We start from the raw sequence: 72089 nt of genomic DNA, 5'->3' as shown, positions 1-72089 counted from the left end.
AGGATGTACTGTATAGGCTGCACTGTGATCCAGGCTGTATTGCACAGGCTGGTCTGTGATCCAGGGTGTACTGTACAGCTGTTCAGTGATCCAGGATATACTGTACAGCTGTTCAGTGATCCAGGATGTACTGTACTGCTGTTCAGTGATCCAGGATGTACTGCACAGCTGTTCTGTGATCCAGGATGTACTGAACAGTCTTCTCTGTGATCCAGGATGTAATGTACAGCTGTACAGTGATGCAGGATGAACTGTACAGCAGTTCAGTGATCCAGGATATTCTGTACAGCTGTTCAGCAATCCAGGATTTACTGTACAGGCTTTTCAGTGATCCAGGATGAACTGTACAGGCTGTTCTGTGATCCAGTATGCAACGTCCAGGCTGCTTAGTGATCCATGGTGTAGTGTACAGGCTGCTCTATGATCCAGGATGTACTGTACAGGCTGCTCAGTGATCCAGGATATCCTGTACAGGCTGCTCTGTGATCCCGGATGAACTGTACTGCTGTTCTGTGATCCAGGATGAAATGTACAGGCTGTTCTGTGATCCAGGATGTACTGTACAGGCTGCTCAGTGATTAAGGATGTACTGTACCAGCTGCTCTGTGATCCAGGATGTACTGTACAGGCTGTTCTGTAGTCGAGGATGTACTGTACAGGCTGCTCAGTGATCCAGGATGCACTGTACAGGCTGTTCAGTGATCCAGGATGTACTGTACAGCTGCTGAGTGATCCAGGATGCACTGTACAGGCTATTTACTGATCCAGGATGTACTGTACAGCTGTTCAGTGATCCAGGATGTACTGTACAGCTGTTCAGTGATACAGGATGTACTGTACAGGCTGCTCTGTGATCCAGGATGTACTCTGCAGGCTGCTCAGTGATCCAGGATGTACTGTACAGTCTGCTCTGGGATCCAGGATATACTATACAGGCTGCTCAGTGATCCAGGATGTCCTGTACAGACGGCTCTGGGATCCAGGATGTACTGTACAGGCTGCTCTGTGATCCAAGATGTACTGTACAGGCTGCTCTTTGATCCAGGATATACTGTACAGGCTGCTCAGTGATACAGCAAATACTGTACAGGCTGCTCTGTGATCCAGGATGTACTGTACAGCTGTTCAGTGATCCAGGATGTACTGTACAGACTGTTCTGTGATCCAGGATGTACTGTACAGGCTGCTCAGTGATCCAGGATGTACTGTACAGACTGTTCTGTGATCCAGGATGTACTGTACATGCTGCTCTGTGATCCAGGATGTACTGTACAGGCTGTTCAGTGATTCAGGATGCACTGTACACGCTTTTCAATGATCCAGGATGTAGTGTACAGCTGCTGAGTGATGTAGAATGCACTGTACAGGCTGTTCAGTGATCCAGGATGTACTGTACAGCTGTTGAGTAATCCAGAATGTACTGTACAGCTGTTCAGTGATCCAGGATGTACTGTACAGCTGCTCAGTGATCAAGGATGTACTGTGCAGGCTGCTCAGTGATCCAGCATGTACTGTACAGTTGTTCCGTGATCCAGGATGTACTGTACATGCCACTGAGTGATCCAGGATGTCCTGTGCAGGCTGCTCTGTGATCCAGGATGTACTGTACAGGCAGCTCTGTGATCCAGGATGTACTGTACAGCTGTTCAGTGATCCAGGATGTACTGTACAGGCTGGTCTCTGATCCAGGATGCACTGAACAGCTTTTCAATGATCCAGTATGTACTGTACAGGCTGCTCTGTGATCCAGGATGTACAGTACAGGCTGCTCATTCATCCAGGATGTACTCTACAGGCTGCTCAGTGATCCAAAATGTACTGTACAGTTGCTCAGTGATCCAGGATGTGCTGTACAGCTGTTCAGTGATACATAATGTACAGCGCAGACTGCTCTGTGGTCCAGGATGTACTGTACAGGCTGGTCAAATATCCAGGATGTACTCTACAGGCTGCTCAGTGATCCAGAATGTACTGTACAGCTGCTCAGTGATTCAGGATGTACTTTACAGGCTGCTCTGTGATCCAGGATGTACTGTACAGCTGTTGAATGAACCAAGATGTACTGTACAGGATGCTCTGTGATCCAAAATGTACTGTACAGGCTGCTCAGTGATCCTAGATGTACTGTACAGGCTGCTCTGTGATGCAGGATGTACTGTACAGGCTGGTCATTCATCCAGGATGTACTCTACAGGCTGCTCTGTGATCCAGGATGTACTGTACAGCTGTTGAATGAACCAAGATGTACTGTACAGGATGCTCTGTGATCCAAGATGTACTGTACAGCTGCTCAGTGATACAGGATGTACTGTACAGGCTGTCAACTGATCCAGGACGTACTGTACAGCTGCTCAGTGATCCAGGATGTACTGTACAGGCTGCTCAGTGATCCAGCATGTACTGTACAGCTGTACAGTGATCCAGGATATACAGCACTGCTGTTCTGTGATCCAGGATGTGCTGTACAGCTGTTCAGTGATCCAGGATGTACTGTACAGCTGTTCAGTGATCCAGGGTGTACTGTGCAGTCTTCTGTGATCCAGGATGTACTGTACAGCTGTTCAGTGATCCAGGATGTTCAGTACAGCTGATCAGTGATCCAGGATGTGCATTACAGCTGTTCAGTGATCCAGGTTGTACTGTACAGAGGTCCTGTGATCCATGATATACTGTACAGCTGTTCTGTCATCCAGGATGTACTGTACAGCTGTTCTGTGATCCAGGATGTACTGTATAGGCTGCACTGTGATCCAGGCTGTATTGCACAGGCTGGTCTGTGATCCAGGGTGTACTGTACAGCTGTTCAGTGATCCAGGATATACTGTACAGCTGTTCAGTGATCCAGGATGTACTGTACTGCTGTTCAGTGATCCAGGATGTACTGCACAGCTGTTCTGTGATCCAGGATGTACTGAACAGTCTTCTCTGTGATCCAGGATGTAATGTACAGCTGTACAGTGATGCAGGATGAACTGTACAGCAGTTCAGTGATCCAGGATATTCTGTACAGCTGTTCAGCAATCCAGGATTTACTGTACAGGCTTTTCAGTGATCCAGGATGAACTGTACAGGCTGTTCTGTGATCCAGTATGCAACGTCCAGGCTGCTTAGTGATCCAGGGTGTAGTGTACAGGCTGCTCTATGATCCAGGATGTACTGTACAGGCTGCTCAGTGATCCAGGATATCCTGTACAGGCTGCTCTGTGATCCAGGATGAACTGTACTGCTGTTCTGTGATCCAGGATGAAATGTACAGGCTGTTCTGTGATCCAGGATGTACTGTACAGCTGTTCAGTGATCCAGGATGTAGTGTACTGCTGCTGAGTGATGTAGGATGTCCTGTACAGGCTGTTCAGTGATCCAGGATGTACTGTACAGCTGTTGAGTAATCCAGAATGTACTGTACAGGCTGCTCTGTGATCAAGGATGCACTGAACAGGCTGTTCAGTGATCCAGGATGTAATGTACCGGCAGCTCTGTGATCTAGGATGTACTGTACAGGCTGCTCTGTGATCCAGGATGTACTGTACAGGCTGTTCAGTGATCCAGGATATATTGTACAGGGTGATCTTTGATCCAGGATGTCCTGTGCAGGCTGCTCTGTGATCCAGGATGTACTGTACAGGCAGCTCTGTGATCCAGGATGTACTGTACAGCTGTTCAGTGATCCAGGATGTACTGTACAGGCTGGTCTCTGATCCAGGATGCACTGAACAGCTTTTCAATGATCCAGTATGTACTGTACAGGCTGCTCTGTGATCCAGGATGTACTGTACAGGCTGCTCATTCATCCAGGATGTACTCTACAGGCTGCTCAGTGATCCAAAATGTACTGTACAGTTGCTCAGTGATCCAGGATGTGCTGTACAGCTGTTCAGTGATACATAATGTACAGCGCAGACTGCTCTGTGGTCCAGGATGTACTGTACAGGCTGGTCAAATATCCAGGATGTACTCTACAGGCTGCTCAGTGATCCAGAATGTACTGTACAGCTGCTCAGTGATTCAGGATGTACTTTACAGGCTGCTCTGTGATCCAGGATGTACTGTACAGCTGTTGAATGAACCAAGATGTACTGTACAGGATGCTCTGTGATCCAAAATGTACTGTACAGGCTGCTCAGTGATCCTAGATGTACTGTACAGGCTGCTCTGTGATGCAGGATGTACTGTACAGGCTGGCCATTCATCCAGGATGTACTCTACAGGCTGCTCTGTGATCCAGGATGTACTGTACAGCTGTTGAATGAACCAAGATGTACTGTACAGGATGCTCTGTGATCCAAGATGTACTGTACAGCTGCTCAGTGATACAGGATGTACTGTACAGGCTGTCAACTGATCCAGGACGTACTGTACAGCTGCTCAGTGATCCAGGATGTACTGTACAGGCTGCTCAGTGATCCAGCATGTACTGTACAGCTGTACAGTGATCCAGGATATACAGCACTGCTGTTCTGTGATCCAGGATGTGCTGTACAGCTGTTCAGTGATCCAGGATGTACTGTACAGCTGTTCAGTGATCCAGGGTGTACTGTGCAGTCTTCTGTGATCCAGGATGTACTGTACAGCTGTTCAGTGATCCAGGATGTTCAGTACAGCTGTTCAGTGATCCAGGATGTGCATTACAGCTGTTCAGTGATCCAGGTTGTACTGTACAGAGGTCCTGTGATCCATGATATACTGTACAGCTGTTCTGTCATCCAGGATGTACAGTACAGCTGTTCTGTGATCCAGGATGTACTGTATAGGCTGCACTGTGATCCAGGCTGTATTGCACAGGCTGGTCTGTGATCCAGGGTGTACTGTACAGCTGTTCAGTGATCCAGGATATACTGTACAGCTGTTCAGTGATCCAGGATGTACTGTACTGCTGTTCAGTGATCCAGGATGTACTGCACAGCTGTTCTGTGATCCAGGGTGTACTGAACAGTCTTCTCTGTGATCCAGGATGTAATGTACAGCTGTACAGTGATGCAGGATGAACTGTACAGCAGTTCAGTGATCCAGGATATTCTGTACAGCTGTTCAGCAATCCAGGATTTACTGTACAGGCTTTTCAGTGATCCAGGATGAACTGTACAGGCTGTTCTGTGATCCAGTATGCAACGTCCAGGCTGCTTAGTGATCCATGGTGTAGTGTACAGGCTGCTCTATGATCCAGGATGTACTGTACAGGCTGCTCAGTGATCCAGGATATCCTGTACAGGCTGCTCTGTGATCCAGGATGAACTGTACTGCTGTTCTGTGATCCAGGATGAAATGTACAGGCTGTTCTGTGATCCAGGATGTACTGTACAGCTGTTCAGTGATCCAGGATGTAGTGTACTGCTGCTGAGTGATGTAGGATGTCCTGTACAGGCTGTTCAGTGATCCAGGATGTACTGTACAGCTGTTGAGTAATCCAGAATGTACTGTACAGGCTGCTCAGTGATCAAGGATGTACTGTGCAGGCTGCTCAGTGATCCAGGATGTACTGTACAGGCAGCTCTGTGAACCAGGATGTACTGTACAGCTGTTCAGTGATCCAGGATGTACTGTACAGGCTGGTCTCTGATCCAGGATGCACTGAACAGGCTGTTCAGTGATCCAGGATGTAATGTACCGGCAGCTCTGTGATCTAGGATGTACTGTACAGGCTGCTCTGTGATCCAGGATGTACTGTACAGGCTGTTCAGTGATCCAGGATATATTGTACAGGGTGATCTTTGATCCAGGATTTACTGTCCCGCTGTTCTTTGATCCAGGATGTACTGTGCAGATGTTTTGTGATCTAGGTTGTACTGTACATCTGTTCAGTGATCCAGGATGTAATGTATTGGCAGCTCTGTGATCCAGGATGCACTGTACAGGCTGCTCTGTGATCCAGGCTGTACTGCACAGGCTGCTCTGTGATCCAGGATGTACTGTACAGCTGTTCAGTGATCCAGGATATACTGTACAGCTGTTCAGTGATCCAGGATGCACTGTACTGCTGTTCAGTGATCCAGGATGTACTGCACAGCTGTTCTGTGATCCAGGATGTACTGTACAGTCTTCTCTGTGATCCAGGATGTAATGTACAGCTGTACAGTGATGCAGGATGAACTGTACAGCAGTTCAGTGATCCAGGATATTCTGTACAGCTGTTCAGCGATCCAGGATTTACTGTACAGGCTTTTCAGTGATCCAGGATGAACTGTACAGGCTGTTCTGTGATCCAGTATGCAACGTCCAGGCTGCTTAGTGATCCAGGGTGTAGTGTACAGGCTGCTCTGTGATCCAGGATGTACTGTACAGGCTGCTCAGTGATCCAGGATATCCTGTACAGGCTGCTCTGTGATCCCGGATGAACTGTACTGCTGTTCTGTGATCCAGGATGAAATGTACAGGCTGTTCTGTGATCCAGGATGTACTGTACAGGCTGCTCAGTGATTAAGGATGTACTGTACCGGCTGCTCTGTGATCCAGGATGTACTGTACAGGCTGTTCTGTAGTCGAGGATGTACTGTACATGCTGTTCAGTGATCCAGGATGTACTGTACAGGCTGCTCAGTGATCCAGGATGCACTGTACAGGCTATTTACTGATCCAGGATGTACTGTACAGCTGTTCAGTGATCCAGGATGTACTGTACAGCTGTTCAGTGATACAGGATGTACTGTACAGGCTGCTCTGTGATCCAGGATGTACTCTGCAGGCTGCTCAGTGATCCAGGATGTACTGTACAGTCTGCTCTGGGATCCAGGATATACTATACAGGCTGCTCAGTGATCCAGGATGTCCTGTACAGACGGCTCTGGGATCCAGGATGTACTGTACAGGCTGCTCTGTGATCCAAGATGTACTGTACAGGCTGCTCTTTGATCCAGGATATACTGTACAGGCTGCTCAGTGATACAGCAAATACTGTACAGGCTGCTCTGTGATCCAGGATGTACTGTACAGCTGTTCAGTGATCCAGGATGTACTGTACAGACTGTTCTGTGATCCAGGATGTACTGTACAGGCTGCTCAGTGATCCAGGATGTACTGTACAGACTGTTCTGTGATCCAGGATGTACTGTACATGCTGCTCTGTGATCCAGGATGTACTGTACAGGCTGTTCAGTGATTCAGGATGCACTGTACACGCTTTTCAATGATCCAGGATGTAGTGTACAGCTGCTGAGTGATGTAGGATGCACTGTACAGGCTGTTCAGTGATCCAGGATGTACTGTACAGCTGTTGAGTAATCCAGAATGTACTGTACAGCTGTTCAGTGATCCAGGATGTACTGTACAGCTGCTCAGTGATCAAGGATGTACTGTGCAGGCTGTTCAGTGATCCAGTATGTACTGTACAGTTGTTCCGTGATCCAGAATGTACTGTACATGCCGCTCAGTGATCCAGGATGTCCTGTGCAGGCTGCTCTGTGATCCAGGATGTACTGTACAGGCAGCTCTGTGATCCAGGATGTACTGTACAGCTGTTCAGTGATCCAGGATGTACTGTACAGGCTGGTCTCTGATCCAGGATGCACTGAACAGCTTTTCAATGATCCAGTATGTACTGTACAGGCTGCTCTGTGATCCAGGATGTACTGTACAGGCTGCTCATTCATCCAGGATGTACTCTACAGGCTGCTCAGTGATCCAAAATGTACTGTACAGTTGCTCAGTGATCCAGGATGTGCTGTACAGCTGTTCAGTGATACATAATGTACAGCGCAGACTGCTCTGTGGTCCAGGATGTACTGTACAGGCTGGTCAAATATCCAGGATGTACTCTACAGGCTGCTCAGTGATCCAGAATGTACTGTACAGCTGCTCAGTGATTCAGGATGTACTTTACAGGCTGCTCTGTGATCCAGGATGTACTGTACAGCTGTTGAATGAACCAAGATGTACTGTACAGGATGCTCTGTGATCCAAAATATACTGTACAGGCTGCTCAGTGATCCTAGATGTACTGTACAGGCTGCTCTGTGATGCAGGATGTACTGTACAGGCTGGTCATTCATCCAGGATGTACTCTACAGGCTGCTCTGTGATCCAGGATGTACTGTACAGCTGTTGAATGAACCAAGATGTACTGTACAGGATGCTCTGTGATCCAAGATGTACTGTACAGCTGCTCAGTGATACAGGATGTACTGTACAGGCTGTCAACTGATCCAGGACGTACTGTACAGCTGCTCAGTGATCCAGGATGTACTGTACAGGCTGCTCAGTGATCCAGCATGTACTGTACAGCTGTACAGTGATCCAGGATATACAGCACTGCTGTTCTGTGATCCAGGATGTGCTGTACAGCTGTTCAGTGATCCAGGATGTACTGTACAGCTGTTCAGTGATCCAGGGTGTACTGTGCAGTCTTCTGTGATCCAGGATGTACTGTACAGCTGTTCAGTGATCCAGGATGTTCAGTACAGCTGATCAGTGATCCAGGATGTGCATTACAGCTGTTCAGTGATCCAGGTTGTACTGTACAGAGGTCCTGTGATCCATGATATACTGTACAGCTGTTCCGTCATCCAGGATGTACTGTACAGCTGTTCTGTGATCCAGGATGTACTGTATAGGCTGCACTGTGATCCAGGCTGTATTGCACAGGCTGGTCTGTGATCCAGGGTGTACTGTACAGCTGTTCAGTGATCCAGGATATACTGTACAGCTGTTCAGTGATCCAGGATGTACTGTACTGCTGTTCAGTGATCCAGGATGTACTGCACAGCTGTTCTGTGATCCAGGATGTACTGAACAGTCTTCTCTGTGATCCAGGATGTAATGTACAGCTGTACAGTGATGCAGGATGAACTGTACAGCAGTTCAGTGATCCAGGATATTCTGTACAGCTGTTCAGCAATCCAGGATTTACTGTACAGGCTTTTCAGTGATCCAGGATGAACTGTACAGGCTGTTCTGTGATCCAGTATGCAACGTCCAGGCTGCTTAGTGATCCATGGTGTAGTGTACAGGCTGCTCTATGATCCAGGATGTACTGTACAGGCTGCTCAGTGATCCAGGATATCCTGTACAGGCTGCTCTGTGATCCAGGATGAACTGTACTGCTGTTCTGTGATCCAGGATGAAATGTACAGGCTGTTCTGTGATCCAGGATGTACTGTACAGCTGTTCAGTGATCCAGGATGTAGTGTACTGCTGCTGAGTGATGTAGGATGTCCTGTACAGGCTGTTCAGTGATCCAGGATGTACTGTACAGCTGTTGAGTAATCCAGAATGTACTGTACAGGCTGCTCTGTGATCAAGGATGTACTGTGCAGGCTGCTCAGTGATCCAGGATGTACTGTACAGGCAGCTCTGTGAACCAGGATGTACTGTACAGCTGTTCAGTGATCCAGGATGTACTGTACAGGCTGGTCTCTGATCCAGGATGCACTGAACAGGCTGTTCAGTGATCCAGGATGTAATGTACCGGCAGCTCTGTGATCTAGGATGTACTGTACAGGCTGCTCTGTGATCCAGGATGTACTGTACAGGCTGTTCAGTGATCCAGGATATATTGTACAGGGTGATCTTTGATCCAGGATTTACTGTCCCGCTGTTCTTTGATCCAGGATGTACTGTGCAGATGTTTTGTGATCTAGGTTGTACTGTACATCTGTTCAGTGATCCAGGATGTAATGTATTGGCAGCTCTGTGATCCAGGATGCACTGTACAGGCTGCTCTGTGATCCAGGCTGTACTGCACAGGCTGCTCTGTGATCCAGGATGTACTGTACAGCTGTTCAGTGATCCAGGATATACTGTACAGCTGTTCAGTGATCCAGGATGCACTGTACTGCTGTTCAGTGATCCAGGATGTACTGCACAGCTGTTCTGTGATCCAGGATGTACTGTACAGTCTTCTCTGTGATCCAGGATGTAATGTACAGCTGTACAGTGATGCAGGATGAACTGTACAGCAGTTCAGTGATCCAGGATATTCTGTACAGCTGTTCAGCGATCCAGGATTTACTGTACAGGCTTTTCAGTGATCCAGGATGAACTGTACAGGCTGTTCTGTGATCCAGTATGCAACGTCCAGGCTGCTTAGTGATCCATGGTGTAGTGTACAGGCTGCTCTATGATCCAGGATGTACTGTACAGGCTGCTCAGTGATCCAGGATATCCTGTACAGGCTGCTCTGTGATCCAGGATGAACTGTACTGCTGTTCTGTGATCCAGGATGAAATGTACAGGCTGTTCTGTGATCCAGGATGTACTGTACAGCTGTTCAGTGATCCAGGATGTAGTGTACTGCTGCTGAGTGATGTAGGATGTCCTGTACAGGCTGTTCAGTGATCCAGGATGTACTGTACAGCTGTTGAGTAATCCAGAATGTACTGTACAGGCTGCTCTGTGATCAAGGATGTACTGTGCAGGCTGCTCAGTGATCCAGGATGTACTGTACAGGCAGCTCTGTGAACCAGGATGTACTGTACAGCTGTTCAGTGATCCAGGATGTACTGTACAGGCTGGTCTCTGATCCAGGATGCACTGAACAGGCTGTTCAGTGATCCAGGATGTAATGTACCGGCAGCTCTGTGATCTAGGATGTACTGTACAGGCTGCTCTGTGATCCAGGATGTACTGTACAGGCTGTTCAGTGATCCAGGATATATTGTACAGGGTGATCTTTGATCCAGGATTTACTGTCCCGCTGTTCTTTGATCCAGGATGTACTGTGCAGATGTTTTGTGATCTAGGTTGTACTGTACATCTGTTCAGTGATCCAGGATGTAATGTATTGGCAGCTCTGTGATCCAGGATGCACTGTACAGGCTGCTCTGTGATCCAGGCTGTACTGCACAGGCTGCTCTGTGATCCAGGATGTACTGTACAGCTGTTCAGTGATCCAGGATATACTGTACAGCTGTTCAGTGATCCAGGATGCACTGTACTGCTGTTCAGTGATCCAGGATGTACTGCACAGCTGTTCTGTGATCCAGGATGTACTGTACAGTCTTCTCTGTGATCCAGGATGTAATGTACAGCTGTACAGTGATGCAGGATGAACTGTACAGCAGTTCAGTGATCCAGGATATTCTGTACAGCTGTTCAGCGATCCAGGATTTACTGTACAGGCTTTTCAGTGATCCAGGATGAACTGTACAGGCTGTTCTGTGATCCAGTATGCAACGTCCAGGCTGCTTAGTGATCCAGGGTGTAGTGTACAGGCTGCTCTGTGATCCAGGATGTACTGTACAGGCTGCTCAGTGATCCAGGATATCCTGTACAGGCTGCTCTGTGATCCCGGATGAACTGTACTGCTGTTCTGTGATCCAGGATGAAATGTACAGGCTGTTCTGTGATCCAGGATGTACTGTACAGGCTGCTCAGTGATTAAGGATGTACTGTACCGGCTGCTCTGTGATCCAGGATGTACTGTACAGGCTGTTCTGTAGTCGAGGATGTACTGTACATGCTGTTCAGTGATCCAGGATGTACTGTACAGGCTGCTCAGTGATCCAGGATGCACTGTACAGGCTGTTCAGTGATCCAGGATGTACTGTACAGCTGCTGAGTGATCCAGGATGCACTGTACAGGCTATTTACTGATCCAGGATGTACTGTACAGCTGTTCAGTGATCCAGGATGTACTGTACAGCTGTTCAGTGATACAGGATGTACTGTACAGGCTGCTCTGTGATCCAGGATGTACTCTGCAGGCTGCTCAGTGATCCAGGATGTACTGTACAGTCTGCTCTGGGATCCAGGATATACTATACAGGCTGCTCAGTGATCCAGGATGTCCTGTACAGACGGCTCTGGGATCCAGGATGTACTGTACAGGCTGCTCTGTGATCCAAGATGTACTGTACAGGCTGCTCTTTGATCCAGGATATACTGTACAGGCTGCTCAGTGATACAGCAAATACTGTACAGGCTGCTCTGTGATCCAGGATGTACTGTACAGCTGTTCAGTGATCCAGGATGTACTGTACAGACTGTTCTGTGATCCAGGATGTACTGTACAGGCTGCTCAGTGATCCAGGATGTACTGTACAGACTGTTCTGTGATCCAGGATGTACTGTACATGCTGCTCTGTGATCCAGGATGTACTGTACAGGCTGTTCAGTGATTCAGGATGCACTGTACACGCTTTTCAATGATCCAGGATGTAGTGTACAGCTGCTGAGTGATGTAGGATGCACTGTACAGGCTGTTCAGTGATCCAGGATGTACTGTACAGCTGTTGAGTAATCCAGAATGTACTGTACAGCTGTTCAGTGATCCAGGATGTACTGTACAGCTGCTCAGTGATCAAGGATGTACTGTGCAGGCTGCTCAGTGATCCAGCATGTACTGTACAGTTGTTCCGTGATCCAGGATGTACTGTACATGCCGCTCAGTGATCCAGGATGTCCTGTGCAGGCTGCTCTGTGATCCAGGATGTACTGTACAGGCAGCTCTGTGATCCAGGATGTACTGTACAGCTGTTCAGTGATCCAGGATGTACTGTACAGGCTGGTCTCTGATCCAGGATGCACTGAACAGCTTTTCAATGATCCAGTATGTACTGTACAGGCTGCTCTGTGATCCAGGATGTACTGTACAGGCTGCTCATTCATCCAGGATGTACTCTACAGGCTGCTCAGTGATCCAAAATGTACTGTACAGTTGCTCAGTGATCCAGGATGTGCTGTACAGCTGTTCAGTGATACATAATGTACAGCGCAGACTGCTCTGTGGTCCAGGATGTACTGTACAGGCTGGTCAAATATCCAGGATGTACTCTACAGGCTGCTCAGTGATCCAGAATGTACTGTACAGCTGCTCAGTGATTCAGGATGTACTTTACAGGCTGCTCTGTGATCCAGGATGTACTGTACAGCTGTTGAATGAACCAAGATGTACTGTACAGGATGCTCTGTGATCCAAAATGTACTGTACAGGCTGCTCAGTGATCCTAGATGTACTGTACAGGCTGCTCTGTGATGCAGGATGTACTGTACAGGCTGGTCATTCATCCAGGATGTACTCTACAGGCTGCTCTGTGATCCAGGATGTACTGTACAGCTGTTGAATGAACCAAGATGTACTGTACAGGATGCTCTGTGATCCAAGATGTACTGTACAGCTGCTCAGTGATACAGGATGTACTGTACAGGCTGTCAACTGATCCAGGACGTACTGTACAGCTGCTCAGTGATCCAGGATGTACTGTACAGGCTGCTCAGTGATCCAGCATGTACTGTACAGCTGTACAGTGATCCAGGATATACAGCACTGCTGTTCTGTGATCCAGGATGTGCTGTACAGCTGTTCAGTGATCCAGGATGTACTGTACAGCTGTTCAGTGATCCAGGGTGTACTGTGCAGTCTTCTGTGATCCAGGATGTACTGTACAGCTGTTCAGTGATCCAGGATATACTGTACAGCTGTTCAGTGATCCAGGATGTACTGTACTGCTGTTCAGTGATCCAGGATGTACTGCACAGCTGTTCTGTGATCCAGGGTGTACTGAACAGTCTTCTCTGTGATCCAGGATGTAATGTACAGCTGTACAGTGATGCAGGATGAACTGTACAGCAGTTCAGTGATCCAGGATATTCTGTACAGCTGTTCAGCAATCCAGGATTTACTGTACAGGCTTTTCAGTGATCCAGGATGAACTGTACAGGCTGTTCTGTGATCCAGTATGCAACGTCCAGGCTGCTTAGTGATCCAGGGTGTAGTGTACAGGCTGCTCTATGATCCAGGATGTACTGTACAGGCTGCTCAGTGATCCAGGATATCCTGTACAGGCTGCTCTGTGATCCAGGATGAACTGTACTGCTGTTCTGTGATCCAGGATGAAATGTACAGGCTGTTCTGTGATCCAGGATGTACTGTACAGCTGTTCAGTGATCCAGGATGTAGTGTACTGCTGCTGAGTGATGTAGGATGTCCTGTACAGGCTGTTCAGTGATCCAGGATGTACTGTACAGCTGTTGAGTAATCCAGAATGTACTGTACAGGCTGCTCTGTGATCAAGGATGTACTGTGCAGGCTGCTCAGTGATCCAGGATGTACTGTACAGGCAGCTCTGTGAACCAGGATGTACTGTACAGCTGTTCAGTGATCCAGGATGTACTGTACAGGCTGGTCTCTGATCCAGGATGCACTGAACAGGCTGTTCAGTGATCCAGGATGTAATGTACCGGCAGCTCTGTGATCTAGGATGTACTGTACAGGCTGCTCTGTGATCCAGGATGTACTGTACAGGCTGTTCAGTGATCCAGGATATATTGTACAGGGTGATCTTTGATCCAGGATTTACTGTCCCGCTGTTCTTTGATCCAGGATGTACTGTGCAGATGTTTTGTGATCTAGGTTGTACTGTACATCTGTTCAGTGATCCAGGATGTAATGTATTGGCAGCTCTGTGATCCAGGATGCACTGTACAGGCTGCTCTGTGATCCAGGCTGTACTGCACAGGCTGCTCTGTGATCCAGGATGTACTGTACAGCTGTTCAGTGATCCAGGATATACTGTACAGCTGTTCAGTGATCCAGGATGCACTGTACTGCTGTTCAGTGATCCAGGATGTACTGCACAGCTGTTCTGTGATCCAGGATGTACTGTACAGTCTTCTCTGTGATCCAGGATGTAATGTACAGCTGTACAGTGATGCAGGATGAACTGTACAGCAGTTCAGTGATCCAGGATATTCTGTACAGCTGTTCAGCGATCCAGGATTTACTGTACAGGCTTTTCAGTGATCCAGGATGAACTGTACAGGCTGTTCTGTGATCCAGTATGCAACGTCCAGGCTGCTTAGTGATCCAGGGTGTAGTGTACAGGCTGCTCTGTGATCCAGGATGTACTGTACAGGCTGCTCAGTGATCCAGGATATCCTGTACAGGCTGCTCTGTGATCCCGGATGAACTGTACTGCTGTTCTGTGATCCAGGATGAAATGTACAGGCTGTTCTGTGATCCAGGATGTACTGTACAGGCTGCTCAGTGATTAAGGATGTACTGTACCGGCTGCTCTGTGATCCAGGATGTACTGTACAGGCTGTTCTGTAGTCGAGGATGTACTGTACATGCTGTTCAGTGATCCAGGATGTACTGTACAGGCTGCTCAGTGATCCAGGATGCACTGTACAGGCTGTTCAGTGATCCAGGATGTACTGTACAGCTGCTGAGTGATCCAGGATGCACTGTACAGGCTATTTACTGATCCAGGATGTACTGTACAGCTGTTCAGTGATCCAGGATGTACTGTACAGCTGTTCAGTGATACAGGATGTACTGTACAGGCTGCTCTGTGATCCAGGATGTACTCTGCAGGCTGCTCAGTGATCCAGGATGTACTGTACAGTCTGCTCTGGGATCCAGGATATACTATACAGGCTGCTCAGTGATCCAGGATGTCCTGTACAGACGGCTCTGGGATCCAGGATGTACTGTACAGGCTGCTCTGTGATCCAAGATGTACTGTACAGGCTGCTCTTTGATCCAGGATATACTGTACAGGCTGCTCAGTGATACAGCAAATACTGTACAGGCTGCTCTGTGATCCAGGATGTACTGTACAGCTGTTCAGTGATCCAGGATGTACTGTACAGACTGTTCTGTGATCCAGGATGTACTGTACAGGCTGCTCAGTGATCCAGGATGTACTGTACAGACTGTTCTGTGATCCAGGATGTACTGTACATGCTGCTCTGTGATCCAGGATGTACTGTACAGGCTGTTCAGTGATTCAGGATGCACTGTACACGCTTTTCAATGATCCAGGATGTAGTGTACAGCTGCTGAGTGATGTAGGATGCACTGTACAGGCTGTTCAGTGATCCAGGATGTACTGTACAGCTGTTGAGTAATCCAGAATGTACTGTACAGCTGTTCAGTGATCCAGGATGTACTGTACAGCTGCTCAGTGATCAAGGATGTACTGTGCAGGCTGCTCAGTGATCCAGCATGTACTGTACAGTTGTTCCGTGATCCAGGATGTACTGTACATGCCGCTCAGTGATCCAGGATGTCCTGTGCAGGCTGCTCTGTGATCCAGGATGTACTGTACAGGCAGCTCTGTGATCCAGGATGTACTGTACAGCTGTTCAGTGATCCAGGATGTACTGTACAGGCTGGTCTCTGATCCAGGATGCACTGAACAGCTTTTCAATGATCCAGTATGTACTGTACAGGCTGCTCTGTGATCCAGGATGTACTGTACAGGCTGCTCATTCATCCAGGATGTACTCTACAGGCTGCTCAGTGATCCAAAATGTACTGTACAGTTGCTCAGTGATCCAGGATGTGCTGTACAGCTGTTCAGTGATACATAATGTACAGCGCAGACTGCTCTGTGGTCCAGGATGTACTGTACAGGCTGGTCAAATATCCAGGATGTACTCTACAGGCTGCTCAGTGATCCAGAATGTACTGTACAGCTGCTCAGTGATTCAGGATGTACTTTACAGGCTGCTCTGTGATCCAGGATGTACTGTACAGCTGTTGAATGAACCAAGATGTACTGTACAGGATGCTCTGTGATCCAAAATGTACTGTACAGGCTGCTCAGTGATCCTAGATGTACTGTACAGGCTGCTCTGTGATGCAGGATGTACTGTACAGGCTGGTCATTCATCCAGGATGTACTCTACAGGCTGCTCTGTGATCCAGGATGTACTGTACAGCTGTTGAATGAACCAAGATGTACTGTACAGGATGCTCTGTGATCCAAGATGTACTGTACAGCTGCTCAGTGATACAGGATGTACTGTACAGGCTGTCAACTGATCCAGGACGTACTGTACAGCTGCTCAGTGATCCAGGATGTACTGTACAGGCTGCTCAGTGATCCAGCATGTACTGTACAGCTGTACAGTGATCCAGGATATACAGCACTGCTGTTCTGTGATCCAGGATGTGCTGTACAGCTGTTCAGTGATCCAGGATGTACTGTACAGCTGTTCAGTGATCCAGGGTGTACTGTGCAGTCTTCTGTGATCCAGGATGTACTGTACAGCTGTTCAGTGATCCAGGATATACTGTACAGCTGTTCAGTGATCCAGGATGTACTGTACTGCTGTTCAGTGATCCAGGATGTACTGCACAGCTGTTCTGTGATCCAGGATGTACTGAACAGTCTTCTCTGTGATCCAGGATGTAATGTACAGCTGTACAGTGATGCAGGATGAACTGTACAGCAGTTCAGTGATCCAGGATATTCTGTACAGCTGTTCAGCAATCCAGGATTTACTGTACAGGCTTTTCAGTGATCCAGGATGAACTGTACAGGCTGTTCTGTGATCCAGTATGCAACGTCCAGGCTGCTTAGTGATCCAGGGTGTAGTGTACAGGCTGCTCTATGATCCAGGATGTACTGTACAGGCTGCTCAGTGATCCAGGATATCCTGTACAGGCTGCTCTGTGATCCAGGATGAACTGTACTGCTGTTCTGTGATCCAGGATGAAATGTACAGGCTGTTCTGTGATCCAGGATGTACTGTACAGCTGTTCAGTGATCCAGGATGTAGTGTACTGCTGCTGAGTGATGTAGGATGTCCTGTACAGGCTGTTCAGTGATCCAGGATGTACTGTACAGCTGTTGAGTAATCCAGGATGTACTGTACAGTCTGCTCTGGGATCCAGGATATACTATACAGGCTGCTCAGTGATCCAGGATGTCCTGTACAGACGGCTCTGGGATCCAGGATGTACTGTACAGGCTGCTCTGTGATCCAAGATGTACTGTACAGGCTGCTCTTTGATCCAGGATATACTGTACAGGCTGCTCAGTGATACAGCAAATACTGTACAGGCTGCTCTGTGATCCAGGATGTACTGTACAGCTGTTCAGTGATCCAGGATGTACTGTACAGACTGTTCTGTGATCCAGGATGTACTGTACAGGCTGCTCAGTGATCCAGGATGTACTGTACAGACTGTTCTGTGATCCAGGATGTACTGTACATGCTGCTCTGTGATCCAGGATGTACTGTACAGGCTGTTCAGTGATTCAGGATGCACTGTACACGCTTTTCAATGATCCAGGATGTAGTGTACAGCTGCTGAGTGATGTAGGATGCACTGTACAGGCTGTTCAGTGATCCAGGATGTACTGTACAGCTGTTGAGTAATCCAGAATGTACTGTACAGCTGTTCAGTGATCCAGGATGTACTGTACAGCTGCTCAGTGATCAAGGATGTACTGTGCAGGCTGCTCAGTGATCCAGCATGTACTGTACAGTTGTTCCGTGATCCAGGATGTACTGTACATGCCGCTCAGTGATCCAGGATGTCCTGTGCAGGCTGCTCTGTGATCCAGGATGTACTGTACAGGCAGCTCTGTGATCCAGGATGTACTGTACAGCTGTTCAGTGATCCAGGATGTACTGTACAGGCTGGTCTCTGATCCAGGATGCACTGAACAGCTTTTCAATGATCCAGTATGTACTGTACAGGCTGCTCTGTGATCCAGGATGTACTGTACAGGCTGCTCATTCATCCAGGATGTACTCTACAGGCTGCTCAGTGATCCAAAATGTACTGTACAGTTGCTCAGTGATCCAGGATGTGCTGTACAGCTGTTCAGTGATACATAATGTACAGCGCAGACTGCTCTGTGGTCCAGGATGTACTGTACAGGCTGGTCAAATATCCAGGATGTACTCTACAGGCTGCTCAGTGATCCAGAATGTACTGTACAGCTGCTCAGTGATTCAGGATGTACTTTACAGGCTGCTCTGTGATCCAGGATGTACTGTACAGCTGTTGAATGAACCAAGATGTACTGTACAGGATGCTCTGTGATCCAAAATGTACTGTACAGGCTGCTCAGTGATCCTAGATGTACTGTACAGGCTGCTCTGTGATGCAGGATGTACTGTACAGGCTGGTCATTCATCCAGGATGTACTCTACAGGCTGCTCTGTGATCCAGGATGTACTGTACAGCTGTTGAATGAACCAAGATGTACTGTACAGGATGCTCTGTGATCCAAGATGTACTGTACAGCTGCTCAGTGATACAGGATGTACTGTACAGGCTGTCAACTGATCCAGGACGTACTGTACAGCTGCTCAGTGATCCAGGATGTACTGTACAGGCTGCTCAGTGATCCAGCATGTACTGTACAGCTGTACAGTGATCCAGGATATACAGCACTGCTGTTCTGTGATCCAGGATGTGCTGTACAGCTGTTCAGTGATCCAGGATGTACTGTACAGCTGTTCAGTGATCCAGGGTGTACTGTGCAGTCTTCTGTGATCCAGGATGTACTGTACAGCTGTTCAGTGATCCAGGATATACTGTACAGCTGTTCAGTGATCCAGGATGTACTGTACTGCTGTTCAGTGATCCAGGATGTACTGCACAGCTGTTCTGTGATCCAGGGTGTACTGAACAGTCTTCTCTGTGATCCAGGATGTAATGTACAGCTGTACAGTGATGCAGGATGAACTGTACAGCAGTTCAGTGATCCAGGATATTCTGTACAGCTGTTCAGCAATCCAGGATTTACTGTACAGGCTTTTCAGTGATCCAGGATGAACTGTACAGGCTGTTCTGTGATCCAGTATGCAACGTCCAGGCTGCTTAGTGATCCAGGGTGTAGTGTACAGGCTGCTCTATGATCCAGGATGTACTGTACAGGCTGCTCAGTGATCCAGGATATCCTGTACAGGCTGCTCTGTGATCCAGGATGAACTGTACTGCTGTTCTGTGATCCAGGATGAAATGTACAGGCTGTTCTGTGATCCAGGATGTACTGTACAGCTGTTCAGTGATCCAGGATGTAGTGTACTGCTGCTGAGTGATGTAGGATGTCCTGTACAGGCTGTTCAGTGATCCAGGATGTACTGTACAGCTGTTGAGTAATCCAGAATGTACTGTACAGGCTGCTCTGTGATCAAGGATGTACTGTGCAGGCTGCTCAGTGATCCAGGATGTACTGTACAGGCAGCTCTGTGAACCAGGATGTACTGTACAGCTGTTCAGTGATCCAGGATGTACTGTACAGGCTGGTCTCTGATCCAGGATGCACTGAACAGGCTGTTCAGTGATCCAGGATGTAATGTACCGGCAGCTCTGTGATCTAGGATGTACTGTACAGGCTGCTCTGTGATCCAGGATGTACTGTACAGGCTGTTCAGTGATCCAGGATATATTGTACAGGGTGATCTTTGATCCAGGATTTACTGTCCCGCTGTTCTTTGATCCAGGATGTACTGTGCAGATGTTTTGTGATCTAGGTTGTACTGTACATCTGTTCAGTGATCCAGGATGTAATGTATTGGCAGCTCTGTGATCCAGGATGCACTGTACAGGCTGCTCTGTGATCCAGGCTGTACTGCACAGGCTGCTCTGTGATCCAGGATGTACTGTACAGCTGTTCAGTGATCCAGGATATACTGTACAGCTGTTCAGTGATCCAGGATGCACTGTACTGCTGTTCAGTGATCCAGGATGTACTGCACAGCTGTTCTGTGATCCAGGATGTACTGTACAGTCTTCTCTGTGATCCAGGATGTAATGTACAGCTGTACAGTGATGCAGGATGAACTGTACAGCAGTTCAGTGATCCAGGATATTCTGTACAGCTGTTCAGCGATCCAGGATTTACTGTACAGGCTTTTCAGTGATCCAGGATGAACTGTACAGGCTGTTCTGTGATCCAGTATGCAACGTCCAGGCTGCTTAGTGATCCAGGGTGTAGTGTACAGGCTGCTCTGTGATCCAGGATGTACTGTACAGGCTGCTCAGTGATCCAGGATATCCTGTACAGGCTGCTCTGTGATCCCGGATGAACTGTACTGCTGTTCTGTGATCCAGGATGAAATGTACAGGCTGTTCTGTGATCCAGGATGTACTGTACAGGCTGCTCAGTGATTAAGGATGTACTGTACCGGCTGCTCTGTGATCCAGGATGTACTGTACAGGCTGTTCTGTAGTCGAGGATGTACTGTACATGCTGTTCAGTGATCCAGGATGTACTGTACAGGCTGCTCAGTGATCCAGGATGCACTGTACAGGCTGTTCAGTGATCCAGGATGTACTGTACAGCTGCTGAGTGATCCAGGATGCACTGTACAGGCTATTTACTGATCCAGGATGTACTGTACAGCTGTTCAGTGATCCAGGATGTACTGTACAGCTGTTCAGTGATACAGGATGTACTGTACAGGCTGCTCTGTGATCCAGGATGTACTCTGCAGGCTGCTCAGTGATCCAGGATGTACTGTACAGTCTGCTCTGGGATCCAGGATATACTATACAGGCTGCTCAGTGATCCAGGATGTCCTGTACAGACGGCTCTGGGATCCAGGATGTACTGTACAGGCTGCTCTGTGATCCAAGATGTACTGTACAGGCTGCTCTTTGATCCAGGATATACTGTACAGGCTGCTCAGTGATACAGCAAATACTGTACAGGCTGCTCTGTGATCCAGGATGTACTGTACAGCTGTTCAGTGATCCAGGATGTACTGTACAGACTGTTCTGTGATCCAGGATGTACTGTACAGGCTGCTCAGTGATCCAGGATGTACTGTACAGACTGTTCTGTGATCCAGGATGTACTGTACATGCTGCTCTGTGATCCAGGATGTACTGTACAGGCTGTTCAGTGATTCAGGATGCACTGTACACGCTTTTCAATGATCCAGGATGTAGTGTACAGCTGCTGAGTGATGTAGGATGCACTGTACAGGCTGTTCAGTGATCCAGGATGTACTGTACAGCTGTTGAGTAATCCAGAATGTACTGTACAGCTGTTCAGTGATCCAGGATGTACTGTACAGCTGCTCAGTGATCAAGGATGTACTGTGCAGGCTGCTCAGTGATCCAGCATGTACTGTACAGTTGTTCCGTGATCCAGGATGTACTGTACATGCCGCTCAGTGATCCAGGATGTCCTGTGCAGGCTGCTCTGTGATCCAGGATGTACTGTACAGGCAGCTCTGTGATCCAGGATGTACTGTACAGCTGTTCAGTGATCCAGGATGTACTGTACAGGCTGGTCTCTGATCCAGGATGCACTGAACAGCTTTTCAATGATCCAGTATGTACTGTACAGGCTGCTCTGTGATCCAGGATGTACTGTACAGGCTGCTCATTCATCCAGGATGTACTCTACAGGCTGCTCAGTGATCCAAAATGTACTGTACAGTTGCTCAGTGATCCAGGATGTGCTGTACAGCTGTTCAGTGATACATAATGTACAGCGCAGACTGCTCTGTGGTCCAGGATGTACTGTACAGGCTGGTCAAATATCCAGGATGTACTCTACAGGCTGCTCAGTGATCCAGAATGTACTGTACAGCTGCTCAGTGATTCAGGATGTACTTTACAGGCTGCTCTGTGATCCAGGATGTACTGTACAGCTGTTGAATGAACCAAGATGTACTGTACAGGATGCTCTGTGATCCAAAATGTACTGTACAGGCTGCTCAGTGATCCTAGATGTACTGTACAGGCTGCTCTGTGATGCAGGATGTACTGTACAGGCTGGTCATTCATCCAGGATGTACTCTACAGGCTGCTCTGTGATCCAGGATGTACTGTACAGCTGTTGAATGAACCAAGATGTACTGTACAGGATGCTCTGTGATCCAAGATGTACTGTACAGCTGCTCAGTGATACAGGATGTACTGTACAGGCTGTCAACTGATCCAGGACGTACTGTACAGCTGCTCAGTGATCCAGGATGTACTGTACAGGCTGCTCAGTGATCCAGCATGTACTGTACAGCTGTACAGTGATCCAGGATATACAGCACTGCTGTTCTGTGATCCAGGATGTGCTGTACAGCTGTTCAGTGATCCAGGATGTACTGTACAGCTGTTCAGTGATCCAGGGTGTACTGTGCAGTCTTCTGTGATCCAGGATGTACTGTACAGCTGTTCAGTGATCCAGGATGTTCAGTACAGCTGATCAGTGATCCAGGATGTGCATTACAGCTGTTCAGTGATCCAGGTTGTACTGTACAGAGGTCCTGTGATCCATGATATACTGTACAGCTGTTCTGTCATCCAGGATGTACTGTACAGCTGTTCTGTGATCCAGGATGTACTGTATAGGCTGCACTGTGATCCAGGCTGTATTGCACAGGCTGGTCTGTGATCCAGGGTGTACTGTACAGCTGTTCAGTGATCCAGGATATACTGTACAGCTGTTCAGTGATCCAGGATGTACTGTACTGCTGTTCAGTGATCCAGGATGTACTGCACAGCTGTTCTGTGATCCAGGATGTACTGAACAGTCTTCTCTGTGATCCAGGATGTAATGTACAGCTGTACAGTGATGCAGGATGAACTGTACAGCAGTTCAGTGATCCAGGATATTCTGTACAGCTGTTTAGCAATCCAGGATTTACTGTACAGGCTTTTCAGTGATCCAGGATGAACTGTACAGGCTGTTCTGTGATCCAGTATGCAACGTCCAGGCTGCTTAGTGATCCAGGGTGTAGTGTACAGGCTGCTCTATGATCCAGGATGTACTGTACAGGCTGCTCAGTGATCCAGGATATCCTGTACAGGCTGCTCTGTGATCCAGGATGAACTGTACTGCTGTTCTGTGATCCAGGATGAAATGTACAGGCTGTTCTGTGATCCAGGATGTACTGTACAGCTGTTCAGTGATCCAGGATGTAGTGTACTGCTGCTGAGTGATGTAGGATGTCCTGTACAGGCTGTTCAGTGATCCAGGATGTACTGTACAGCTGTTGAGTAATCCAGAATGTACTGTACAGGCTGCTCTGTGATCAAGGATGTACTGTGCAGGCTGCTCAGTGATCCAGGATGTACTGTACAGGCAGCTCTGTGAACCAGGATGTACTGTACAGCTGTTCAGTGATCCAGGATGTACTGTACAGGCTGGTCTCTGATCCAGGATGCACTGAACAGCTTTTCAATGATCCAGTATGTACTGTACAGGCTGCTCTGTGATCCAGGATGTACTGTACAGGCTGGTCATTCAACCAGGATGTACTCTACAGGCTGCTCAGTGATCCAGAATGTACTGTACAGCTGCTCAGTGATTCAGGATGTACTTTACAGGCTGCTCTGTGATCCAGGATGTACTGTACAGCTGTTGAATGAACCAAGATGTACTGTACAGGATGCTCTGTGATCCAAAATGTACTGTACAGGCTGCTCAGTGATCCTAGATGTACTGTACAGGCTGCTCTGTGATGCAGGATGTACTGTACAGGCTGGTCATTCATCCAGGATGTACTCTACAGGCTGCTCTGTGATCCAGGATGTACTGTACAGCTGTTGAATGAACCAAGATGTACTGTACAGGATGCTCTGTGATCCAAGATGTACTGTACAGCTGCTCAGTGATCCAGGATGTACTGTACAGGCTTCCCAGTGATCCAGGATGTACTGTACAGCTGTACAGTGATCCAGGATGTACTGTACAGGCTGCTGTGATCCAGGATGTACTGTACAGCTGTTCAGTGATCCAGGATGTTCAGTACAGCTGATCAGTGATCCAGGATGTGCATTACAGCTGTTCAGTGATCCAGGATGTACTGTACAGAGGTCCTGTGATCCATGATATACTGTACAGCTGTTCTGTCATCCAGGATGTACTGTACAGCTGTTCTGTGATCCAGGATGTACTGTACAGGCTGCTCTGTGATCCAGGCTGTATTGCACAGGCTGGTCTGTGATCCAGGATGTACTTTACAGGATGTTCAGTGTTCCAGGATGTACTGTACAGCTGTTCAGTGATCCAGGATGTACTGTACAGCTGTAGAGTGATCCAGGATGTACTGTACAGCTCTTCAGTGGTCCAGGATGTTCTGTACAGATGTTCAGTGATCCAGGATGTACTGTAAAGGCTGCACTGTGATCCAAGATGGACTGTACAGGCTGTTCTGTCATCCAGGATGTAATGTACAGGCTGTTCTGTGATTCAGGATGTACTGTACAGGCTGCTCAGTGATTAAGGATGTACTGTACCGGCTGTTCAGTGAGCCAGGATGTACTTTACAGTTGCTCAGTGATCCAGCATGCACTGTACATACTTTTCAGTGATTCAGGATGTACTGTACAGCTGTTCAGTGATCCAGGATGTACGGTACAGCTGTTCAGTGATCAAGGATGTACTGTACAGTTACTCAGTGATCCAGCATGTAGTGTAATGTCTGTTCAGTGATCCAGCATGTACTGTACAGCAGTTCAGTGATCCAGGATGTACAGCACAGCTGTTCAGGGATCCAGGATGTGCTGTACATCTGTTCAGTGATCCAGGATGTACTGTACATCTGTTCAGTTATCCAGGATGTACTGTACAGAAGCTCAGTGATCCAGGATGTACATTACTGCTGTTTCATGATCCAGGATGTACTGTACAGCTGTTCAGTGATCCAGGATAAACTGTACAGGGTGATCTTTGATCCAGGATTTACTGTCCAGCTGTTCTGTGATCCAGGATGTACTGTGCAGATGTTTTGTGATCTAGGTTGTACTGTACATCTGTTCAGTGATCCAGGATGTAATGTACCGGCAGCTCTGTGATCTAGGATGCACTGTACAGGCTGCTCTGTGATCCAGGCTGTACTGCACAGGCTGCTCTGTGATCCAGGATGTACTGTACAGCTGTTCAGTGATCCAGGATATACTGTACAGCTGTTCAGTGATCCAGGATGCACTGTACTGCTGTTCAGTGATCCAGGATGTACTGCACAGCTGTTCTGTGATCCAGGATGTACTGTACAGTCTTCTCTGTGATCCAGGATGTAATGTACAGCTGTACAGTGATGCAGGATGAACTGTACAGCAGTTCAGTGATCCAGGATATTCTGTACAGCTGTTCAGCGATCCAGGATTTACTGTACAGGCTTTTCAGTGATCCAGGATGAACTGTACAGGCTGTTCTGTGATCCAGTATGCAACGTCCAGGCTGCTTAGTGATCCAGGGTGTAGTGTACAGGCTGCTCTGTGATCCAGGATGTACTGTACAGGCTGCTCAGTGATCCAGGATATCCTGTACAGGCTGCTCTGTGATCCCGGATGAACTGTACTGCTGTTCTGTGATCCAGGATGAAATGTACAGGCTGTTCTGTGATCCAGGATGTACTGTACAGGCTGCTCAGTGATTAAGGATGTACTGTACCGGCTGCTCTGTGATCCAGGATGTACTGTACAGGCTGTTCTGTAGTCGAGGATGTACTGTACATGCTGTTCAGTGATCCAGGATGTACTGTACAGGCTGCTCAGTGATCCAGGATGCACTGTACAGGCTGTTCAGTGATCCAGGATGTACTGTACAGCTGCTGAGTGATCCAGGATGCACTGTACAGGCTATTTACTGATCCAGGATGTACTGTACAGCTGTTCAGTGATCCAGGATGTACTGTACAGCTGTTCAGTGATACAGGATGTACTGTACAGGCTGCTCTGTGATCCAGGATGTACTCTGCAGGCTGCTCAGTGATCCAGGATGTACTGTACAGTCTGCTCTGGGATCCAGGATATACTATACAGGCTGCTCAGTGATCCAGGATGTCCTGTACAGACGGCTCTGGGATCCAGGATGTACTGTACAGGCTGCTCTGTGATCCAAGATGTACTGTACAGGCTGCTCTTTGATCCAGGATATACTGTACAGGCTGCTCAGTGATACAGCAAATACTGTACAGGCTGCTCTGTGATCCAGGATGTACTGTACAGCTGTTCAGTGATCCAGGATGTACTGTACAGACTGTTCTGTGATCCAGGATGTACTGTACAGGCTGCTCAGTGATCCAGGATGTACTGTACAGACTGTTCTGTGATCCAGGATGTACTGTACATGCTGCTCTGTGATCCAGGATGTACTGTACAGGCTGTTCAGTGATTCAGGATGCACTGTACACGCTTTTCAATGATCCAGGATGTAGTGTACAGCTGCTGAGTGATGTAGGATGCACTGTACAGGCTGTTCAGTGATCCAGGATGTACTGTACAGCTGTTGAGTAATCCAGAATGTACTGTACAGCTGTTCAGTGATCCAGGATGTACTGTACAGCTGCTCAGTGATCAAGGATGTACTGTGCAGGCTGCTCAGTGATCCAGCATGTACTGTACAGTTGTTCCGTGATCCAGGATGTACTGTACATGCCGCTCAGTGATCCAGGATGTCCTGTGCAGGCTGCTCTGTGATCCAGGATGTACTGTACAGGCAGCTCTGTGATCCAGGATGTACTGTACAGCTGTTCAGTGATCCAGGATGTACTGTACAGGCTGGTCTCTGATCCAGGATGCACTGAACAGCTTTTCAATGATCCAGTATGTACTGTACAGGCTGCTCTGTGATCCAGGATGTACTGTACAGGCTGCTCATTCATCCAGGATGTACTCTACAGGCTGCTCAGTGATCCAAAATGTACTGTACAGTTGCTCAGTGATCCAGGATGTGCTGTACAGCTGTTCAGTGATACATAATGTACAGCGCAGACTGCTCTGTGGTCCAGGATGTACTGTACAGGCTGGTCAAATATCCAGGATGTACTCTACAGGCTGCTCAGTGATCCAGAATGTACTGTACAGCTGCTCAGTGATTCAGGATGTACTTTACAGGCTGCTCTGTGATCCAGGATGTACTGTACAGCTGTTGAATGAACCAAGATGTACTGTACAGGATGCTCTGTGATCCAAAATGTACTGTACAGGCTGCTCAGTGATCCTAGATGTACTGTACAGGCTGCTCTGTGATGCAGGATGTACTGTACAGGCTGGTCATTCATCCAGGATGTACTCTACAGGCTGCTCTGTGATCCAGGATGTACTGTACAGCTGTTGAATGAACCAAGATGTACTGTACAGGATGCTCTGTGATCCAAGATGTACTGTACAGCTGCTCAGTGATACAGGATGTACTGTACAGGCTGTCAACTGATCCAGGACGTACTGTACAGCTGCTCAGTGATCCAGGATGTACTGTACAGGCTGCTCAGTGATCCAGCATGTACTGTACAGCTGTACAGTGATCCAGGATATACAGCACTGCTGTTCTGTGATCCAGGATGTGCTGTACAGCTGTTCAGTGATCCAGGATGTACTGTACAGCTGTTCAGTGATCCAGGGTGTACTGTGCAGTCTTCTGTGATCCAGGATGTACTGTACAGCTGTTCAGTGATCCAGGATGTTCAGTACAGCTGATCAGTGATCCAGGATGTGCATTACAGCTGTTCAGTGATCCAGGTTGTACTGTACAGAGGTCCTGTGATCCATGATATACTGTACAGCTGTTCTGTCATCCAGGATGTACTGTACAGCTGTTCTGTGATCCAGGATGTACTGTATAGGCTGCACTGTGATCCAGGCTGTATTGCACAGGCTGGTCTGTGAACCAGGGTGTACTTTACAGGATGTTCAGTGTTCCAGGATGTACTGTACAGCTGTTCAGTGATCCAGGATGTACTGTACAGCTGTAGAGTGATCCAGGATGTACTGTACAGCTCTTCAGTGGTCCAGGATGTTCTGTACAGATGTTCAGTGATCCAGGATGTTCTGTAAAGGCTGCACTGTGATCCAAGATGGACTGTACAGGCTGTTCTGCGATCCAGGATGTAATGTACAGGCTGTTCTGTGATCCAGGATGTACTGTACAGGCTGCTCAGTGATTAAGGATGTACTGTACCGGCTGCTCTGTGATCCAGGATGTACTGTACAGGCTGTTCTGTAGTCGAGGGTGTACTGTACAGGCTGTTCAGTGATCCAGGATGTACTGTACAGTTGCTCAGTGATCCAGCATGCACTGTACATACTTTTCAGTGATTCAGGATGTACTGTACAGCTGTTCAGTGATCCAGGATGTACTGTACAGCTGTTCAGTGATCAAGGATGTACTGTACAGTTACTCAGTGATCCAACATGTAGTGTAAAGTCTGTTCAGTGATCCAGCATGTACTGTACAGCAGTTCAGTGATCCAGGATGTACAGCACAGCTGTTCAGGGATCCAGGATGTGCTGTACATCTGTTCAGTGATCCAGGATGTACTGTTCATCTGTTCAGTTATCCAGGATGTACTGTACAGAAGCTCAGTCATCCAGGATGTAATGTATCGGCAGCTCTGTGATCCAGGATGCACTGTACAGGCTGCTCTGTGATCCAGGCAGTACTGCACAGGCTGCTCTGTGATGCAGGATGTACTGTGCAGCTGTTCTGTGATCCAGGATGAAATGTACAGGCTGTTCTGTGATCCAGGATTTACTGTACAGGCTGCTCAGTGATCCAGGATGCACTGTACAGGCTGTTAACTCATCCAGGATGTACTGTACAGCTGTTCAGTGATGCAGGATGTACTGTACAGCTGATCCGTTTTCCCGGATATACTGTACAGCTGTTAAGTGATCCAGGATGTACTGTACAGCTGTTCAGTGATCCAGGATGTACTGTACAGTCTGCTCTATGATCCAGTATGTACTGTACAGCTGTACAGTGATCCAGGATGTACTGTACAACCGTTCAGTGATCCAGGATGTTCTGTACAGCTGTTCAGTGATCCAGGATGTACTATAAAGGCTGCACTGTGATCCAGGATGTACTGTACAGGCTGTCCAGTGATCCAGGATGTATTGTACAGTCTGTTCTGTGATCCAGGATGCACTGTACATTTGTTCAGTTATCCAGGATGTATTGTACAGCTGTTCAGTGATTCAGGATGTACAGTACAGGCTGTTCAGTAATCCAGGATGTACTGTACAGGCTGTTCTGTGATCCAGGATGTACTTTACAGGCTGTTTTGTGATCCTGGATGTACTGTTCAGGCAGCTCTGTGATCCAGGATGTACTGTACAGCTGTTCAGTAATTCAGGATGTACAGCGCAGACTGCATTGTGATCCAGGATGTAGAGCGCTGGCTGGTCTGTGATCCACGATGTACTTTACAGCTGTTATCTGATCCAAGATGTTATCAGATCCAGGCTGCGCTGTGTTCCAGGATGTAATGTACAGGCTGTTCTGTGATCCAGAATGTACTGTACAACTGTTCAGTGATCCAGGATGTACTGTACAGTCTGCTCTGTGATCCAGTATGTACTGTACAGCTGTACAGTGATCCAGGATGTACTGTACAACCGTTCAGTGATCCAGGATGTTCTGTACAGCTGTTCAGTGATCCAGGATGTACTATAAAGGCAGCTCTGTGATCCAGGATGTACTGTACAGGCTGCTCTGTGATCCAGGCTGTACTGTACAGCTGTTCAGTGATCCAGGAATTACTGTACTGCTGTTCAGTGATCCAGGATGTACTGCACAGCTGTTCTGTGATGCTGGATGTTCCTTACAGTCTTCTCTGTGATCCAGGATGTACTGTACAGCTGTACAGTGCTGCAGGATGTACTGTACAGCGGTCCAGTGATCCAGGATGTTCTGTACAGCTGTTCAGTGATCCAGGATGTACTGTACAGGCTGTTCAGTGATCCAGGATGCACTGTACAGGCTGTTCTGTGATCCAGTATGCAAAGTCCAGGCTGCTCAGTGATCCAGGATGTACTGTACAGGCTGCTCTGTGATCCAGGATGCACTGTACAGGCTGTTTACTGATCCAGGATGTACTGTACAGCTGTTCAGTGATCCAGGATGTACTGTACAGCTGTTCAGTGATCCAGGATGTACTGTACTGTCTGCTCTCTGATCCAGTATGTACTGTACAGCTGTACAGTGATCCAGGATGTATTGTACAGCTGTGCAGTGATCCAGGATGTTTTGTACAGCTCTTCAGTGATCCAGGATGTACTGTAAAGGCAGCACTGTGAACAAGGATGTACTGTACAGGCTTTTCAGTTATCCAGGATGTATTGTACAGGCTGTTCAGTGATTCAGGATGCACTGTGCACGCTTTTCAATGATCCAGGATGTAGTGTACAGCTGCTGAGTGATCTAGGATGCACTGTAAAGGGCTGTTCAGTGATCCAGGATGTACTGTACAGCTGTTGAGTAATCCAGAATGTACTGTACAGCTGTTCAGTGATCCAGGATGTACTGTACAGCTGCTCAGTGATCCAGGATGTACTGCGCAGGCTGCTCAGTGATCCAGCAAGTACTGTACAGCTGTTCCGTGATCCAGGATGTACTGTACAGGCCGCTCAGTGTCCAGGATGTACTGTACAGGCTGCTCTGTGATCCAGGATGTACTGTACAGGCAGCTCTGTGATCCAGGATGTACTGTACAGCTGTTCCGTGATCCAGGATGTACTGTACAGGCTGGTCTCTGATCCAGGATGCACTGTACTGCTTTTCAATGATCCAGTATGTACTGTACAGGCCTTTCTGTGATCCAGGATGTACTGTACAGGCTGCTCATTCTTCCAGGATGTACTCTACAGGCTGCTCAGTGATCCAGGATGTGCTGTACAGCTGTTCAGTGATACAGAATGTACAGCGCAGACTGCTCTGTGATTCTGGATGTATTGTACAGCTATTCAGTGATCCAAGATGTACTGTACAGCTGCTCAGTGATTCAGGATGTACTTTACAGGCTGCTCTGTGATCCAGGAAGTTCTCTACAGCTTTTCAATGAATCAAGATGTACTGTACAGGCTTCTCTGTGATCCAAAATGTACTGTACAGGCTGCTCAGTGATCCTAGATGTACTGTACAGGCTGCTTTTTGATGCAGGATGTACTGTACAGGCTGCTCAGTGATCCAGGATGTACTATACAGGCTGCTCAGTGATCCAGCATGTACTGTACAGGCTGCTCAGTGATGCAGGATGTACTTTACAGGCTGCTCTGTGATCCAGGATGTACTCTACAGCTTTTCAATGAACCAAGAAATACTGTACAGGCTGCTCTGTGAACCAAGATGTACTGTACAGGCTGCTCAGTGATCCTAGATGTACTGTACAGGCTGCTCTGTGATGCAGGATGCACTGTACAGCTGCTCAGTGATCCAGGATGTACTGTACAGGCTGTTAACTGATCCAGGATTTACTGTACAGCTGTTCAGTGATCCAGGATGTACTGTACAGCAGCTCAGTGATACAGGATGTACTGTACAGGCTGCTCAGTGATCCAGGATGTACTGTACAGGCTGCTGTGTGATCCAGGATGTACTATACAGGCTGCTCAGTGATCCAGCATGTCCCTGTACAGGCGGCTCTGTAATCCAGGATGTACTGTACAGGCTGCTCTGTGATCCAGGTTGTACTGTACAGGCTGCTCTTTGATCCAGGATATTCTGTACAGGCTGCTCAGTGATACAGGAAATACTGTACAGGATGCTCTGTGATCCAGGATGTACTGTACAGCTGTTCAGTGGTCCAGGATGTACTGTACAGGCTGTTCTGTGATCCAGGATGTACTGTACAGGCTGTTCAGTAATTCAGGATGCACTGTACAAGCTTTTCAATGATCCAGGATATAGTGTACAGCTGCTGAATGATCTAGGATGCACTGTACAGGCTGTTCAGTGATTCAGGATGCACTGTACAGCTGTTCAGTGATCCAGGATATACTGTACATCTGCTCATTGATCCAGGATGTACTGTGCAGGCTGCTCAGTGATCCAGCATGTACTGTACAGGCTGTTCAGTGATCCAGGATGTACTGTACATGCCGCTCAGTGATCCAGGATGTACTGTACAGGCTGCTCTGGAATCCAGGATGTACTGTACAGGCTGCTCTGTGATCCAGGATGTACTGTACAGCTGTTCAGTGAAACAAGATGTACTGTACAGCTGCTCAGTAATTCAGGATGTACTTTACAGGCTGCTCTGTGATCAAGGATGTACTGTACAGCTTTTCAATGAACCAAGATGTACTGTACTGTTGCTCTGTGGTCCAAGATGTACTGTACAGGCTGCTCAGTGATCCTAGATGTACTGTACAGGCTGCTCAGTGATCCAGGTTGTACTGTACAGCTGTTCAGTGATCCAGGATGTACTGTACAGGCTGTTCAGTGATCCAGGATGTGCTGTACAGGCTGCTCTATGATCCAGGATGTACTGTACAGGCTGCTCAGTGATCCACGATATAGTGTACAGGCTGCTCGGTGATGCAGGATGCACTGTACAGACTGTTCAGTGATCCAGGATGTACTGTACAGGCTGTTCTGTGATCCAGGATGTACTGTACAGGCTGCTCTGTGATCCAGGCTGTACTGCACAGGCTGCTCTGTGATCCAGGATGTACTGTACAGCTGTTCAGTGCTCCAGGATATACTGTACAGCTGTTAAGTGTTCCAGGATGTACTGTACAGCTGTTCAGTGATCCAGGATGTACTGTACAGTCTGCTCTGTGATCCAGTATGTACTGTACAGCTGTACAGTGATCCAGAATGCACTGTACAGCCGTTCAGTGATCCAGGATGTTCTGTAGAGCTGTTCAGTGATCCAGGATGTACAGTACAGGCTGTTCCGTGATCCAGGAAGTACTGCACAGGCTGCTCTGTGATACCGGATGTACTGTACCGCTGTTCAGTGATCAAGGATGTACTGTACAGCTTTTCTGTGATCCAGGATGTACTGTGCAGCTGTTCAGTCATCCCGGATGTACTGTACAGCTGTTCGGCGATCCAGGATGTAATGTACAGGCAGCTCTGTGATCCAGGATGTACTGTAAATGCTGCTCTGTGATCCAGGCTGTACTGTACATCTGTTCAGTGATCCAGGAATTACTGTACAGCTGTTCAGTGATCCAGGATGTACTGCACAGTTGATCTGTGATCCAGGATGTACTTTACAGTCTTCTCTGTGATCCAGGAATTACTGTACAGCTGTTCAGTGATCCAGGATGTTCTGCATAGCTGTTCTGTGATCCAGGATGTACTGTACAGTCTTCTCTGTGATCCAGGATGTACTGTATTGGTGTACAGTGATACAGGATGTACTGTACAGCAGTTCAGTGATCCAGGTTGTTCTGTACAGCTGTTCAGTGATCCAGGATGTACTATAAAGGCTGCACTGTGATCCAGGATGTACTGTACAGGCTGTCCAGTGATCCAGGATGTATTGTACAGTCTGTTCTGTGATCCAGGATGCACTGTACATTTGTTCAGTTATCCAGGATGTTCTGTACAGCTGTTCAGTGATCCAGGATGTACTGTACAGGCTGTTCAGTGATCCAGGATGCACTGTACAGGCTGTTCTGTGATCCAGTATGCAAAGTCCAGGCTGCTCAGTGATCCAGGATGTACTGTACAGGCTGCTCTGTGATCCAGGATGCACTGTACAGGCTGTTTACTGATCCAGGATGTACTGTACAGCTGTTCAGTGATCCAGGATGTACTGTACAGCTGTTCAGTGATCCAGGATGTACTGTACTGTCTGCTCTCTGATCCAGTATGTACTGTACAGCTGTACAGTGATCCAGGATGTATTGTACAGCTGTGCAGTGATCCAGGATGTTTTGTACAGCTCTTCAGTGATCCAGGATGTACTGTAAAGGCAGCACTGTGAACAAGGATGTACTGTACAGGCTTTTCAGTTATCCAGGATGTATTGTACAGGCTGTTCAGTGATTCAGGATGCACTGTGCACGCTTTTCAATGATCCAGGATGTAGTGTACAGCTGCTGAGTGATCTAGGATGCACTGTAAAGGGCTGTTCAGTGATCCAGGATGTACTGTACAGCTGTTGAGTAATCCAGAATGTACTGTACAGCTGTTCAGTGATCCAGGATGTACTGTACAGCTGCTCAGTGATCCAGGATGTACTGTGCAGGCTGCTCAGTGATCCAGCAAGTACTGTACAGCTGTTCCGTGATCCAGGATGTACTGTACAGGCCGCTCAGTGTCCAGGATGTACTGTACAGGCTGCTCTGTGATCCAGGATGTACTGTACAGGCAGCTCTGTGATCCAGGATGTACTGTACAGCTGTTCCGTGATCCAGGATGTACTGTACAGGCTGGTCTCTGATCCAGGATGCACTGTACTGCTTTTCAATGATCCAGTATGTACTGTACAGGCCTTTCTGTGATCCAGGATGTACTGTACAGGCTGCTCATTCTTCCAGGATGTACTCTACAGGCTGCTCAGTGATCCAGGATGTGCTGTACAGCTGTTCAGTGATACAGAATGTACAGCGCAGACTGCTCTGTGATTCTGGATGTATTGTACAGCTATTCAGTGATCCAAGATGTACTGTACAGCTGCTCAGTGATTCAGGATGTACTTTACAGGCTGCTCTGTGATCCAGGAAGTTCTCTACAGCTTTTCAATGAATCAAGATGTACTGTACAGGCTTCTCTGTGATCCAAAATGTACTGTACAGGCTGCTCAGTGATCCTAGATGTACTGTACAGGCTGCTCTTTGATGCAGGATGTACTGTACAGGCTGCTCAGTGATCCAGGATGTACTATACAGGCTGCTCAGTGATCCAGCATGTACTGTACAGGCTGCTCAGTGATGCAGGATGTACTTTACAGGCTGCTCTGTGATCCAGGATGTACTCTACAGCTTTTCAATGAACCAAGAAATACTGTACAGGCTGCTCTGTGAACCAAGATGTACTGTACAGGCTGCTCAGTGATCCTAGATGTACTGTACAGGCTGCTCTGTGATGCAGGATGCACTGTACAGCTGCTCAGTGATCCAGGATGTACTGTACAGGCTGTTAACTGATCCAGGATTTACTGTACAGCTGTTCAGTGATCCAGGATGTACTGTACAGCAGCTCAGTGATACAGGATGTACTGTACAGGCTGCTCAGTGATCCAGGATGTACTGTACAGGCTGCTGTGTGATCCAGGATGTACTATACAGGCTGCTCAGTGATCCAGCATGTCCCTGTACAGGCGGCTCTGTAATCCAGGATGTACTGTACAGGCTGCTCTGTGATCCAGGTTGTACTGTACAGGCTGCTCTTTGATCCAGGATATTCTGTACAGGCTGCTCAGTGATACAGGAAATACTGTACAGGATGCTCTGTGATCCAGGATGTACTGTACAGCTGTTCAGTGGTCCAGGATGTACTGTACAGGCTGTTCTGTGATCCAGGATGTACTGTACAGGCTGTTCAGTAATTCAGGATGCACTGTACAAGCTTTTCAATGATCCAGGATATAGTGTACAGCTGCTGAATGATCTAGGATGCACTGTACAGGCTGTTCAGTGATTCAGGATGCACTGTACAGCTGTTCAGTGATCCAGGATATACTGTACATCTGCTCATTGATCCAGGATGTACTGTGCAGGCTGCTCAGTGATCCAGCATGTACTGTACAGGCTGTTCAGTGATCCAGGATGTACTGTACATGCCGCTCAGTGATCCAGGATGTACTGTACAGGCTGCTCTGGAATCCAGGATGTACTGTACAGGCTGCTCTGTGATCCAGGATGTACTGTACAGCTGTTCAGTGAAACAAGATGTACTGTACAGCTGCTCAGTAATTCAGGATGTACTTTACAGGCTGCTCTGTGATCAAGGATGTACTGTACAGCTTTTCAATGAACCAAGATGTACTGTACTGTTGCTCTGTGGTCCAAGATGTACTGTACAGGCTGCTCAGTGATCCTAGATGTACTGTACAGGCTGCTCAGTGATCCAGGTTGTACTGTACAGCTGTTCAGTGATCCAGGATGTACTGTACAGGCTGTTCAGTGATCCAGGATGTGCTGTACAGGCTGCTCTATGATCCAGGATGTACTGTACAGGCTGCTCAGTGATCCACGATATAGTGTACAGGCTGCTCGGTGATGCAGGATGCACTGTACAGACTGTTCAGTGATCCAGGATGTACTGTACAGGCTGTTCTGTGATCCAGGATGTACTGTACAGGCTGCTCTGTGATCCAGGCTGTACTGCACAGGCTGCTCTGTGATCCAGGATGTACTGTACAGCTGTTCAGTGCTCCAGGATATACTGTACAGCTGTTAAGTGTTCCAGGATGTACTGTACAGCTGTTCAGTGATCCAGGATGTACTGTACAGTCTGCTCTGTGATCCAGTATGTACTGTACAGCTGTACAGTGATCCAGAATGCACTGTACAGCCGTTCAGTGATCCAGGATGTTCTGTAGAGCTGTTCAGTGATCCAGGATGTACAGTACAGGCTGTTCCGTGATCCAGGAAGTACTGCACAGGCTGCTCTGTGATACCGGATGTACTGTACCGCTGTTCAGTGATCAAGGATGTACTGTACAGCTTTTCTGTGATCCAGGATGTACTGTGCAGCTGTTCAGTCATCCCGGATGTACTGTACAGCTGTTCGGCGATCCAGGATGTAATGTACAGGCAGCTCTGTGATCCAGGATGTACTGTAAATGCTGCTCTGTGATCCAGGCTGTACTGTACATCTGTTCAGTGATCCAGGAATTACTGTACAGCTGTTCAGTGATCCAGGATGTACTGCACAGTTGATCTGTGATCCAGGATGTACTTTACAGTCTTCTCTGTGATCCAGGAATTACTGTACAGCTGTTCAGTGATCCAGGATGTTCTGCATAGCTGTTCTGTGATCCAGGATGTACTGTACAGTCTTCTCTGTGATCCAGGATGTACTGTATTGGTGTACAGTGATACAGGATGTACTGTACAGCAGTTCAGTGATCCAGGTTGTTCTGTACAGCTGTTCAGTGATCCAGGATGTACTATAAAGGCTGCACTGTGATCCAGGATGTACTGTACAGGCTGTCCAGTGATCCAGGATGTATTGTACAGTCTGTTCTGTGATCCAGGATGCACTGTACATTTGTTCAGTTATCCAGGATGTATTGTACAGCTGTTCAGTGATTCAGGATGTACAGTACAGGCTGTTCAGTAATCCAGGATGTACTGTACAGGCTGTTCTGTGATCCAGGATGTACTTTACAGGCTGTTTTGTGATCCTGGATGTACTGTTCAGGCAGCTCTGTGATCCAGGATGTACTGTACAGCTGTTCAGTAATTCAGGATGTACAGCGCAGACTGCATTGTGATCCAGGATGTAGAGCGCAGGCTGGTCTGTGATCCACGATGTACTTTACAGCTGTTATCTGATCCAAGATGTTATCAGATCCAGGCTGCGCTGTGTTCCAGGATGTAATGTACAGGCTGTTCTGTGATCCAGAATGTACTGTACAACTGTTCAGTGATCCAGGATGTACTGTACAGTCTGCTCTGTGATCCAGTATGTACTGTACAGCTGTACAGTGATCCAGGATGTACTGTACAACCGTTCAGTGATCCAGGATGTTCTGTACAGCTGTTCAGTGATCCAGGATGTACTATAAAGGCAGCTCTGTGATCCAGGATGTACTGTACAGGCTGCTCTGTGATCCAGGCTGTACTGTACAGCTGTTCAGTGATCCAGGAATTACTGTACTGCTGTTCAGTGATCCAGGATGTACTGCACAGCTGTTCTGTGATGCTGGATGTTCCTTACAGTCTTCTCTGTGATCCAGGATGTACTGTACAGCTGTACAGTGCTGCAGGATGTACTGTACAGCGGTCCAGTGATCCAGGATGTTCTGTACAGCTGTTCAGTGATCCAGGATGTACTGTACAGGCTGTTCAGTGATCCAGGATGCACTGTACAGGCTGTTCTGTGATCCAGTATGCAAAGTCCAGGCTGCTCAGTGATCCAGGATGTACTGTACAGGCTGCTCTGTGATCCAGGATGCACTGTACAGGCTGTTTACTGATCCAGGATGTACTGTACAGCTGTTCAGTGATCCAGGATGTACTGTACAGCTGTTCAGTGATCCAGGATGTACTGTACTGTCTGCTCTCTGATCCAGTATGTACTGTACAGCTGTACAGTGATCCAGGATGTATTGTACAGCTGTGCAGTGATCCAGGATGTTTTGTACAGCTCTTCAGTGATCCAGGATGTACTGTAAAGGCAGCACTGTGAACAAGGATGTACTGTACAGGCTTTTCAGTTATCCAGGATGTATTGTACAGGCTGTTCAGTGATTCAGGATGCACTGTGCACGCTTTTCAATGATCCAGGATGTAGTGTACAGCTGCTGAGTGATCTAGGATGCACTGTAAAGGGCTGTTCAGTGATCCAGGATGTACTGTACAGCTGTTGAGTAATCCAGAATGTACTGTACAGCTGTTCAGTGATCCAGGATGTACTGTACAGCTGCTCAGTGATCCAGGATGTACTGTGCAGGCTGCTCAGTGATCCAGCAAGTACTGTACAGCTGTTCCGTGATCCAGGATGTACTGTACAGGCCGCTCAGTGTCCAGGATGTACTGTACAGGCTGCTCTGTGATCCAGGATGTACTGTACAGGCAGCTCTGTGATCCAGGATGTACTGTACAGCTGTTCCGTGATCCAGGATGTACTGTACAGGCTGGTCTCTGATCCAGGATGCACTGTACTGCTTTTCAATGATCCAGTATGTACTGTACAGGCCTTTCTGTGATCCAGGATGTACTGTACAGGCTGCTCATTCTTCCAGGATGTACTCTACAGGCTGCTCAGTGATCCAGGATGTGCTGTACAGCTGTTCAGTGATACAGAATGTACAGCGCAGACTGCTCTGTGATTCTGGATGTATTGTACAGCTATTCAGTGATCCAAGATGTACTGTACAGCTGCTCAGTGATTCAGGATGTACTTTACAGGCTGCTCTGTGATCCAGGAAGTTCTCTACAGCTTTTCAATGAATCAAGATGTACTGTACAGGCTTCTCTGTGATCCAAAATGTACTGTACAGGCTGCTCAGTGATCCTAGATGTACTGTACAGGCTGCTCTTTGATGCAGGATGTACTGTACAGGCTGCTCAGTGATCCAGGATGTACTATACAGGCTGCTCAGTGATCCAGCATGTACTGTACAGGCTGCTCAGTGATGCAGGATGTACTTTACAGGCTGCTCTGTGATCCAGGATGTACTCTACAGCTTTTCAATGAACCAAGAAATACTGTACAGGCTGCTCTGTGAACCAAGATGTACTGTACAGGCTGCTCAGTGATCCTAGATGTACTGTACAGGCTGCTCTGTGATGCAGGATGCACTGTACAGCTGCTCAGTGATCCAGGATGTACTGTACAGGCTGTTAACTGATCCAGGATTTACTGTACAGCTGTTCAGTGATCCAGGATGTACTGTACAGCAGCTCAGTGATACAGGATGTACTGTACAGGCTGCTCAGTGATCCAGGATGTACTGTACAGGCTGCTGTGTGATCCAGGATGTACTATACAGGCTGCTCAGTGATCCAGCATGTCCCTGTACAGGCGGCTCTGTAATCCAGGATGTACTGTACAGGCTGCTCTGTGATCCAGGTTGTACTGTACAGGCTGCTCTTTGATCCAGGATATTCTGTACAGGCTGCTCAGTGATACAGGAAATACTGTACAGGATGCTCTGTGATCCAGGATGTACTGTACAGCTGTTCAGTGGTCCAGGATGTACTGTACAGGCTGTTCTGTGATCCAGGATGTACTGTACAGGCTGTTCAGTAATTCAGGATGCACTGTACAAGCTTTTCAATGATCCAGGATATAGTGTACAGCTGCTGAATGATCTAGGATGCACTGTACAGGCTGTTCAGTGATTCAGGATGCACTGTACAGCTGTTCAGTGATCCAGGATATACTGTACATCTGCTCATTGATCCAGGATGTACTGTGCAGGCTGCTCAGTGATCCAGCATGTACTGTACAGGCTGTTCAGTGATCCAGGATGTACTGTACATGCCGCTCAGTGATCCAGGATGTACTGTACAGGCTGCTCTGGAATCCAGGATGTACTGTACAGGCTGCTCTGTGATCCAGGATGTACTGTACAGCTGTTCAGTGAAACAAGATGTACTGTACAGCTGCTCAGTAATTCAGGATGTACTTTACAGGCTGCTCTGTGATCAAGGATGTACTGTACAGCTTTTCAATGAACCAAGATGTACTGTACTGTTGCTCTGTGGTCCAAGATGTACTGTACAGGCTGCTCAGTGATCCTAGATGTACTGTACAGGCTGCTCAGTGATCCAGGTTGTACTGTACAGCTGTTCAGTGATCCAGGATGTACTGTACAGGCTGTTCAGTGATCCAGGATGTGCTGTACAGGCTGCTCTATGATCCAGGATGTACTGTACAGGCTGCTCAGTGATCCACGATATAGTGTACAGGCTGCTCGGTGATGCAGGATGCACTGTACAGACTGTTCAGTGATCCAGGATGTACTGTACAGGCTGTTCTGTGATCCAGGATGTACTGTACAGGCTGCTCTGTGATCCAGGCTGTACTGCACAGGCTGCTCTGTGATCCAGGATGTACTGTACAGCTGTTCAGTGCTCCAGGATATACTGTACAGCTGTTAAGTGTTCCAGGATGTACTGTACAGCTGTTCAGTGATCCAGGATGTACTGTACAGTCTGTTCTGTGATCCAGTATGTACTGTACAGCTGTACAGTGATCCAGAATGCACTGTACAGCCGTTCAGTGATCCAGGATGTTCTGTAGAGCTGTTCAGTGATCCAGGATGTACAGTACAGGCTGTTCCGTGATCCAGGAAGTACTGCACAGGCTGCTCTGTGATACCGGATGTACTGTACCGCTGTTCAGTGATCAAGGATGTACTGTACAGCTTTTCTGTGATCCAGGATGTACTGTGCAGCTGTTCAGTCATCCCGGATGTACTGTACAGCTGTTCGGCGATCCAGGATGTAATGTACAGGCAGCTCTGTGATCCAGGATGTACTGTAAATGCTGCTCTGTGATCCAGGCTGTACTGTACATCTGTTCAGTGATCCAGGAATTACTGTACAGCTGTTCAGTGATCCAGGATGTACTGCACAGTTGATCTGTGATCCAGGATGTACTTTACAGTCTTCTCTGTGATCCAGGAATTACTGTACAGCTGTTCAGTGATCCAGGATGTTCTGCATAGCTGTTCTGTGATCCAGGATGTACTGTACAGTCTTCTCTGTGATCCAGGATGTACTGTATTGGTGTACAGTGATACAGGATGTACTGTACAGCAGTTCAGTGATCCAGGTTGTTCTGTACAGCTGTTCAGTGATCCAGGATGTACTGTACAGACTGTTCAGTGATCCAGGATGCACTGTACAGGCTGTTCTGTGATCCAGTATGCAACGTCCAGGCTGCTCAGTGATCCAGGATGTACTGTACAGGCTGCTCTGTGATGCAGGATGTACTGTGCAGCTGTTCTGTGATCCAGGATGAAATGTACAGGCTGTTCTGTGATCCAGGATGTACTGTACAGCTGCTTAGTGATCCAGGATGCACTGTACAGGCTGTTAACTCTTCCAGGATGTACTGTACAGCTGTTCAGTGAGACAGGATGTACTGTACAGCTGATCCGTTTTCCCGGATATACTGTACAGCTGTTAAGTGATCCAGGATGTACTGTACAGCTGTTCAGTGATCCAGGATGTACTGTACAGTCTGCTCTGTGATCCAGTATGTACTGTACAGCTGTACAGTGATCCAGGATGTACTGTACAACCGTTCAGTGATCCAGGATGTTCTGTACAGCTGTTCAGTGATCCAGGATGTACTATAAAGGCTGCACTGTGATCCAGGATGTACTGTACAGGCTGTCCAGTGATCCAGGATGTATTGTACAGTCTGTTCTGTGATCCAGGATGCACTGTACATTTGTTCAGTTATCCAGGATGTATTGTACAGCTGTTCAGTGATTCAGGATGTACAGTACAGGCTGTTCAGTGATCCAGGATGTACTGTACAGGCTGTTCTGTGATCCAGGATGTACTTTACAGGCTGTTCTGTGATCCTGGATGTACTGTTCAGGCAGGTCTGTGATCCAGGATGTACTGTACAGCTGTTCAGTGATTCAGGATGTACAGTGCAGACTGCATTGTGATCCAGGATGTAGAGCGCAGGCTGGTCTGTGATCCACGATGTACTTTACAGCTGTTATCTGATCCAAGATGTTATCAGATCCAGGCTGCGCTGTGTTCCAGGATGTAATGTACAGGCTGTTCTGTGATCCAGAATGTACTGTACAACTGTTCAGTGATCCAGGATGTACTGTACAGTCTGCTCTGTGATCTAGTATGTACTGTACAGCTGTACAGTGATCCAGGATGTACTGTACAACCGTTCAGTGATCCAGGATGTTCTGTACAGCTATTCAGTGATCCAGGATGTACTATAAAGGCAGCTCTGTGATCCAGGATGTACTGTACAGGCTGCTCTGTGATCCAGGCTGTACTGTACAGCTGCTCAGTGATCCAGGAATTACTGTACTGCTGTTCAGTGATCCAGGATGTACTGCACAGCTGTTCTGTGATGCTGGATGTTCCTTACAGTCTTCTCTGTGATCCAGGATGTACTGTACAGCTGTACAGTGCTGCAGGATGTACTGTACAGCGGTTCAGTGATCCAGGATGTTCTGTACAGCTGTTCAGTGATCCAGGATGTACTGTACAGGCTGTTCAGTGATCCAGGATGCACTGTACAGGCTGTTCTGTGATCCAGTATGCAACGTCCAGGCTGCTCAGTGATCCAGGATGTACTGTACAGGCTGCTCTGTGATCCAGGATGCACTGTACAGGCTGTTTACTGATCCAGGATGTACTGTACAGCTGTTCAGTGATCCAGGATGTACTGTACAGCTGTTCAGTGATCCAGGATGTACTGTACTGTGTGCTCTTTGATCCAGTATGTACTGTACAGCTGTACAGTGATCCAGGATGTATTGTACAGCTGTGCAGTGATCCAGGATGTTCTGTACAGCTGTTCAGTGATCCAGGATGTACTATAAAGGCTGCACTGTGATCCAGGATGTACTGTACAGGCTGTCCAGTGATCCAGGATGTATTGTACAGTCTGTTCTGTGATCCAGGATGCACTGTACATTTGTTCAGTTATCCAGGATGTATTGTACAGCTGTTCAGTGATTCAGGATGTACAGTACAGGCTGTTCAGTGATCCAGGATGTACTGTACAGGCTGTTCTGTGATCCAGGTGGACTTTACAGGCTGTTCTGTGATCCTGGATGTACTGTTCAGGCAGCTCTGTGATCCAGGATGTACTGTACAGCTGTTCAGTGATTCAGGATGTACAGCGCAGACTGCATTGTGATCCAGGATGTAGAGCACAGGCTGGTCTGTGATCCACGATGTACTTTACAGCTGTTATCTGATCCAAGATGTTATCAGATCCAGGCTGCGCTGTGTTCCAGGATGTAATGTACAGGCTGTTCTGTGATCCAGAATGTACTGTACAACTGTTCAGTGATCCAGGATGTACTGTACAGTCTGCTCTGTGATCCAGTATGTACTGTACAGCTGTACAGTGATCCAGGATGTACTGTACAACCGTTCAGTGATCCAGGATGTTCTGTACAGCTGTTCAGTGATCTAGGATGTACTATAAAGGCAGCTCTGTGATCCAGGTGGACTGTACAGGCTGCTCTGTGATTCAGGCTGTACTGTACAGTTGTTCAGTGATCCAGGAATTACTGTACTGCTGTTCAGTGATCCAGGATGTATTGCACAGCTGTTCTGTGATGCTGGATGTTCCTTACAGTCTTCTCTGTGATCCAGGATGTACTGTACAGCTGTACAGTGCTGCAGGATGTACTGTACAGCGGTTCAGTGATCCAGGATGTTCTGTACAGCTGTTCAGTGAACCAGGATGTACTGTACAGGCTGTTCAGTGATCCAGGCTTTAATGTACAGGCAGCTCGGTGATCCAGGATGTACTGTACAGGCTGCTCTGTGATCCTGGCTTAACTGTACAGCTGTTCAGTGATCAAGGAATTACTGTACATCTGTTCAGTGGTCCAGGATGTACTGCGCAGCTGTTCTGTGATCCAGGATGTACTGTACAGTATTCTGTGTGATCCAGGATGTACTCTACAGCTGTACAGTGATACCGGATGTACTGTACAGCAGTTTAGTGATCCAGGATGTTCTGTACAGCTGTTCAGTGATCCAGGATGTACTGTACAGACTATTCAGTGATCCAGGATGCACTGTACAGGCTGTTCTGTGATCCAGTATACAATGTCCAGGCTGCTCAGTGATCCAGGATGTACTGTACAGGGTGCTCTGTGATCCAGAATGTACTGTACAGGCAGATCTGTGATCCAGGATATTCCGTGCAGGCTGCTCTGTGATCCAGGAGGTACTGTGCAGCTGTTCTGAGATCCAGGATGAAATGTACAGGCTGTTCTGTGATCCAGGATGTACTGTACTGGCTGCTCAGTGATCCAGGATGCACTGTACAGGCTGTTCAGTGATCCAGGATGTACTCTACAGCTGCTCAGTGATCCAGAATGCACTGTACAGGCTGTTAACTCATCCAGGATGTACTGTACAGCTGTTCAGTGATCCAGGATGTACAGTACAGCTGTTCAGTGATACAGGATGTACTGTACAGGCTGCTCTGTGATCCAAGGATGTACTGTTCAGGCTGCTCAGTGATCCAGGATGTACTGTACAGGCTGCTCTGTGATCCAGGATGTACTGTACAGCTGTACAGTGATGCAGGATGTACTGTACAGCAGTTCAGTGATCCAGGATGTTCTGTGCAGCTGTTCAGTGATCCAGGATGTACTGTACAGGCTGCTCAGTGATCCAGGATGTACTGTACATTCTTCTCAGTGATCCAGTATGTTCTGTACAGGCTGCTCAGTGATCCAGGATGTACTGTACAGGCTGCTCTGTGATCCAGGATGTACTGTACAGGCTTCTCAGTGATCCAGTATATTCTGTACAGGCTGATCTGTGATCCAGGATGTACTGTACAGGCTGCTCTGTGATCCAGAATATTCCGTGCAGGCCGCTCTGTGATCCAGGATGTACTGTGCGGCTGTTCTGTGATCCAGGATGAAATATACAGGCTGTTCTGTGATCCTGGATGTACTGTACAGGCTGCTCAGTGATCCAGGATGTACTGTACAGGCTGTTCAGTGATCCAGGATGTACTGTACAGCTGCTCAGTGATCCAGGATGCACTGTACAGGCTGTTAACTGATCCAGGATGTACTGTACAGCTGTTCAGTGATCCAGGATGTACTGTACAGCTGTTCAGTGATACAGGATGTACTTTACAGGCTGCTCTGTGATCCAGGATGTACTGTTCAGGCTGATCAGTGATCCAGGATGTACTGTACAGGCTGCTCTGTGATCCAGGATATACTATACAGGCTGCTCAGTGATCCAGGATGACCTGTACAGACGGCTCTGTATCCATGATGTATTGTAGAGTCTGCTCTGTGATCCAGGATGTACTGTACAGGCTGCTCTGTGATCCAGGATATACTGTACAGGCTGCTCAGTGATACAGGATGCAGTGTACAGGCTTTTCAATGATCCAGGATGTAGTGTACAGCTGCTCAGTGATCTAGGATGCACTGTACAAGCTGTTCAGTGATCCAGGATGTACTGTACAGCTGTTGAGTAATCCAGAATGTACTGTACAGCTGTTCAGTGATGCAGGATGTACTGTACAGCTGCTCAGTGATCCAAGATGTACTGTGCAGGCTGCTCAGTGATCCAGCATGTTCTGTACAGCTGTTCTGTGATCCAGGATGTACTGTACAGGTCGCTCAGTGATCCAGGATGTATTGTACAGGCTGCCCTGTGATCCAGGATGTACTGTACAGGCTGCTCTGTGATCCAGGATGTACTGTACAGTTGTTCAGTGATCCAGGATGTACTGTACAGGCTGGACTCTGATCCAGGATGTACTGTACAGCTTTTCAATGATCCAGGATGTACTGTACAATCTGCTCTCTGATCCAGGAGGTACTGTTCAGCCTGTTAATTCATCCAGGATGTACTCTACAGGCTGCTCAGTGATCCAGAATGTACTGTACAGCTGCTCAGTGATCCAGGATGTGCTGTACAGCTGTTCAGTGATCCAGAATGTTCAGCGCAGACTGCTCTGTGATTCAGGATGTACTGTACAGCTATTCAGTGATCCAAGATGTACTGTACAGCTGCTCAGTGATTCAGGAAGTACTTTACAGGCTGCTCTGTGATCCAGGATGTACTGTACAGCTTTTTAATGAACCAAGATGTACTGTACTGGCTGCTCTGTGATGCAGGATGTACTGTACAGCTGCTCAGTGATCCAGGATGTACTGTACAGGCTGTTAACTGATCCAGGATGTACTTTACAGCTGTTCAGTGATCCAGAATGTACTGTACAGCAGTTCAGTGATCCAGGATGAACAGAACAGGCTGTTCAGTGATCCAGAAAGTACTGTACAGGCTGCTCTGTGATCCCGGATGTACTGTACTGCTGTTCAGTAATCCAGGATGTACTGTACAGCTTTTCTGTGATCCAGGATGTACTGTGCAGCTGTTCCGTGATCCCGGATGTACTGTAGAGCTGTTCAGCGATCCAGTATGTAATGTACAGGCAGCTCTGTGATCCAGGATGTACTGTACAGGCTGCTCTGTGATCCTGGCTTAACTGTACAGCTGTTCAGTGATCCAGGAATTACTGTACAGCTGTTCAGTGATCCAGGATGTACTGCACAGCTGTTCTGTGATCCAGGATGTACTGTACATTATTCTCTGTGATCCAGGATGTACTCTACAGCTGCTCAGTGATCCAGGATGTACAGTACAGGCTGTTCAGTGATCCAGAAAGTACTGTACAGGCTGCTCTGTGATCCCGGATGTACTGTACCGCTGTTCAGTAATCCAGGATGTACTGTACAGCTTTTCTGTGATGCAGGATGTACTGTGCAGCTGTTCAGTGATCCCGGATGTAATGTACAGCTGTTCAGCGATCCAGGATGTAATGTAGAGGCAGCTCTGTGATCCAGGATGTACTGTACAGGCTGCTCTGTGATCCTGGCTTAACTGTACAGTTGTTCAGTGATCCAGGAATTACTGTACAGCTGTTCAGTGATCCAGGATGTACTGCACAGCTGTTCTGTGATCCAGGATGTACTGTACAGTATTCTCTGTGATCCAGGATGTACTCTACAGCTGTACAGTGATACAGGATGTACTGTATAGTAGTTTAGTGATCCAGGATGTTCTGTACAGCTGTTCAGTGATCCAGGATGTACTGTACAGACTATTCAGTGATCCAGGATGCACTGTACAGGCTGTTCTGTGATCCAGTATACAATGTCCAGGCTGCTCAGTGATCCAGGATGTACTGTACAGGCTGCTCTGTGATCCAGAATGTACTGTACAGGCAGATCTGTGATCCAGGATATTCCGTGCAGGCTGCTCTGTGATCCAGGAGGTACTGTGCAGCTGTTCTGAGATCCAGGATGAAATGTACAGGCTGTTCTGTGATCCAGGATGTACTGTACTGGCTGCTCAGTGATCCAGGATGCACTGTACAGGCTGTTCAGTGATCCAGGATGTACTCTACAGCTGCTCAGTGATCCAGAATGCACTGTACAGGCTGTTAACTCATCCAGGATGTACTGTACAGCTGTTCAGTGATCCAGGATGTACTGTACAGCTGTTCAGTGATACAGGATGTACTGTACAGGCTGCTCTGTGATCCAGGATGTACTGTTCAGGCTGCTCAGTGATCCAGGATGTACTGTACAGGCTGCTCTGTGATCCAGGATGTACTGTACAGCTGTACAGTGATGCAGGATGTACTGTACAGCAGTTCAGTGATCCAGGATGTTCTGTACAGCTGTTCAGTGATCCAGGATGTACTGTACAGGCTGTTCAGTGATCCAGGATGCACTGTACAGGCTTTTCTGTGATCCAGTATGCAACGTCCTGGCTGCTCAGTGATCCAGGATGTACTGTACAGGCTGCTCAGTGATCCAGGATGTACTGTACAGTCTTCTCAGTGATCCAGTATGTTCTGTACAGGCTGTTCAGTGATCCAGGATGTACTGTACAGGCTGCTCTGTGATCCAGGATGTACTGTACAGCTGTTCAGTGATCCAGGATGTACTGTACAGACTGTTCTGTGATCCAGGATGTACTGTACAGGCTGTTCAGTGATTCAGGCTGCAGTGTACAGGCTTTTCAATGATCCAGGATGTAGTGTACAGCTGCTCAGTGATCTAGGATGCACTGTACAGGCTTTCAGTGATCCAGGATGTACTGTACAGCTGTTGAGTAATCCAGAATGTACTGTACAGCTGTTCAGTGATCCAGGATGTACTGTACAGGTGCTCAGTGATCCATGATGTACTGTGCAGGCTGCTCAGTGATCCAGCATGTTCTGTACAGCTGTTCTGTGATCCAGGATGTACTGTACAGGCCGCTCAGTGATCCAGGATGTATTGTACAGCTGTTCAGTGATCCAGGATGTACTGTACAGGCTGGACTCTGATCCAGGATGTACTGTACAGCTTTTCAAGGATCCAGGATGTACTGTACAATCTGCTCTGTGATCCAGGAGGTACTGTTCAGGCTGCTAATTCATCCAGGATGTACTCTACAGGCTGCTCAGTGATCCAGAATGTACTGTACAGCTGCTCAGTGATCCAGGATGTGCTGTACAGCTGTTCAGTGATCCAGAATGTACAGCGCAGACTGCTCTGTGATTCAGGATGTACTGTACAGCTATTCAGTGATCCAAGATGTACTGTACAGCTGCTCAGTGATTCAGGAAGTACTTTACAGGCTGCTCAGTGATCCAGGATGTACTGTACAGCTTTTTAATGAACCAAGATATACTGTACTGGCTGCTCTGTGATGCAGGATGTACTGTACAGCTGCTCAGTGATCCAGGATGTACTGTACAGGCTGTTAACTGATCCAGGATGTACTTTACAGCTGTTCAGTGATCCAGGATGTACTGTACAGCAGTTCAGTGATCCAGGATGAACAGAACAGGCTGCTCAGTGATCCAGAAAGTACTGTACAGGCTGCTCTGTGATCCCGGATGTACTGTACCGCAGTTCAGTAATCCAGGATGTACTGTACAGCTTTTCTGTGATCCAGGATGTACTGTGCAGCTGTTCCGTGAACCCGGATGTACTGTACAGGCTGTTCAGTGATCCAGGATGCACTGTACAGGCTTTTCTGTGATCCAGTATGCAACGTCCTGGCTGCTCAGTGATCCAGGATGTACTGTACAGGCTGCTCAGTGATCCAGGATGTACTGTACAGTCTTCTCAGTGATCCAGTATGTTCTGTACAGGCTGTTCAGTGATCCAGGATGTACTGTACAGGCTGCTCTGTGATCCAGGATGTACTGTACAGCTGTTCAGTGATCCAGGATGTACTGTACAGACTGTTCTGTGATCCAGGATGTACTGTACAGGCTGTTCAGTGATTCAGGATGCAGTGTAAAGGCTTTTCAATGATCCAGGATGTAGTGTACAGCTGCTCAGTGATCTAGGATGCACTGTACAGGCTTTCAGTGATCCAGGATGTACTGTACAGCTGTTGAGTAATCCAGAATGTACTGTACAGCTGTTCAGTGATCCAGGATGTACTGTACAGGTGCTCAGTGATCCAGGATGTACTGTACAGGCCGCTCAGTGATCCAGGATGTATTGTACAGGCTGCCCTGTGATCCAGGATGTACTGTACAGGCTGCTCTGTGATCCAGGATGTACTGTACAGCTGTTCAGTGATCCAGGATGTACTGTACAGGCTGGACTCTGATCCAGGATGTACTGTACAGCTTTTCAAGGATCCAGGATGTACTGTACAATCTGCTCTGTGATCCAGGAGGTACTGTTCAGGCTGCTAATTCATCCAGGATGTACTCTACAGGCTGCTCAGTGATCCAGAATGTACTGTACAGCTGCTCAGTGATCCAGGATGTGCTGTACAGCTGTTCAGTGATCCAGAATGTTCAGCGCAGACTGCTCTGTGATTCAGGATGTACTGTACAGCTATTCAGTGATCCAAGATGTACTGTACAGCTGCTCAGTGATTCAGGAAGTACTTTACAGGCTGCTCTGTGATCCAGGATGTACTGTACAGCTTTTTAATGAACCAAGATGTACTGTACTGGCTGCTCTGTGATGCAGGATGTACTGTACAGCTGCTCAGTGATCCAGGATGTACTGTACAGGCTGTTAACTGATCCAGGATGTACTTTACAGCTGTTCAGTGATCCAGGATGTACTGTACAGCAGTTCAGTGATCCAGGATGAACAGAACAGGCTGCTCAGTGACCCAGAAAGTACTGTACAGGCTGCTCTGTGATCCCGGATGTACTGTACCGCAGTTCAGTAATCCAGGATGTACTGTACAGCTTTTCTGTGATCCAGGATGTACTGTGCAGCTGTTCCGTGAACCCGGATGTACTGTACAGCTGTTCAGCGATCCAGGATGTGATGTACAGGCTGCTCTGTGATCCAGGATGTACTGTACAGGCTGCTCTGTGATCCTGGCTTAACTGTACAGCTGGTCAGTGATCCAGGAATTACTGTACAGCTGCTCAGTGATCCAGGATGTACTGTACAGGCTGTTAACTGATCCAGGATGTACTTTACAGCTGTTCAGTGATCCAGGATGTACTGTACAGCAGTTCAGTGATCCAGGATGAACAGAACAGGCTGTTCAGTGATCCAGGAAGTACTGTACAGGCTGCTCTGTGATCCCGGATGTACTGTACCGCTGTTCAGTAATCCAGGATGTACTGTACAGCTTTTCTGTGATCCAGGATGTACTGTGCAGCTGTTCCGTGATCCCGGATGTACTGTACAGCTGTTCAGCGATCCAGGATGTAATGTACAGGCAGCTCTGTGATCCAGGATGTACTGTACAGGCTGCTCTGTGATCCTGGCTTAACTGTACAGCTGTTCAGTGATCCAGGAATTACTTTACAGCTGCTCAGTGATCCAGGATGTACTGCACAGCTGTTCTGTGATCCAGGATGTACTGTACAGTATTCTCTGTGATCCAGGATGTACTCTACAGCTGCTCAGTGATCCAGGATGTACAGTACAGGCTGTTCAGTGATCCAGGAAGTACTGTACAGGCTGCGCTGTGATCCCGGATGTACTGTACAGGCTGCCCTGTGATCCAGGATGTACTGTACAGCTTTTCTGTAATCCAGGATGTACTGTGCAGCTGTTCAGTGATCCCGGATGTAATGTACAGCTGTTCAGCGATCCAGGATGTAATGTACAGGCAGCTCTGTGATCCAGGATGTACTGTACAGGCTGCTCTGTGATCCTGGCTTAACTGTACAGCTGTTCAGTGATCCAGGAATTACTGTACAGCTGTTCTGTGATCCAGGATGTACTGTACAGTATTCTCTGTGATCCAGGATGTACTCTACAGCTGTACAGTGATACAGGATGTACTGTACAGCATTTTAGTGATCCAGGATGTTCTGTACAGCTGTTCTGTGATCCAGGATGTACTGTACAGGCCGCTCAGTGATCCAGGATGTATTGTACAGGCTGCCCTGTGATCCAGGATGTACTGTACAGGCTGCTCTGTGATCCAGAATATTCCGTGCAGGCCGCTCTGTGATCCAGGATATACTGTGCGGCTGTTCTGTGATTCAGGATGAAATGTACAGGCTGTTCTGTGATCCTGGATGTACTGTACAGGCTGCTCAGTGATCCAGGATGTACTGTACAGGCTGTTCAGTGATCCAGGATGTACTGTACAGCTGCTCAGTGATCCAGGATGCACTGTACAGGCTGTTAACTGATCCAGGATGTACTGTACAGCTGTTCAGTGATCCAGGATGTACTGTACAGCTGTTCAGTGATACAGGATGTACTTTACAGGCTGCTCTGTGATCCAGGATGTACTGTTCAGGCTGATCAGTGATCCAGGATGTACTGTACAGGCTGCTCTGTGATCCAGGATATACTATACAGGCTGCTCAGTGATCCAGGATGACTTGTACAGACGGCTCTGTATCCATGATGTATTGTAGAGGCTGCTCTGTGATCCAGGATGTACTGTACAGGCTGCTCAGTGATACAGGATGTACTGTACAGCTGCTCAGTGATCCAGGATGCACTGTACAGGCTGTTAACTGATCCAGGATGTACTGTACAGCTGTTCAGTGATCCAGGATATACTGTACAGCTGTTCAGTGATACAGGATGTACTTTACAGGCTGCTCTGTGATCCAGGATGTACTGTTCAGGCTGTTCAGTGATCCAGGATGTACTGTACAGGCTGCTCAGTGATCCAGGATGAACTGTACAGGCTGTTCAGTGATCCAGGATGTACTGTACAGCTGCTCAGTGATCCAGGATGCACTGTACAGGCTGTTAACTCTTCCAGGATGTACTGTACAGCAGTTCAATGATCCAGGATGAACAGAACAGGCTGCTCAGTGATCCAGAAAGTACTGTACAGGCTGCTCTGTGATCCCGGATGTACTGTACCGCAGTTCAGTAATCCAGGATGTACTGTACAGCTTTTCTGTGATCCAGGATGTACTGTGCAGCTGTTCCGTGAACCCGGATGTACTGTACAGGCTGTTCAGTGATCCAGGATGCACTGTACAGGCTTTTCTGTGATCCAGTATGCAACGTCCTGGCTGCTCAGTGATCCAGGATGTACTGTACAGGCTGCTCAGTGATCCAGGATGTACTGTACAGTCTTCTCAGTGATCCAGTATGTTCTGTACAGGCTGTTCAGTGATCCAGGATGTACTGTACAGGCTGCTCTGTGATCCAGGATGTACTGTACAGCTGTTCAGTGATCCAGGATGTACTGTACAGACTGTTCTGTGATCCAGGATGTACTGTACAGGCTGTTCAGTGATTCAGGATGCAGTGTACAGGCTTTTCAATGATCCAGGATGTAGTGTACAGCTGCTCAGTGATCTAGGATGCACTGTACAGGCTTTCAGTGATCCAGGATGTACTGTACAGCTGTTGAGTAATCCAGAATGTACTGTACAGCTGTTCAGTGATCCAGGATGTACTGTACAGGTGCTCAGTGATCCATGATGTACTGTGCAGGCTGCTCAGTGATCCAGCATGTTCTGTACAGCTGTTCTGTGATCCAGGATGTACTGTACAGGCCGCTCAGTGATCCAGGATGTATTGTACAGGCTGCCCTGTGATCCAGGATGTACTGTACAGGCTGCTCTGTGATCCAGGATGTACTGTACAGCTGTTCAGTGATCCAGGATGTACTGTACAGGCTGGACTCTGATCCAGGATGTACTGTACAGCTTTTCAAGGATCCGGGATGTACTGTACAATCTGCTCTGTGATCCAGGAGGTACTGTTCAGGCTGCTAATTCATCCAGGATGTACTCTACAGGCTGCTCAGTGATCCAGAATGTACTGTACAGCTGCTCAGTGATCCAGGATGTGCTGTACAGCTGTTCAGTGATCCAGAATGTTCAGCGCAGACTGCTCTGTGATTCAGGATGTACTGTACAGCTATTCAGTGATCCAAGATGTACTGTACAGCTGCTCAGTGATTCAGGAAGTACTTTACAGGCTGCTCTGTGATCCAGGATGTACTGTACAGCTTTTTAATGAACCAAGATATACTGTACTGGCTGCTCTGTGATGCAGGATGTACTGTACAGCTGCTCAGTGATCCAGGATGTACTGTACAGGCTGTTAACTGATCCAGGATGTACTTTACAGCTGTTCAGTGATCCAGGATGTACTGTACAGCAGTTCAGTGATCCAGGATGAACAGAACAGGCTGCTCAGTGACCCAGAAAGTACTGTACAGGCTGCTCTGTGATCCCGGATGTACTGTACCGCAGTTCAGTAATCCAGGATGTACTGTACAGCTTTTCTGTGATCCAGGATGTACTGTGCAGCTGTTCCGTGAACCCGGATGTACTGTACAGGCTGTTCAGTGATCCAGGATGCACTGTACAGGCTTTTCTGTGATCCAGTATGCAACGTCCTGGCTGCTCAGTGATCCAGGATGTACTGTACAGGCTGCTCAGTGATCCAGGATGTACTGTACAGTCTTCTCAGTGATCCAGTATGTTCTGTACAGGCTGTTCAGTGATCCAGGATGTACTGTACAGGCTGCTCTGTGATCCAGGATGTACTGTACAGCTGTTCAGTGATCCAGGATGTACTGTACAGACTGTTCTGTGATCCAGGATGTACTGTACAGGCTGTTCAGTGATTCAGGATGCAGTGTACAGGCTTTTCAATGATCCAGGATGTAGTGTACAGCTGCTCAGTGATCTAGGCTGCACTGTACAGGCTTTCAGTGATCCAGGATGTACTGTACAGCTGTTGAGTAATCCAGAATGTACTGTACAGCTGTTCAGTGATCCAGGATGTACTGTACAGGTGCTCAGTGATCCAGGATGTACTGTACAGGCCGCTCAGTGATCCAGGATGTATTGTACAGGCTGCCCTGTGATCCAGGATGTACTGTACAGGCTGCTCTGTGATCCAGGATGTACTGTACAGCTGTTCAGTGATCCAGGATGTACTGTACAGGCTGGACTCTGATCCAGGATGTACTGTACAGCTTTTCAAGGATCCAGGATGTACTGTACAATCTGCTCTGTGATCCAGGAGGTACTGTTCAGGCTGCTAATTCATCCAGGATGTACTCTACAGGCTGCTCAGTGATCCAGAATGTACTGTACAGCTGCTCAGTGATCCAGGATGTGCTGTACAGCTGTTCAGTGATCCAGAATGTTCAGCACAGACTGCTCTGTGATTCAGGATGTACTGTACAGCTATTCAGTGATCCAAGATGTACTGTACAGCTGCTCAGTGATTCAGGAAGTACTTTACAGGCTGCTCTGTGATCCAGGATGTACTGTACAGCTTTTTAATGAACCAAGATGTACTGTACTGGCTGCTCTGTGATGCAGGATGTACTGTACAGCTGCTCAGTGATCCAGGATGTACTGTACAGGCTGTTAACTGATCCAGGATGTACTTTACAGCTGTTCAGTGATCCAGGATGTACTGTACAGCAGTTCAGTGATCCAGGATGAACAGAACAGGCTGCTCAGTGACCCAGAAAGTACTGTACAGGCTGCTCTGTGATCCCGGATGTACTGTACCGCAGTTCAGTAATCCAGGATGTACTGTACAGCTTTTCTGTGATCCAGGATGTACTGTGCAGCTGTTCCGTGAACCCGGATGTACTGTACAGCTGTTCAGCGATCCAGGATGTAATGTACAGGCAGCTCTGTGATCCAGGATGTACTGTACAGGCTGCTCTGTGATCCTGGCTTAACTGTACAGCTGTTCAGTGATCCAGGAATTACTGTACAGCTGCTCAGTGATCCAGGATGTACTGTACAGGCTGTTAACTGATCCAGGATGTACTTTACAGCTGTTCAGTGATCCAGGATGTACTGTACAGCAGTTCAGTGATCCAGGATGAACAGAACAGGCTGTTCAGTGATCCAGGAAGTACTGTACAGGCTGCTCTGTGATCCCGGATGTACTGTACCGCTGTTCAGTAATCCAGGATGTACTGTACAGCTTTTCTGTGATCCAGGATGTACTGTGCAGCTGTTCCGTGATCCCGGATGTACTGTACAGCTGTTCAGCGATCCAGGATGTAATGTACAGGCAGCTCTGTGATCCAGGATGTACTGTACAGGCTGCTCTGTGATCCTGGCTTAACTGTACAGCTGTTCAGTGATCCAGGAATTACTTTACAGCTGCTCAGTGATCCAGGATGTACTGCACAGCTGTTCTGTGATCCAGGATGTACTGTACAGTATTCTCTGTGATCCAGGATGTACTCTACAGCTGCTCAGTGATCCAGGATGTACAGTACAGGCTGTTCAGTGATCCAGGAAGTACTGTACAGGCTGCGCTGTGATCCCGGATGTACTGTACAGGCTGCCCTGTGATCCAGGATGTACTGTACAGCTTTTCTGTAATCCAGGATGTACTGTGCAGCTGTTCAGTGATCCCGGATGTAATGTACAGCTGTTCAGCGATCCAGGATGTAATGTACAGGCAGCTCTGTGATCCAGGATGTACTGTACAGGCTGCTCTGTGATCCTGGCTTAACTGTACAGCTGTTCAGTGATCCAGGAATTACTGTACAGCTGTTCTGTGATCCAGGATGTACTGTACAGTATTCTGTGATCCAGGATGTACTCTACAGCTGTACAGTGATACAGGATGTACTGTACAGCATTTTAGTGATCCAGGATGTTCTGTACAGCTGTTCTGTGATCCAGGATGTACTGTACAGGCCGCTCAGTGATCCAGGATGTATTGTACAGGCTGCCCTGTGATCCAGGATGTAATGTACAGGCTGCTCTGTGATCCAGAATATTCCGTGCAGGCCGCTCTGTGATCCAGGATGTACTGTGCGGCTGTTCTGTGATCCAGGATGAAATGTACAGGCTGTTCTGTGATCCTGGATGTACTGTACAGGCTGCTCAGTGATCCAGGATGTACTGTACAGGCTGTTCAGTGATCCAGGATGTACTGTACAGCTGCTCAGTGATCCAGGATGCACTGTACAGGCTGTTAACTGATCCAGGATGTACTGTACAGCTGTTCAATGATACAGGATGTACTTTACAGGCTGCTCTGTGATCCAGGATGTACTGTTCAGGCTGATCAGTGATCCAGGATGTACTGTACAGGCTGCTCAGTGATCCAGGATGAACTGTACAGGCTGTTCAGTGATCCAGGATGTACTGTACAGCTGCTCAGTGATCCAGGATGCACTGTACAGGCTGTTAACTCTTCCAGGATGTACTGTACAGCTGTTCAGTGAGACAGGATGTACTGTACAGCAGTTCAGTGATCCAGGATGAACAGAACAGGCTGTTCAGTGATCCAGGAAGTACTGTACAGGCTGCTCTGTGATCCCGGATGTACTGTACCGCTGTTCAGTAATCCAGGATGTACTGTACAGCTTTTCTGTGATCCAGGATGTACTGTGCAGCTGTTCCGTGATCCCGGATGTACTGTACAGCTGTTCAGCGATCCAGGATGTAATGTACAGGCAGCTGTGTGATCCAGGATGTACTGTACAGGCTGCTCTGTGATCCTGGCTTAACTGTACAGCTGTTCAGTGATCCAGGATTTACTGTACAGCTGTTCAGTGATCCAGGATGTACTGCACAGCTGTTCTGTGATCCAGGATGTACTGTACAGTATTCTCTGTGATCCAGGATGTACTCTACAGCTGCTCAGTGATCCAGGATGTACTGTACAGCTGCTCAGTGATCCAGGATGCACTGTACAGGCTGTTAACTGATCCAGGATGTACTGTACAGCTGTTCAGTGATCCAGGATGTACTGTACAGCTGTTCAGTGATACAGGATGTACTTTACAGGCTGCTCTGTGATCCAGGATGTACTGTTCAGGCTGATCAGTGATCCAGGATGTACTGTACAGGCTGCTCAGTGATCCAGGATGAACTGTACAGGCTGTTCAGAGATCCAGGATGTACTGTACAGCTGCTCAGTGATCCAGGATGCACTGTACAGGCTGTTAACTCTTCCAGGATGTACTGTGCAGCTGTTCAGTGATCCCGGATGTAATGTACAGCTGTCCAGCGATCCAGGATGTAATGTACAGGCAGCTCTGTGATCCAGGATGTACTGTACAGCCTGCTCTGTGATCCTGACTTAACTGTACAGCTGTTCAGTGATCCAGGAATTACTGTACAGCTGTTCAGTGATCCAGGATGCAGTGCACAGCTGTTCTGTGATCCAGGATGTACTGTACAGTATTCTCTGTGATCCAGGATGTACTCTACAGCTGTACAGTGATACAGGATGTACTGTACAGCAGTTTAGTGATCCAGGATGTTCTGTACAGCTGTTCAATGATCCAGGATGTACTGTACAGACTATTCAGTGATCCAGGATGCGCAGTACAGGCTGTTCTGTGATCCAGTATACAATGTCCAGGCTGCTCAGTGATCCAGGATGTACTGTACAGGCTGCTCTGTGATCCAGAATGTACTGTACAGGCAGATCTGTGATCCAGGATATTCCGTGCAGGCTGCTCTGTGATCCAGGAGGTACTGTGCAGCTGTTCTGAGATCCAGGATGAAATGTACAGGCTGTTCTGTGATCCAGGATGTACTGTACTGGCTGCTCAGTGATCCAGGATGCACTGTACAGGCTGTTCAGTGATCCAGGATGTACTCTACAGCTGCTCAGTGATCCAGAATGCACTGTACAGGCTGTTAACTCATCCAGGATGTACTGTACAGCTGTTCAGTGATCCAGGATGTACTGTACAGCTGTTCAGTGATACAGGATGTACTGTACAGGCTGCTCTGTGATCCAGGATGTACTGTTCAGGCTGTTCAGTGATCCAGGATGTACTGTACAGGCTGCTCTGTGATCCAGGATGTACTGTACAGCTGTACAGTGATGCAGGATGTACTGTACAGCAGTTCAGTGATCCAGGATGTTCTGTACAGGCTGTTCTGTGATCCAGTATGCAACGTCCTGGTTGCTCAGTGATCCAGGATGTACTTTACAGGCTGCTCAGTGATCCAGGATGTACTGTACAGTCTTCTCAGTGATCCAGTATGTTCTGTACAGGCTGCTCAGTGATCCAGGATGTACTTTATAGGCTGCTCTGTGATCCAGGATGTACTGTACAGGCTTCTCAGTGATCCAGTATATTCTGTACAGGCTGATCTGTGATCCAGGATGTACTGTACAGGCTGCTCTGTGATCCAGAATATTCCATGCAGGCCGCTCTGTGATCCAGGATGTACTGTGCGGCTGTTCTGTGATCCAGGATGAAATGTACAGGCTGTTCTGTGATCCTGGATGTACTGTACAGGCTGCTCAGTGATCCAGGATGTACTGTACAGGCTGTTCAGTGATCCAGGATGTACTGTACAGCTGCTCAGTGATCCAGGATGCACTGTACAGGCTGTTAACTGATCCAGGATGTACTGTACAGATGTTCTGTGATCCAGGGTGTACTGTACAGCTGTTCAGTCATACAGGATGTACTTTACAGGCTGCTCTGTGATCCAGGATGTACTGTTCAGGCTGATCAGTGATCCAGGATGTACTGTACAGGCTGCTCTGTGATCCAGGATATACTATACAGGCTGCTCAGTGATCCAGGATGACCTGTACAGACGGCTCTGTATCCATGATGTATTGTAGAGGCTGCTCTGTGATCCAGGATGTACTGTACAGGCTGCTCTGTGATCCAGGATATACTGTACAGGCTGCTCAGTGATACAGGAAATACTGTACAGGCTGCTCTGTGATCCAGGATGTACTGTACAGCTGTTCAGTGATCCAGGATGTACTGTACAGACTGTTCTGTGATCCAGGATGTACTGTATAGGCTGTTCAGTGATTCAGGATGCAGTGTACAGACTTTTCAATGATCCAGGATGTAGTGTACAGCTGCTCAGTGATCTAGGATGCACTGTGCAGGCTGTTCAGTGATCCAGGATGTACTGTACAGCTGTTGAGTAATCCAGAATGTACTGTACAGCTGTTCAGTGATCCAGGATGTACTGTACAGCTGCTCAGTGATCCAAGATGTACTGTGCAGGCTGCTCAGTGATCCAGCATGTTCTGTACAGCTGTTCTGTGATCCAGGATGTACTGTACAGGCCGCTCAGTGATCCAGGATGTACTGTACAGGCTGCCCTGTGATCCAGGATGTACTGTACAGGCTGCTCTGTGATCCAGGCTGTACTGTACAGTTGTTCAGTGATCCAGGATGTACTGTACAGGCTGGACTCTGATCCAGGATGTACTGTACAGCTTTTCAATGATCCAGGATGTACTGTACAATCTGCTCTGTGATCCAGGAGGTACTGTTCAGGCTGCTAGTTCATCCAGGATGTACTCTACAGGCTGCTCAGTGATCCAGAATGTACTGTACAGCTGCTCAGTGATCCAGGATGTGCTGTACAGCTGTTCAGTGATCCAGAATGTTCAGCGCAGACTGCTCTGTGATTCAGGATGTACTGTACAGCTATTCAGTGATCCAAGATGTACTGTACAGCTGCTCAGTGATTCAGGAAGTACTTTGCAGTCTGCTCTGTGATCCAGGATGTACTGTACAGCTTTTTAATGAACCAAGATGTACTGTACTGGCTGCTCTGTGATGCAGGATGTACTGTACAGCTGCTCAGTGATCCAGGATGTACTGTACAGGCTGTTAACTGATCCAGGATGTACTTTACAGCTGTTCAGTGATCCAGGATGTCCTGTACAGCAGTTCAGTGATCCAGGATGAACAGAACAGGCTGCTCAGTGATCCAGAAAGTACTGTACAGGCTGCTCTGTGATCCCGGATGTACTGTACCGCTGTTCAGTAATCCAGGATGTACTGTACAGCTTTTCTGTGATCCAGGATGTACTGTGCAGCTGTTCCGTGATCCCGGATGTACTGTACAGCTGTTCAGCGATCCAGGATGTAATGTACAGGCAGCTGTGTGATCCAGGATGTACTGTACAGGCTGCTCTGTGATCCTGGCTTAACTGTACAGCTGTTCAGTGATCCAGGATTTACTGTACAGCTGTTCAGTGATCCAGGATGTACTGCACAGCTGTTCTGTGATCCAGGATGTACTGTACAGTATTCTCTGTGATCCAGGATGTACTCTACAGCTGCTCAGTGATCCAGGATGTACTGTACAGCTGCTCAGTGATCCAGGATGCACTGTACAGGCTGTTAACTGATCCAGGATGTACTGTACAGCTGTTCAGTGATCCAGGATGTACTGTACAGCTGTTCAGTGATACAGGATGTACTTTACAGGCTGCTCTGTGATCCAGGATGTACTGTTCAGGCTGATCAGTGATCCAGGATGTACTGTACAGGCTGCTCAGTGATCCAGGATGAACTGTACAGGCTGTTCAGAGATCCAGGATGTACTGTACAGCTGCTCAGTGATCCAGGATGCACTGTACAGGCTGTTAACTCTTCCAGGATGTACTGTGCAGCTGTTCAGTGATCCCGGATGTAATGTACAGCTGTCCAGCGATCCAGGATGTAATGTACAGGCAGCTCTGTGATCCAGGATGTACTGTACAGCCTGCTCTGTGATCCTGACTTAACTGTACAGCTGTTCAGTGATCCAGGAATTACTGTACAGCTGTTCAGTGATCCAGGATGCAGTGCACAGCTGTTCTGTGATCCAGGATGTACTGTACAGTATTCTCTGTGATCCAGGATGTACTCTACAGCTGTACAGTGATACAGGATGTACTGTACAGCAGTTTAGTGATCCAGGATGTTCTGTACAGCTGTTCAATGATCCAGGATGTACTGTACAGACTATTCAGTGATCCAGGATGCGCAGTACAGGCTGTTCTGTGATCCAGTATACAATGTCCAGGCTGCTCAGTGATCCAGGATGTACTGTACAGGCTGCTCTGTGATCCAGAATGTACTGTACAGGCAGATCTGTGATCCAGGATATTCCGTGCAGGCTGCTCTGTGATCCAGGAGGTACTGTGCAGCTGTTCTGAGATCCAGGATGAAATGTACAGGCTGTTCTGTGATCCAGGATGTACTGTACTGGCTGCTCAGTGATCCAGGATGCACTGTACAGGCTGTTCAGTGATCCAGGATGTACTCTACAGCTGCTCAGTGATCCAGAATGCACTGTACAGGCTGTTAACTCATCCAGGATGTACTGTACAGCTGTTCAGTGATCCAGGATGTACTGTACAGCTGTTCAGTGATACAGGATGTACTGTACAGGCTGCTCTGTGATCCAGGATGTACTGTTCAGGCTGTTCAGTGATCCAGGATGTACTGTACAGGCTGCTCTGTGATCCAGGATGTACTGTACAGCTGTACAGTGATGCAGGATGTACTGTACAGCAGTTCAGTGATCCAGGATGTTCTGTACAGGCTGTTCTGTGATCCAGTATGCAACGTCCTGGTTGCTCAGTGATCCAGGATGTACTTTACAGGCTGCTCAGTGATCCAGGATGTACTGTACAGTCTTCTCAGTGATCCAGTATGTTCTGTACAGGCTGCTCAGTGATCCAGGATGTACTTTATAGGCTGCTCTGTGATCCAGGATGTACTGTACAGGCTTCTCAGTGATCCAGTATATTCTGTACAGGCTGATCTGTGATCCAGGATGTACTGTACAGGCTGCTCTGTGATCCAGAATATTCCATGCAGGCCGCTCTGTGATCCAGGATGTACTGTGCGGCTGTTCTGTGATCCAGGATGAAATGTACAGGCTGTTCTGTGATCCTGGATGTACTGTACAGGCTGCTCAGTGATCCAGGATGTACTGTACAGGCTGTTCAGTGATCCAGGATGTACTGTACAGCTGCTCAGTGATCCAGGATGCACTGTACAGGCTGTTAACTGATCCAGGATGTACTGTACAGATGTTCTGTGATCCAGGGTGTACTGTACAGCTGTTCAGTCATACAGGATGTACTTTACAGGCTGCTCTGTGATCCAGGATGTACTGTTCAGGCTGATCAGTGATCCAGGATGTACTGTACAGGCTGCTCTGTGATCCAGGATATACTATACAGGCTGCTCAGTGATCCAGGATGACCTGTACAGACGGCTCTGTATCCATGATGTATTGTAGAGGCTGCTCTGTGATCCAGGATGTACTGTACAGGCTGCTCTGTGATCCAGGATATACTGTACAGGCTGCTCAGTGATACAGGAAATACTGTACAGGCTGCTCTGTGATCCAGGATGTACTGTACAGCTGTTCAGTGATCCAGGATGTACTGTACAGACTGTTCTGTGATCCAGGATGTACTGTATAGGCTGTTCAGTGATTCAGGATGCAGTGTACAGACTTTTCAATGATCCAGGATGTAGTGTACAGCTGCTCAGTGATCTAGGATGCACTGTGCAGGCTGTTCAGTGATCCAGGATGTACTGTACAGCTGTTGAGTAATCCAGAATGTACTGTACAGCTGTTCAGTGATCCAGGATGTACTGTACAGCTGCTCAGTGATCCAAGATGTACTGTGCAGGCTGCTCAGTGATCCAGCATGTTCTGTACAGCTGTTCTGTGATCCAGGATGTACTGTACAGGCCGCTCAGTGATCCAGGATGTATTGTACAGGCTGCCCTGTGATCCAGGATGTACTGTACAGGCTGCTCTGTGATCCAGGCTGTACTGTACAGTTGTTCAGTGATCCAGGATGTACTGTACAGGCTGGACTCTGATCCAGGATGTACTGTACAGCTTTTCAATGATCCAGGATGTACTGTACAATCTGCTCTGTGATCCAGGAGGTACTGTTCAGGCTGCTAGTTCATCCAGGATGTACTCTACAGGCTGCTCAGTGATCCAGAATGTACTGTACAGCTGCTCAGTGATCCAGGATGTGCTGTACAGCTGTTCAGTGATCCAGAATGTTCAGCGCAGACTGCTCTGTGATTCAGGATGTACTGTACAGCTATTCAGTGATCCAAGATGTACTGTACAGCTGCTCAGTGATTCAGGAAGTACTTTGCAGTCTGCTCTGTGATCCAGGATGTACTGTACAGCTTTTTAATGAACCAAGATGTACTGTACTGGCTGCTCTGTGATGCAGGATGTACTGTACAGCTGCTCAGTGATCCAGGATGTACTGTACAGGCTGTTAACTGATCCAGGATGTACTTTACAGCTGTTCAGTGATCCAGGATGTCCTGTACAGCAGTTCAGTGATCCAGGATGAACAGAACAGGCTGCTCAGTGATCCAGAAAGTACTGTACAGGCTGCTCTGTGATCCCGGATGTACTGTACCGCTGTTCAGTAATCCAGGATGTACTGTACAGCTTTTCTGTGATCCAGGATGTACTGTGCAGCTGTTCCGTGAACCCGGATGTACTGTACAGCTGTTCAGCGATCCAGGATGTAATGTACAGGCAGCTCTGTGATCCAGGATGTACTGTACAGGCTGCTCTGTGATCCTGGCTTAACTGTACAGCTGTTCAGTGATCCAGGAATTACTGTACAGCTGTTCAGTGATCCAGGATGTACTGCACAGCTGTTCTGTGATCCAGGATGTACTGTACAGTATTCTCAGTGATCCAGAATGTACAGTACAGGCTGTTCAGTGATCCAGGAAGTACTGTACAGGCTGCTCTGTGATCCCGGATGTACTGTACCGCTGTTCAGTAATCCAGGATGTACTGTACAGCTGTTCAGTGATCCAGGATGTACTGTACAGCTGTTCAGCGATCCAGGATGTAAGGTACAGGCAGCTCTGTGATCCAGGATGTATTGTACAGGCTGCTCTGTTATCCTGGCTTAACTGTACAGCTGTTCAGTGATCCAGGAATTACTGTACAGCTGTTCTGTGATCCAGGATGTACTGTACAGTATTCTCTGTGAAACAGGATGTACTCTACAGCTGTACAGTGATACAGGATGTACTGTACAGCAGTTTAGTGATCCAGGATGTTCTGTACAGCTGTTCTGTGATCCAGGATGTACTGTACAGGCCGCTCAGTGATCCAGGGTGTATTGTACAGGCTGCCCTGTGATCCAGGATGTACTGTACAGGCTGCTCTGTGATCCAGAATATTCCGTGCAGGCCGCTCTGTGATCCAGGATGTACTGTGCGGCTGTTCTGTGATCCAGGATGAAATGTACAGGCTGTTCTGTGATCCTGGATGTACTGTACAGGCTGCTCAGTGATCCAGGATGTACTTTACAGGCTGCTCTGTGATCCAGGATGTACTGTACAGCTGTTCAGTGATCCAGGATGTACTTTACAGTCTGCTCAGTGATCCAGGATGTACTGTACAGGCAGCTCTGTGATCCAGGATGTACTGTACAGGCTGCTCTGTGATCCTGGATTAACTGTACAGCTGTTCAGTGAGACAGGATGTACTGTACAGTCTGCTCAGTGATCCAGGATGTACTGTACAGGCAGCTCAGTGATCCAGGATGTACTGCACAGCTGTTCTGTGATCCAGGATGTACTGTACAGTATTCTCTGTGATCCAGGATGTACTCTACAGCTGTACAGTGACACAGGATGTACTGTACAGCAGTTTAGTGATCCAGGATGTTCTGTACAGCTGTTCAGTGATCCAGGATGTACTTTACGGACTATTCAGTGATCCAGGATGCACTGTACAGGCTGTTCTGTGATCCAGTATACAATGTCCAGGCTGCTCAGTGATCCAGGATGTACTGTACAGGCTGCTCTGTGATCCAGAATGTACTGTACAGGCAGATCTGTGATCCAGGATATTCCGTGCAGGCTGCTCTGTGATCCAGGAGGTACTGTGCAGCTGTTCCGAGATCCAGGATGAAATGTACAGGCTGTTCTGTGATCCAGGATGTACTGTACTGGCTGCTCAGTGATCCAGGATGCACTGTACAGGCTGTTCAGTGATCCAGGATGTCCTCTACAGCTGCTCAGTGATCCAGAATGCACTGTACAGGCTGTTAACTCATCCAGGATGTACTGTACAGCTGTTCAGTGATCCAGGATATACAGTACAGCTGTTCAGTGATACAGGATGTACTGTACAGGCTGCTCTGTGATCCAGGATGTACTGTTCAGGCTGCTCAGTGATCCAGGATGTACTGTACAGGCTGCTCTGTGATCCAGGATGTACTGTACTGCTGTACAGTGATGCAGGATGTACTGTACAGCAGTTCAGTGATCCAGGATGTTCTGTACAGCTGTTCAGTGATCCAGGATGTACTGTACAGGCTGTTCAGTGATCCAGGTTGCACTGTACAGGCTGTTCTGTGATCCAGTATGCAACGTCCAGGCTGCTCAGTGATCCAGGATGTACTGTACAGGCTGCTCAGTGATCCAGGATGTACTGTACAGTCTTCTCAGTGATCCAGTATGTTCTGTACAGGCTGCTCAGTGATCCAGGATGTACTGTACAGGCTGCTCTGTGATCCAGGATGTACTGTACAGGCTTCTCAGTGATCCAGTATATTCTGTACAGGCTGATCTGTGATCCAGGATGTACTGTACAGGCTCCTCTGTGATCCAGAATATTCCGTGCAGGCCGCTCTGTGATCCAGGATGTACTGTGCGGCTGTTCTGTGATCCAGGATGAAATGTACAGGCTGTTCTGTGATCCTGGATGTACTGTACAGGCTGCTCAGTGATCCAGGATGTACTGTACAGGCTGTTCAGTGATCCAGGATGTACTGTACAGCTGTTCAGTGATCCAGGATGCACTGTACAGGCTGTTAACTGATCCAGGATGTACTGTACAGCTGTTCAGTGATCCAGGATGTACTGTACAGCTGTTCAGTGATACAGGATGTACTTTACAGGCTGCTCTGTGATCCAGGATGTACTGTTCAGGCTGATCAGTGATCCAGGATGTACTGTACAGGCTGTTCTGTGATCCAGGATGTACTGTACAGGCCGCTCAGTGATCCAGGATCTATTGTACAGGCTGCCCTGTGATCCAGGATGTAGTGTACAGCTGCTCAGTGATCTCGGATGCACTGTACAGGCTGTTCAGTGATCCAGGATGTACTGTACAGCTGTTGAGTAATCCAGAATGTACTGTACAGCTGTTCAATGATCCAGGATGTACTGTACAGTATTCTCTGTGATCCAGGATGTACTCTACAGCTGTACAGTGATACAGGATGTACTGTACAGCAGTTTAGTGATCCAGGATGTTCTGTACAGCTGTTCAGTGATCCAGGATGTACTGTACAGACTATTCAGTGATCCAGGATGCACTGTACAGGCTGTTCTGTGATCCAGTATACAATGTCCAGGCTGCTCAGTGATCCAGGATGTACGTTACAGGCTGCTCTGTGATCCAGAATGTACTGTACAGGCAGATCTGTGATCCAGGATATTCCGTGCAGGCTGCTCTGTGATCCAGGAGGTACTGTGCAGCTGTTCTGAGATCCAGGATGAAATGTACAGGCTGTTCTGTGATCCAGGATGTACTGTACTGGCTGCTCAGTGATCCAGGATGCACTGTACAGGCTGTTCAGTGATCCAGGATGTACTGTACATGTTTCTTAGTGATCCAGTATATTCTGTACAGGCTGATCTGTGATCCAGGATGTACTGTACAGGCTGCTCTGTGATCCAGAATATTCCGTGCAGGCCGCTCTGTGAACCAGGATGTACTGTGCGGCTGTTCTGTGATCCAGGATGAAATGTACAGGCTGTTCTGTGATCCTGGATGTACTGTACAGGCTGCTCAGTGATCCAGGATGTACTGTACAGGCTGTTCAGTGATCCAGGATGTACTGTACAGCTGCTCAGTGATCCAGGATGCACTGTACAGGCTGTTAACTGATCCAGGATGTACTGTACAGCTGTTCAGTGATCCAGGATGTACTGCACAGCTGTTCAGTGATACAGGATGTACTTTACAGGCTGCTCTGTGATCCAGGATGTACTGTTCAGGCTGATCAGTGATCCAGGATGTACTGTACAGGCTGCTCTGTGATCCAGGATGTACTGTACAGCCCGCTCAGTGATCCAGGATCTATTGTACAGGCTGTCCTGTGATCCAAGATGTAGTGTACAGCTGCTCAGTGATCTAGGATGCACTGTACAGGCTGTTCAGTGATCCAGGATGTACTGTACAGCTGTTGAGTAATCCAGAATGTACTGTACAGCTGTTCAATGATCCAGGATGTACTGTACAGCTGCTCAGTGATCCAAGATGTACTGTGCAGGCTGCTCAGTGATCCAGCATGTTCTGTACAGCTGTTCTGTGATCCTGGATGTACTGTACAGGCCGCTCAATGATCCAGGATGTATTGTACAGGCTGCCCTGTGATCCAGGATGTACTGTACAGGCTGCTCTGTGATCCAGGATGTACTGTACAGTTGTTCAGTGATCCAGGATGTACTGTACAGGCTGGACTCTGATCCAGGATGTACTGTACAGCTTTTCAATGATCCAGGATGTACTGTACAATCTGCTCTGTGATCCAGGAGGTACTGTTCAGGCTGCTAATTCATCCAGGATGTACTCTACAGGCTGCTCAGTGATCCAGAATGTACTGTACAGCTGCTCAGTGATCCAGGATGTGCTGTACAGCTGTTCAGTGATCCAGAATGTTCAGCGCAGACTGCTCTGTGATTCAGGATGTACTGTACAGCTATTCAGTGATCCAAGATGTACTGTACTGGCTGCTCAGTGATTCAGGAAGTACTTTACAGGCTGCTCTGTGATCCAGGATGTACTGTACAGCTTTTTAATGAACCAAGATGTACTGTACTGGCTGCTCAGTGATCCAGGATGTACTGTACAGGCTGTTAACTGATCCAGGTTGTACTTTACAGCTGTTCAGTGATCCAGGATGTACTGTACAGCAGTTCAGTGATCCAGGATGAACAGAACAGGCTGTTCAGTGATCCAGGAAGTACTGTACAGGCTGCTCTGTGATCCCGGATGTACTGCACCGCTGTTCAGTAATCCAGGATGTACTGTACAGCTTTTCTGTGATCCAGGATGTACTGTGCAGCTGTTCCGTGATCCCGGATGTACTGTACAGCTGTTCAGCGATCCAGGATGTAATGTAAAGGCAGCTCTGTGATCCAGGATGTACTGTACAGGCTGCTCTGTGATCCTGGCTTAACTGTACAGCTGTTCAGTGATCCAGGAATTACTGTACAGCTGTTCAGTGATCCAGGATGTACTGCACAGCTGTTCTGTGATCCAGGATGTACTGTACAGTATGCTCTGTGATCCAGGATGTACTCTACAGCTGCTCAGTGATCCAGGATGTACAGTACAGGCTGTTCAGTGATCCAGGAAGTACTGTACAGGCTGCTCTGTGATCCCGGATGTACTGTACCGCTGTTCAGTAATCCAGGATGTACTGTACAGATTTTCTGTGATCCAGGATGTACTGTGCAGCTGTTCAGTGATCCCGGATGTAATGTACAGCTGTTCAGCGATCCAGGATGTAATGTACAGGCAGATCTGTGATCCAGGATGTACTGTACAGGCTGCTCTGTGATCCTGGCTTAACTGTACAGCTGTTCAGTGATCCAGGAATTACTGTACAGCTGTTCTGTGATCCAGGATGTACTGTACAGTATTCTCTGTGATCCAGGATGTACTCTACAGCTGTACAGTGATACAGGATGTACTGTACAGCAGTTTAGTGATCCAGGATGTTCTGTACAGCTGTTCTGTGATCCAGGATGTACTGTACAGGCCGCTCAGTGATCCAGGATGTATTGTACAGGCTGCCCTGTGATCCAGGATGTACTGTACAGGCTGCTCTGTGATCCAGAATATTCCGTGCAGGCCGCTCTGTGATCCAGGATGTACTGTGCGGCTGTTCTGTGATCCAGGATGAAATGTACAGGCTGTTCTGTGATCCTGGATGTACTGTACAGGCTGCTCAGTGATCCAGGATGTACTGTACAGGCTGTTCAGTGATCCAGGATGTACTTTACAGCTGCTCAGTGATCCAGGATGCACTGTACAGGCTGTTAACTGATCCAGGATGTACTGTACAGCTGTTCAGTGATCCAGGATGTACTGTACAGCTGTTCAGTGATACAGGATGTACTTTACAGGCTGCTCTGTGATCCAGGATGTACTGTTCAGGCTGATCAGTGATCCAGGATGTACTGTACAGGCTGCTCAGTGATCCAGGATGAACTGTACAGGCTGTTCAGTGATCCAGGAAGTACTGTACAGCTGCTCAGTGATCCAGGATGCACTGTACAGGCTGTTAACTCTTCCAGGATGTACTGTACAGCTTTTCTGTGATCCAGGATGTACTGTGCAGCTGTTCAGTGATCCCGGATGTAATGTACAGCTGTTCAGCGATCCAGGATGTAATGTACAGGCAGCTCTGTGATCCAGGATGTACTGTACAGGCTGCTCTGTGATCCTGGCTTAACTGTACAGCTGTTCAGTGATCCAGGATTTACTGTACAGCTGTTCAGTGATCCAGGATGTACTGCACAGCTGTTCTGTGATCCAGGATGTACTGTACAGGCCGCTCAGTGATCCAGGATGTATTGTACAGGCTGCCCTGTGATCCAGGATGTACTGTACAGGCTGCTCTGTGATCCAGGATGTACTGTACAGCTGTTCAGTGATCCAGGATGTACTGTACAGGCTGGACTCTGATCCAGGATGTACTGTACAGCTTTTCAATGATCCAGGATGTACTGTACAATCTGCTCTGTGATCCAGGAGGTACTGTTCAGGCTGCTAATTCATCCAGGATGTACTCTACAGGCTGCTCAGTGATCCAGAATGTACTGTACAGCTGCTCAGTGATCCAGGATGTGCTGTACAGCTGTTCAGTGATCCAGAATGTTCAGCGCAGACTGCTCAGTGATCCAGGATGCACTGTACAGCTGCTCAGTGGTCCAGGATATAGTGTACAGGCTGCTCAGTGTTCCAGCTTGTACTGCACAGCTGCTCAGTGATCCAGGATATAGTGTACAGGCTGCTCATTGATCTAGCATGTACTGTACAGCTGTTCAGTGATCCAGGATGTACAGCTCAGCTGTTCAGTGATCCAGGATGTGCTGTACAGCTGTTCTGTGATCCAGGATGTACTGTACAGGCTGCTCTGTGATCCCGGATGTACTGCACCGCTGTTCAGTAATCCAGGATGTACTGTACAGCTTTTCTGTGATCCAGGATGTACTGTGCAGCTGTTCCGTGATCCCGGATGTACTGTACAGCTGTTCAGCGATCCAGGATGTAATGTAAAGGCAGCTCTGTGATCCAGGATGTACTGTACAGGCTGCTCTGTGATCCTGGCTTAACTGTACAGCTGTTCAGTGATCCAGGAATTACTGTACAGCTGTTCAGTGATCCAGGATGTACTGCACAGCTGTTCTGTGATCCAGGATGTACTGTACAGTATGCTCTGTGATCCAGGATGTACTCTACAGCTGCTCAGTGATCCAGGATGTACAGTACAGGCTGCTCTGTGATCCCGGATGTACTGTACCGCTGTTCAGTAATCCAGGATGTACTGTACAGATTTTCTGTGATCCAGGATGTACTGTGCAGCTGTTCAGTGATCCCGGATGTAATGTACAGCTGTTCAGCGATCCAGGATGTAATGTACAGGCAGATCTGTGATCCAGGATGTACTGTACAGGCCGCTCAGTGATCCAGGATGTATTGTACAGGCTGCCCTGTGATCCAGGATGTACTGTACAGGCTGCTCTGTGATCCAGAATATTCCGTGCAGGCCGCTCTGTGATCCAGGATGTACTGTGCGGCTGTTCTGTGATCCAGGATGAAATGTACAGGCTGTTCTGTGATCCTGGATGTACTGTACAGGCTGCTCAGTGATCCAGGATGTACTGTACAGGCTGTTCAGTGATCCAGGATGTACTTTACAGCTGCTCAGTGATCCAGGATGCACTGTACAGGCTGTTAACTGATCCAGGATGTACTGTACAGCTGTTCAGTGATCCAGGATGTACTGTACAGCTGTTCAGTGATACAGGATGTACTTTACAGGCTGCTCTGTGATCCAGGATGTACTGTTCAGGCTGATCAGTGATCCAGGATGTACTGTACAGGCTGCTCAGTGATCCAGGATGAACTGTACAGGCTGTTCAGTGATCCAGGAAGTACTGT

This window comes from Carcharodon carcharias, chromosome 11 (assembly GCF_017639515.1).
Source record: "Carcharodon carcharias isolate sCarCar2 chromosome 11, sCarCar2.pri, whole genome shotgun sequence".
NCBI lineage: Eukaryota > Metazoa > Chordata > Chondrichthyes > Lamniformes > Lamnidae > Carcharodon > Carcharodon carcharias.
This window is presented reverse-complemented; position numbering follows the sequence as displayed.